This window comes from Pituophis catenifer, unplaced genomic scaffold, assembly GCF_029215685.1.
Source record: "Pituophis catenifer annectens isolate HBS135680 unplaced genomic scaffold, rPitCat1.0.hap2 SCAF_4, whole genome shotgun sequence".
NCBI lineage: Eukaryota > Metazoa > Chordata > Lepidosauria > Squamata > Colubridae > Pituophis > Pituophis catenifer.
In genome coordinates this window covers 94,561,938-94,634,026 of record NW_027256884.1, presented here as the reverse complement: position 1 = coordinate 94,634,026, position 72,089 = coordinate 94,561,938, and the positions used below count along the sequence as shown (strand labels likewise).

Here is a 72,089-nt window from a genome sequence, read left to right as displayed (position 1 = left end):
TACTGTGTGAATACAGCTATTATGGTTATAACTGTAACCTTTTTAGGCTTATTATGGTTATGAACATGGTCAAATATCACTAATATACCATATTTTAATGTCCAAGCCCATGCAATGTTCAAGTCCGAGTAAATCTGGCCTTGAAGAGAAAAAAAATACTGAGTTCAATCAGGAAAGCGATTTGAAGATTGAACATAAGGAATTGAAACTTTGCATTTCTTACTAAATAACACAAACATTTGGGGATATGATAACTAGTTTGCTGTAGTGGTCAAAACACTAAGATGGAAACTGTGATTCCGTGAATTCTAATCTGGCCCTAGGCACATAGACAATTGGGTGACCTTGGGCTGGCCCCTCTCTGTCAATCCTAGAAGCAGACAATGGCAAACAATTTCCAAAATCTTCCCAAGAAAACTGCAGAGACTTATTCAGGCAGTCAACAGAAGTCAATACTGACTTGAAGGTAAAACACACACACACCGGGAAAGGGTGGGGGGGGGAGAGAGAAGTTGTAATTGTTGGAAGATGGAAAACAACAAATCAGCCCTTAAATTAAACTCAGTAAATATATTTTTGACTGCTATTACAACAAAGTTGGAGCTAATTTGTTCTGCTTTGCAAAAAAAACATGAGAGCAGATACTAGAAACATCCTCTATCATGTTAGTGATGAATGCTAAGGCGTGATATTGAAAAAGTTTAGTAATCCAGATAATTTAACAAAACCCATGCAGGATGCTATGGAAAAATGAACTTTTTCAAGTAGTCTGCTCCTTGTAAGATATAGTTATTCCTCCAAATTGTGTTTGGAAGTGGACTGAATGAGGTTTTTACGTTTTCTATAACTAGTCTCTGGACCAGTTGAAGTTTCTAGATACCTTTCAAAGGTAGCTCATATTATGGTTCAAAATTATATAATTGGAGCATTTATTACCCAGAAGTAACATACCATGGAACAGACATAGTACTCTACTACTTTTTAACTGTGCGAATACAGATTTGGCAATCTAAAAAACTGGACATTCACATTCAGGCCTATACCTAAATTGTGAACCAGAACGTGATCTCATCCTCAACAAAATAAATTTCTATTCCCTGATCATCTTGTTCCAAGAGTAGCTTTGTTGGTTTTATTTTAAGCTTAAATTTATAACCCTTATCTGGTCTGTTAACTACATTAGTCACTTATTTAGAATGAAAACGTAGATTTTTTTAAAATAAAAAGATTAAAAAATAGTTTTTATTAGTATAGCATAGATAATCATATTGTTGATGATAATGTTGATTTTTTTTGAGCATAATAACATAAAAAGAGAGTCATTAGTTGATAATATCAGCAGATTGAATGAATTATTAATATTTTAGTGTCTGTCTCTTCCCAACTTCATAACTACTCCCAAGGCATTATGCTGAACTATGTTGTGTGAAGATGGGTGGTGCGAGAGCTTTAAATGATAAACTGAATAAATACTGCCTGAAAACTTACCTTGAACAATTAATTCTACAACATGACTTGCAAGTTTATTTTCTCTTACTATCGCTTCACAACGATATTGCCCACTGTCATTTTTATGAACTGATTGAAAATTCAAAGCAAATGTCTTTTCACTTATCCATGAAATGGACCGTTCTTTTTCAGGATACAAAATATGGAACTTCTCTTCGCTCTTGTTCAGCATATACCAGTTCATTATAGGCTTTTTGATGCAGTAGGTCACCGGGCACTCTAGAATGGCTGAGTCACCAAGATTTCTATAGTATTTTGTACCTCTTTCAATAGTAATGGTGGTGCAGTTATCATCCTCAGAATCTGAGAGAGAAAAGCAAGATGGGAAATTATGTTTTGCATAACGTATGTATCTCAGTAGTAGCAATGTACGCAATATCTAACAGACATCTTTTATCACTTTCTGTGGGGGATTTTTTTTTCCCTTTCACAAGTTAATTTTTTTTGTAAGTCTTATTTAAATGTCAGGAACACATAGGCTTTTGAACATGATGATAATAAACGTTCAGTGACCAGTGAATATATTTAGAATTATGCAAAGTTGTCATAGGCTTTATATTGGCTTTGGGACTACTAGTTTGTTCACAATAAAAAGTGATACCATTGCTGAGTAGTCAGAAACAGAAGCCAGGTATGAAAGTTAGAAGATCAAAGGGTTAAGGACCCAAATTTATGAACAGCCTTCTTGACAGATAAATCAACTTCCCTATCATTAGAACATCTAATGAGGCTTCTGTTCCCTTAGACGATATAGGAACCCAATAGCAACAAGTAAATTTAAAGTCCCCAGGCCCTCACAGACATTGAGAAAAGCCCAGGCCTATTCCAGTTTAAGACTCTCAATTATCATTACTCACCACCTCTAAAATAACAGATGGAAAAGTTTGCTTCTTAAAAAAACAAACAACTAATTTAAAATCAACTTTTCTACATGAGAACCAAGTCAAATAATTCCTTTTCTTCATCCTCCTGTTTGACTTTAAAAGTCACTTTTCTAAATAAATGCCAAAAGCTGATAGTGTAGCCGTTACTGAAAAAAGCAGAAATGATTAAAAAGTCATTGCAAATACTTGAAGGCTGAATTAAAATAAGGTGTCTGAAGTTTGAGAATTGGAACCCATCAGTGCCTTATATCAGAGTTCCCCAATCTTTCCAGTTTTGCAAATTGGGGGGGGGGGCAACAGGATGGTTCTACGAGAGTGGCTGGCAAGCGCATGCAGCTCCATTTGCATGACCGGCGTGCACATCCACCACTCACACAAATGGAGTGTGTGTGTGCACGTGCTTGAAGTTTCCATGGCCTGGTTGCAACCAGCTCACGGCCCAGTAGTGGGCCGCGGTCCAGAGGTTGGGACTCCTGACTTATATAACTTTTGGGAGATGTAGAAAAAGAAGTTACAATAGGTGAAATAGGACTTTTGATGGTTTATTTGGGCTAGAAACAGTGTAGGTTTAAAGTAGAAACAATTCATGTTTTCAAACTTCGGAGTTATTTCTTTGGATGTGTAAAAGTATTATTGAAATTTGCAAGGGGAAAGCCTAATAATTCTCTTTTGACATTTCATATGAAGCTTGCAAACTTTTTGATAAATATATAAATAGTCTGTGAAATTGTAAATTTGGATTCTTGTTCTTTTTTTCCCCCATTCTAGTGTTATATTTAAAAAATTCTTCCTGTTTTGGGCCTAATTGCTGGTGTGATATGTTTGTAGTGATTATGGTATGGATATATACATTAACAGAAGTAACTGTCAACCATTAATCAATAATCTTAATACTGGTGGGGGCAAGGACAGTGGTGGAATGAGAGATAATCAAAATAAGTGGATGTAATTTATTGGTGCACAAAACTTGCACCAAGGGAAAAAAATTGAGGGGGAAAGAAACAAGAGCCTAAATTTGTATTGCAGATAAGGATATTAGAAAAGGACAAATATGAGTAGGTAAGAACTGAGAGAAAAATTCAACTTCCCTTTCCAGGACTTAGAAATAAGTTCTCCTCTTACCATTTTAATTCCTCATGTGTAGTATGTCAACTCATTTGAAACAACTAACCTTTGTTCTTTTCATGTGGACAAGAAAAACAGAAGTTAAAGGAGAAGTGGAAGCCCCCCAAAAAACCATATTTTAAGGGGAAGCAAAATTCCTCTGATCAAGACAGAGAAAACACTCATATGCAGGTTAGGCCAGGGATTCTCAACTCTTTTGTACACAATTCCCTACAATGATAAATATATTTGTCTGCTTTTCCCATCAGAATTCATTTCTACTGCTGGCCTGAAACCAGGTTCTCACAAGGCTCCAGCAATGGTAGATTAACATTTGAATACTCTCTTCCCAAGAACCAGATCTAGAGCAGGGGTGGAATTTGACTGGTTCGGACTGGATTGTGTGTACCGGTAGTGGCAACTTGAAGTCGTTTGCCGAACCGGTAAAAACCACCCATGGTTGGTCCCTCCCACCCCCACCCGCTTGCCCGCTTGCCACTCACCCGCCACTCACCCCTTCCGCTCTGTGTGTATGCCCGAGAAGGAGGAGAAGACCTGGCTGAACTTTTCTTCCTTCCTTCGCAGCAAAGGGAAGGGAGCCTGCTTGGAAGGGAGCTGCGGCAGCCTGCCTGTCCCTTTAAGGTATTCGACCCCCGGGAGGTAGGGGGGGACCATAAAGGGAGCAGCAGCTCTGCTGTGAATGGAGGCTTCTCACTGCCACAGCATTCAACATTAAATGCTGCAGCAGAAAGATTCCGAAATTTTCTCCCTCCATTCACAGTGGAGCTGCTGCAGCCTGTACCTTTAAGGTGCCCCCAGAAGGGAGGAGGCCAGGGAGGGACCATAAAGGGAGCAGCAGCTCCGCTGTGAATGGAGGTTTCTCTTTGCCACAGCATTCAACATGGCTGCTTCTCTCCTCCTTTTCGGGCTCATACACACAGAGCAAACATGAGAAGGAGATGAGAAGCAGACAGGTTGAACACTAGAAGACTTGGTTGAACTTTTCTGTCGGTTCTGTGGGCGTGGCTTGGTGGGGTGATGCTGTTCCACCTTGCCGTGAGTGACGTCAAGTTAGCCATGGCCACTCAGTCACATGACCCCCACCAAACCACGCCCACAGAACCAGTATGAAAAAAAACTGAATGTCACCCCTGATCTAGAGATCCACATTGCCTGGCTGACAGCAGTGTGTATATCTGGGAAGGATGAAGACAGACTGGTGGGATAAACCCATGTGGAAAGCAAGAGAAGCTGATATTAAAATATCTGGAACCTAGCAGTCTGCTATGCCAATAAAGCAACTATTCAAAAGACCCACTTTGGTAAAGTGGTTAAGGTGTTGGCCTAGAAACCAGGAAATTGTGAGTTACTGCATAGTCTTGCCTTAGACACAAAAACCGGTTGGGTAGCTTTGGGCCAGGCTCTCATTCTCAGCCCAACCCTCCTCACAGAGTTGTTTTTGAGGGGGAATAGGAAGAAGAAGGGGTATTAGTTATATTTTCCACCTTGAATTATATATTAAAAAGTGGGATAAAATCTACTAATTATTATTTTGTCATTAAAAATTCTCTTCCTAGATCCCCCTTGCCTTCCAATTCACATGTCATCCCAGGCCAGCCATTTGGCTTTACAACCATGCCCAAATTTTCTCAATAAGTTTTGGATCTCCAGGCTAAGTCAAGATTAGGACCAACCATAATACATTTTTAAAAACAAGGAAAGTTGAAATCACCATAGATGGTACTACCGTTCCCTTTGATACTCTATTCCAGGGGTGTCAAACTCACTTCGTCATAGTGGCGTCACGTGACATATCGGGACTTTTCCCCCTTTTGCTAAACCAGGAATAGGTGTGGCCAGTGCATGACACATCCAGCCTGCGGGCCAGGAATTTGAAGCCCTGTCTATTCCAAATTCCCACATGTTAGGAAGAAGGTGTAAACTAGGGTTGTGCAAAGTATCCCCAAGTGGTTTTTCACAGTGAATATTAATGGGCACTTAAACTTAAATCTATAAACTTGTTTTTCATAACATACATGTTTGCTTCGATCGTCTCTATTTTTGTAGTATTTATACATGTGCATATATGTGTATGTATGAATACACACACACACAAAATGCAATAAACACATTTTTGCATTTTTGAAAAAAATATATATACATTTACTGTTTTTGCACATTTCACAAATTAAAATCCAAACTGCTTTTTTATCCATTGGCTCATGTTAAAATCTGTTAAACATTTGCTGACAAAATGCACTTGTTTGTAGTTAAATTAAAAGAACTGGCCTGCGCAAACCTGCTTTATAGGAAGCTACATTCTAATCAGATCTAGAAAATATACATATAACTGTTTATCTATACTATTCAATCACATAAACACAAAGAGTACAATTGAAAAATATACTGTGTTGCTTTTTTGTCCTGCGAAAGTTAACAACTTGGTCATAAATATGTTTAACAGAATTAGAATTTTAATAAGATATGGATGAAGAGTACTAAGCTCATATCATGCTTCATATATTCATCTAAATAGAGCTGTAGTTTTCCCACACAAATCCTTATGCAGCATCTAGAAAGAGAATTCATGCACATATTGCTATTATTTTGAAGAAGATCTTTCTTAGTAGTGTCCCTTACCATGTGTCAATGAGTTGTCCACCATCAGCATCAACAAGAGAAGCAGTAGTACAACGTTGCCTATGTACATGGCCTGGACTTCTCCTCACTTCAGGGTCATTGTGAAAATGGAAGGGAATCTGTGGAACAGATATATTGTCTTTAGCATCATTGGACATTCTTAAGTCATCTTTGAGTGCTCACAAGCAGCGAGATCATGAGAAGTGAAAGAAAGAAGTGGGTGGAAAAGAGCTTTATCTCACACAAAGCAGATTTTTTTTTCAGCCCAGATCATCCTGCAGTAGAATTGCTGCTCTTGGTTTCCAAACACAACCTTACTGTTGTGCTATCTTTTAGCATCTTTTCCATCTTGTAAGAGGAACCACTGAAGAATAAAAGGAAGCAAACCCAAATCAAAGTAGTATCAGTGTAGTTTCAGATAACTGTTTAAAGATATTTTAAAATGTAAGGCTAAAATGGTTTTAAAAATTGCTACAATACTTTGTTCAGATGTACCATATTTGTTAAAACTTCATTTCAGTAGATTTAATATAAACTGTGCTGGTCCATGCCAACAAAATTGCAGCTAAAAGGAAGATCTGAAAAACAAGGCAGATGTATCAGCATCTTCCAAACCCTCCATTAAAACCAAAGTGAGAATTGATCATGCTTGGTGATCCAGAAATATTGACAAACATTTGTAAGAGAGAAAATGTCTATACATTTGATTACCTGAACAGATTGGGTGATGAAATTAATTTTTGATGCTGTGCTGTGGTCCCACTGGAAAATGTATTAACATACCACCTGGTGCACACATTATATAAACCCATTATTTCTTTAATCATGGTTTATTAAACAAAACACAATAGACATGCAAACCTACAAATCATGGTTTCGAAATCACATTATGGATTAGCATATTGCATGAAGCTAGGCCACAGAAAATAAACACAATGGTTCAACGAGCTATAGTAAGACTCTTAAGAATTATTTTTAAATAACCTTCCTTTTGGTCTTCTCAGTAGTTTTGGGAACTGAAACATTTGGGAGGTAGCAAACCTAACTACAATTAATAAAGTTAAAATTTCACAACTTACTGTTGCTCAGGAATCAGCATGTGCCCATGTTCTTCATCTATTCTTCAATATATCAGAGGACGTTTTGGAAACTTGCACAGAAAGAAAGAAAACTGAGGAAGGAACTAGATGCCCACAGACAATCCTGATCTTTTAATCACAGTTGATTAAAAGTTGAGGTTCAGAGGTATTACATCAAGATTATGTTAAGCAAAAAGGAGACTTTCAAACAGAACGAGCAAACGTTTCTGAGCATTGTGTTCAAGGTTTGTGGTTTTATGATTGAAAAAAAAATAATAAGCAAATGAGACATGATCAGAAGATATTTCTACTGGGTTTTTCCAGACAACAAGCCTTATTTTCCAAAACTTCTGAATTCAGCATGACAAATCCAATATGAAATGTGCAAAAAAGAAACATGGGCTGTATCAACTACTTTAAGATCTATTCAGATATTAGAATGCTATTAATGAGGGCATGTTTAGACGTTTCCAAATCTAGCACTCAGAACGAACTGTCAGCCAGCTGTTGCTTACCCTCTCTGAACTCTACCTGAATTCAGAGTGTGATCAGCAATCAGTGCTTTCTTCCTGGCCATTAACAGGATATATAATTCTACCTTTGCTGTTCCATGCTTAAACACACATCAAAAATAAAATAACAGCTGTTGTTTTGTCACGATAGTAGACCTCCATTGTCTTTCAAGCTACTAATGCTGGCATGTTGGTAATTCTGCATTCAGGCTCTTTTACCTTAATTATATCAACCTGTTGCTAGCAACTATACAGTACAGTCAGAAATTCATCAAATGGGGACATAAACACACCAAGCACAAGGCAGTAGTATATTGTATAGTTCCGTGCCCATGAATATGTCACTTGTACAGGAATCAATTAAAACAATTTGTAATTGCAAGCCTCCGCTGCACTATTAGTCATTTCATTGATTCACTGCGTCAGAATTTCCACATGGAAGGCCCTCAGTTAGAAGGGCTAATGACAAAAAAAAAAAAAAAAAACCTTCTGTCTTCTAAATATTTTTTTTCTCTAAATGGTACCACCTTCTTCCAATAAAAATCTCAACTCTAATTTGATTTAATATCACCAAAATGAAAGTTATGAGCCCTTCATCTTTGTAGATTTTTAAGAAGAAACTGGAAAACATTTGCTCATGGATAGTTTAAGGGATTTTACTGTACATTGCAGCAGGTTGGCATAGATTCCAACTCTTCCAACTTTTCAATCCCAAGATTCTATTATTACAAATAAAATCTGTCTGCATGGCATTATGAGGATACAAATAAGCTATGGAAAATGGCTTTTACCATCAATAACTCTAGATATATATTTAAATACGAAGCTGTTGAGATGTCTTGCCTAAAAGTTTCAAAGGAGGAAAGTGAAAAGGCAACTATAAGGGAAAAAAAAAAAACTATTCCAAAATTGAAAGAATAGATGCTCTCCTTTGGCGGTTTTATGTATGTTGCCAATTACATACAAGTATAATTTTTTTATTACAGATATTCTTTTATTCCTGTCTATTACTAAAACTTTTCTCCAGGAAGAGCAAATGGTTATAGTTTATCTGTATATTGAGAGTAAAATGATGAGGTTAGAAACTATAGAAATGACAGAAAAGAATACAGGGTTTGAACATGGATGAAGGCAAAGGACCAAAATTTTATTTGCATTTTAAAAAAAAAGAGTTAAGAAACTGCTGCAGCTACACAACCTGCATTGGTTGCCAGTCGGTCTCCAATTGCAATTCAAGATGTGGTTATTAATTATAAAGTCCTGCGACATTAGTCCTCTCAAGGGAACTGACAAGCTATATAAACTATTGTCAGTAAAACAAATATTACTTTAAAACAAATGGAAAACGTTTCTAGGATCCTTATCATGTGGGGATAATGCGCAGGAAGAAAAAAAAATCCACCTGAGATTCTAGGATGAGCTATGGGCACATACCCTTTTTATGCTAATGGTGTAATACTATAAGAGGTAAGTTTTGAAACTCTTTGCAAAATGTGGCCTTTCAAATAATTTCATACTGGAAAAAGGAAGTCACCAGATCAATTTTTTAAAAAAGCACTTAAAATAGACATTATTTGCAAAACAGTGCCATCTATAGGCAATTAGTTATAATTTCATTCATTTTAAAAAAATATTTTTTCAGTGGAGGAATGCAAAGTGTAAAATGCAGTGTGTAATTTTCTGTGCTTTTTATTTAAATTCCTAGGCTAAAAATTACATCTTGATGCTAGATGGTGATCTGAAAGAATTTAGTCTCAAGGAATCTGATATTTATTGATTTTTTGAACATGTGAAAAATATCCAAAAAACAAGTTGCTATTCCTGCTAATTCTTACAATGTGGAGTAATTACAGAAATGTGCAAATTATCTCTTATTTCATGAATAATCTCAGATATCATTGTGTTCAGAGGAGAACCACCTGTTTTCAAGTTCAAAGGAAACCAGGTACTTTCCTTTGGCTTTGCATGAAGACCACCAGAAGCTTCTTGGCAGAAAAAAAAGGCACTATCCTCAAAATAGTATTGCTTTCATGAGGAAGGGTCATTGTTGGCCACACAAATTGCTTCTGTTTAATCTTGTAGCATTTGGTCTAGGAAGGAGGCAGTGGCAAACTACTTCTGAAAAACCTTGCCAGGAAAATTGCAGGGACTTGGCTGGGCAGTCTGGGGAGAAATAGACACAACAAAGCAGAAGAAAAAGTGGCTACTAATTAACCATCTTCAGAGAGACAATTTAAAAAAGAACTTAATGTATGGAAATCTGTGTTCATCCGTACTTCTTTTTGAGGCTCCCAATCTGCCTCAGACCAATCAGTAACTCTCAGTCTAATATTATAAAAATAAAACTTGTAGAGCACTGGGATGGAAAAATCCATATATTATTTCCCTGAACTATTTTTGAAGGAAGAGCAGTTTTAAAATACAATTCAGGATAGCATCATTATATTCAATAATTTAACCAACTTTTTCCTCATATAACGAAGCAAAGCAATTAATTATATTGACACCCATTCAAATCTACAAAGAGCAATAAAAGAGAGAAAAATTCATTAGTACTTCGATGCTTCTAAATATAACATATTGCTTCAAGCAGTCTTTATTTTAAAATGTTTTATTCTGTAAAGTTAACACAGAGCATTAAAAACATAAAGACAATGAATGCTCAACATGCATGAGCAAACCCAAAAACAAAGCAAACAAAAACCACCCTAGCAGCAAATTCAAAGATGGAATAGTAAAAAAGGGTAGCAAGATTATTCATACAATGTGCATCTATAAATTAAATGCAGTTATTACATTATAATTATGTTCCTTATTTTGTTCAAATGAAAAAAAATGTTACCAGAGACACAGAAACAAGTTAAGAATTTAGTAGTTAAAATTTGGTATAGTTGCTAATCGATTTAACTCTCAAAAATATGTGTTAAAATGGTGGATGTTGTTGTAAGAACATTCCTTAGCTAGGAAGAGACTTTCTATAGTAAACTAGACTGGTTGGGTAAAACTTTTTTTAATCCAGTATTAGGATTGAAAGTTGGCATTAGAAATTAGTTTTTTAAAAGATAATCAGAAAGGCATCAAATATTTGAAGATCAATTCAGAATAGTTCCACATGGAAGGAAGCTCATCTAAATTTATTGCAGTTTAATTCTAATTAGACTTGTACTTTTTTGGCTATACTTAAATTCTATTGAAATTACTGTGAAAAGCAAGCAATGACCAAGGCCTATTGATTTTCTGGGAGTAAAGCTAAGTCTATATTCAATAGACAATTATTAGTATCTTCATTCACCCACTCAGGATATTTTGAATGCCATGCTTATATCCAACATTATGATTATGAAATTGCTTCATAATGTATTTGCAAAAACCCTAACATTTGTCTTTCCCACAGATGTGCACATATGCACCCACTTCAGCTGTAAGAAAATCCGAATACAAGCTTGTTTTGAACACATACTAGAGTGAACCACCATAAATAACAAGTTGCCAGATATAGCCTTATGCCTAAAAATTACATTTATGTAGCCTGATTTTATGCAATTTATTTGGAAGCACATTTCACAGAAAATTCAACACAGGTTAACTTTCAAGTACTGAAGCAGAAGACTGAAGCCTTGGCCTTTTCTGTCCATACAGTAAATCTGTTTAACAATATTGTATTATCTTGGCTGGATAGCATTACTGATTTCCTTGTTCACTATATGCACAAATTTTATTAAAATAATAAAGCAGGTTCAAGTAAAGTCTCGATTGTTTGCTCCTCTGAATCTCATTTTCGACAAAATTTTGCACATGTAAAATTGTGATTTTTTTAAAAAAGTGTAATGCCTCTTGCCATGATTTTTACTATGCATATAGATTAAAAGACAATTTTACTCCCCCCCACCTCCTTAGGCTGCAGTCTTTTCAGACTTATGTAACCTACCATGGAGTAAGTTGTAAATAATTTTGTGGTAAGCCATTTGAGAAACCTGGGAACATACGTGCACTACTGTTCTGCACGTTAGCTGGAACAGTGAAAAGAAAACATACAAACACAAAAGGCTTCTGCTGGTACGTCCTTGTTAATGTACAAGATTGCAAATGGAAGTAGCAAAGTAGCAGAATGATATAATCTTAAGAAATTTAAAACATGCATTTTTCCATTGCATTACTTACAGGGCCTCTACTCTGTTACCAATCTTCATACAGAACAGGTTTATGAATGAGGCAGACAAGAAATACACATCTATTGATGATAATGCATTAGAGTCCCCTATTTAAACTAACACATAAGTCTCATTATATAAGCAAAGAAAAATCTCTACAAAAGTAAATATCAGAGAGTTAAGTCTGCAAAAGAAAAACAAAATCCTACATATTGTTTAGATAGCACTCTTTTTAGATAAAAAGTATAACATTTTCCTAAGTTTAATTTATTATAGCGAGCTTAGTTTGTAGGAAGAGGCACTCATTTAATCCTAAATTTTACAATGACAGACCTGTTTATAAAATTGAAATGCACTTCTGCAAATATAGTTATGGGCACATTTTAAAACTCAACAAGTAGTCTTAGGAATTCAAAAAATAACATTTAGCAGGCCTTGTTTATGCTATTGTATGACTTATACGCGCTAGCACTTTGTTATAGAAATTATGCTCCAGGTATAGGTAATTAAATGAAAGCTTACTAATGTTCAGCTAAGGAAGAACAATCTCATTTTTTCCCAAGCTCTGATGGATAATTTTACAAAATTTTACATTTTTGCAAAATTTAGAGTAACTTGACAAGAAATAAAAAAACACCAACCATAGAAAAGGAAATGTTTTTTTGTGAAGAAAGCTAGAAGCTCCTCCAAAATTAGAAGAAACTTTAGGCAATATTTAGACTTAATAATACTTACAAGCAAAACTATTGAAATTAATGGATAAAAATTTAATTATGACTTATTAATGTCTCCCCCCCCATAGAATGAGTTATTCTGGGGTTTACTCTTACAAAAAAGACCTGCTTAATATTTCTACACAAATCTGTCAATTAAAGATGAAAGTCACAATTTTTAATATGCCAAGCAGTTCCTTGGAAAAAGTCAGAGAACAATTTGTATAAGCATCAGACTTTAATAAACCAAGCAGAGCTTAGACCTTTATTAATTGTAAGCTTTGTTATGAACTTGATGGACATTTCAAATGTGCAACAGTGTAGCAGCCTAGCTTGCTGTCTATCAATCTGAATTCAAAGATAAATATGCAAGGCTAAGACAATAATGCATGATCTAATTCAAATAGGATCTCAATAGTGAAAAGTTCCATTGTATTTTTCTTCACTCGAATGGAGTGCACATTTCATTTTAGTACTTGTAAGCATACCAGTCATAAGAAACTCCTCTGCTTCTTTTGCTAATTTACTAGAAAGTAAAGAGTTAATTAACTAGGGCATGATCTAAGGAACATTAACTTTTTAAAAACAAAATTGAACAGGTGTTATATAATAATCTAAATCATTAGGATTTAAGCACTATTTAAATCAACCATACTTAACTTGGGCAAAATTATACTTTGCAGCTAAGTAACACATGAAGAACATTTTAATCAAGAGTTAAATTATCAATAATCATATGCTCCCAGCAAAGAATTTCAAACAAGAAAAGGAAACATGTATTTAAGTAAAGGTATCAGCAAATCTGTTTCAGACATGGTATTTACACAGATCCAAACTGAAGCAATGTTCAAACATACAGTATATTCAAATGGATTAAAAATATTCAGGACAATTCTATTTCATAATTTTTAGAAATAGAAATAGTATGTCAGAAAATAACATTTGAGAGAGGCATTATTTGCAAACCCCTGCCACTGATAAGTAACTGCTTACAGTATATAATACTGTTCTCAGAGTCTACAACTTCTTCTGATTAATTGTAGTATATTTAAAATCTTGCAAAACCATTCTTTACTCCTACCAAATGCCTCATACATTTTTGCTTTCAGGAAGTCCATTTACTGAAATAAACAGTATCCAAACAGAGGACCATGAAAATAAAAATCTAAATGCAGGTGCTATATTTTGCCTTCGATGTAAAGTGCATTGGCACTTACGTGGGTTTTGAAAGAGTGAATTACTTTATGCTGTATGGAATTACAGAGAATCAAATAAAAAAGCAAGCTTTGAATAGCTGTTTGCACAGGAGAACTGTGACAATGGCACTGGAAATCAAAGTTCAAGAATACAGCAAAAACTCTAAATACAGTTAAATTGAAGATAAATTTATACAAAGAACATGGGCCTAATAAATAAGACACATATACGACACCTTTAGTACTAAAGCCCTAAATTAAACACTTGGGGGTAAACATACCTAATTTGTTCACTTACAAATATACTGTAAAAGAAACTCATTGGAGGAAGTTTTCTACGGTATTAAGGACTAGGATTACAAACTAAGCAATATGGCACCTACTTGCCACTTCCTGCCCCCCCCCCCCAAAAGTTCAGCAACCTAGTGCTAAGTTCTTATTCTATAGCCATCAACTCTTGGTTGTACACCACTGCATTCCGAGACAGATTGTCATTTTACAATACAAAACCTATTGCAGGTGCATGAATATAAAAATAAACCACATCACTGCTATGCAATTGTAACACTTGACACCTAGAACCAAGCGGCTTTCCTCTCAGTGTTCTTCAGATTTAATAAGCTGGTTTGTAAACCCGTCAGACAAATAGATTTTCCTCAACTGGTCGGCCTTGGGTATGGAGTTCCCATTCTTCACATGGCGAGAGAGAAATGCTCGTACAGCAGGGTGATCAGCCTTCTCAAGAGGAATGCTAGCTTCCAGAAACATTTTTACAAAGTCCTGGACTACACTGGGTTTCTCTGTCTGGGTTGCGCTGTTGCACTGCAGAGAGGCAGTCAGGGTCCGTGGTTTCTTTCTGACACTTTGCTCTTCGAACTCTCCCTTACGTTTGGTGTGTGTCTTGGATTTGAGATGATCATTGATTGCAGACTTGCGGACATGATTCAGGACTACATTGCAAAAACTGCAATAGAGTTTTCCCCCGTCTTCATACAGTTCGCTGCCAAATTCAGTCACACGATCCTGAGGGGTCACATATAAAGCAGTCTTTGAACGGCTCCGGGAAGGAGGTGGCTTTACATCAAATCGTTCCATTGCTGTCTTTAGTAAACTGGAAAAAAAAAAGAGAGAGCGAGTGAGTGATTTTACATTGATGTTCAACTTGTACAATAGAATTTAGTCCTAGGCATGTGAAAAAGTAAGTCCACCTTCTTTGAGCTCTATGGTTTGATGTATCATACTTAAAAATCCTCTGGCCTTAGCAGCTCTTAAAAGTAGGTAAATACAACTTTAGATGAACAACAACACATGACATATGTACACCATGTCATCATTTATTTTACAAAAAGAACGCCAAAATGGAGAAGCCATGTGTGAAAAACTAAGTACACCTTGTGGTTTAATAGCTTGCAGAACCCCTCCTTTAGCAATCATAACTTGAAGTAATCATTTTCTGTATGATTTTATCAGTCTCTCACATCGTTGTGGAGGAATTTTGGCCCATTCTTCTTTACAAGATTGCTTTAGTTCAGAGGTCTTCAAACTTGGCCGCTTTAAGACTTGTAGACTTCAACTCCCAGAATTCTCCAGCCAGCTATGCTATGCTATGCTGGCTGGAGAATTCTGGGAGTTGAAGTCCACAAGTCTTAAAGCGGTCAAGTTTGAAGACTTCTGCTTTAGTTCATTGAAGTTTGTGGGCATTTGTTTATGCACGGCTCTCTTGAGGTCCCACCACAGCATTTCAATAGAGTTGAGGTCTGGACTTTGACTGGGCCATTGCAACATCTTGATTCTTTTCTTTTTCAGCCATTCAGATTTGCTGGTGTGCTTGGGATCACTGTCTTGTTGCATGACACAATGTCGGCCAAGCTTTAGCTATCAGACAGATGGCCTCACATTTGACTCTAGGATATTTTGGTATACAGAAGAGTTCATGATCGACTCAATGACTGCAAGGTGCCCAGGTCCTGTGGCTGCAATACAAGCTCAAATTATTACCCCTCCCCCATTGTGTTTGACGGTTGTCTTTTGTGCTGATATGTTATGTTTGGTTATTGCCAAATATGGCATTGTACATTATGGCCAAACACCTCCACTTTGATCTTGTCTGTCCAAAGGACAGTAGTCCAGAAGTCTTGTGATTACTTCACATGCAACTTTGCAAACTTAATCCATTCTGCCATGTTCTTTTTAGAGAAAAGAGGCTTTCTCCTGGCAACCCTTGCAAAGAAATTAAACATTTAGTCTGTTTTTAATTGTACTGCTAACTGAGGCCTGTGAAGTCTGAGATGTAACTCTTGGATTTTTAGCATTTTCTCTGAGCATTGTACAATCTGACCTTGGGATGAATTTGCTGGGATGTTCACTCATGGGAAGATTGGCAACTGTCTCGAATGCTTTCCACTTGTGAGTAATCTTCCTCACTATAGAATAATGGACTTTAAATTGTTTGGAAATGGCCTTATAACTTCCCAGTTTGATAGGCAGCAACAATTGCTTCTCTAAGATCATTGTTGATGTCTTTACTCTTTGACATTAACACATACTGCAATGCTGGAGACAAGAAAACTCTAAAACATTGGCTTTTATAGAGGTAATCACATCTGCTGATGATCAATTGATCAAGGGCACTTGATTAGCAGCACTTGGCTGCTACTTAGTCTCTTCAGACTAAGGGAAGCAATAAGGGTGAACTTTTCCATTTTGGCTTTCTTTTTTGTAAAATAAATAATGACAAGGTCCAATAAGTCATGCACTTCTGTCCATCTGAGGTTGTATTTACCTACTTTTCAGAACTGCTAAGGACCAGATGTTTTTTACTATCTCTTGATAGAACTCAGTGAAGGTGTACTTTTTTCCTCACGACTGTATGTTGTAACTGATGCTTTAACCAGTGTGCAGACAATACATATCGATACGGTTTCCTGTGATGAAACAAACAGAATATTAAAAAATATGGAGACCACACAGCAAAACAAAGAGAGTGCTAAAATAAGGTATTTTGGAAACATTGCTTTGTCCTTGCATGGACAGATCCATTCTTCCTTGATGGAGGAAACTATTTTCTAGTGGAGCTTTCCTGTTGAAGATGGGAATTTTACAACTCTGCAGGTAGCAGAAGGGGGAATTGGTGAAATAATTGACTTCTCCCTCAATTTGCAAATTCTATGAGTTCCACTTTATTTAAAGATCCAACACATTATTTACTTTGCTGTATTCTCTATTGGCTCTTTTGAAATCAGGGATACCAACCAAAATATTTCATTTCAGCCCTTATTTGAAACGCAAGAATACAGAGATTGAATATTTCATGGAATAATATGAATACTATCAAAATACTTATAGCACTGCCACTCAAAATACTTTTCTTACCTGGTTTTGTTTTAACAGCATTTTGTACACAACTATGTGAAACTAATTTTTATTTTTATTTTTAAACAGCTTCTAGATCAACCATTTTAATCACAAAAGTTTTACTTGATTTGCACCTTTCCTAATTGGTCAGAAATACCCATGGATTTCTTGGTTTTCTTGGGAGAAAAAGTTTTTTTCAAAGATCATATAAGCACAAATGGCTTAGATGTTCCAGAGTTCTTTATCCTCAAAAGACATTTCTGTTCAGAACCAGTGTACAAATAAATCCTAACAGAGAGGTTATTATTGTATTGTTTGCTGACTTCTAGCAAAGACATGCAGCCTAGGAAAAGTAAGATGAATAGGGATCTTTTTCTTATTGTTTTTGTACCTAAATTTTGCAGAATTTATTGAGAAGGTTTTTTTTTGTAATTGTGCGTATGTTGTTTTAGAAATCACATTTCTTGCATTAAACAAAAGACAAAAAGACTCCCACTGAAGAAACTTTGGAGGAAGAGCACACCTATTCTGAACAAACATGAAAGCATGACAAAGTGTTGAAAAAGGAATCTTCATACAGTATCAGTTTAAGTCTACTCAGCTGTCAGATCAAATTTCAGCCTCATAGTAAAATATTAAGCAGACACTTTTGACTGCTTTGCAAACCTAACTTCCTCTTCTTCCTTTGGAAAATTAGTACTAGAAATTCACCTCAGCTAAAACATTGTCAGACTAGCTTCTGATTTATTACATAATTGTTGCTGTCAATTTTTTTTAAAAATTAAATACTTTTATGAGCTAGAATCCTAGCATGTTTTCCACAGAATCACCATCACTGAACATAATAGGAGTGATACTCTAACAAAATAAATTTTCTTACCTATAAAATTGATGGAATATTTCAACATTTTATTTTATAAACTCTCTGTATTTTAAATTGTTAATTTCATAGTAGAATATTTAATGATTTGGGTTTAAAATGGCCCAGAAAAAAAAGTAGTTTAAAAAATATGAAATTTTTATGTCATATTATGAAAATGAAAGAAGATATGTTACATTGGGAAATGCAATAAAAGAATTCTGTTTGTTGAAAACCTTGACGAATGGAGAAAAAAAGGTTAACTGATGAATTAGGAAGGTTGAAACAATGTGCCTTTCTAGTAGTAGTAGTGGAGATCTCTAATGTCTTATACTGATTCTTGATCCATTAGCAGCTGCATGTCCAACTGACGTACACTACCAACAAATGTCATTTTGTATGGTTGCTATAATATTATAATATTAAGAAGGAAAAGAAAATCATGGCCAAAGTGAATATGTGTTTTAATTTTTACTTTCTCAATAGCAGTATTTACTTCCCAAAATATAAAGATAATCTAAATTTCCTAATGAACTTTTTATGGCTAGCTTTTAGGCAGGTATCGGAGAAGATAAATTCTTCATAGCTCAGATAGTTTAGTGTAGGCATTAAAAAATAAATTTTAGTACACATAAAGTGATTTAAGAAAGTTCAGAATATTTAACTATGCAGAAGCTCTTATCATTTCTGGTATTTATTATCAAATTTGTGATCATAAACTTGAAACAACTGAAACCACCTGAAGGTTATGTATCTGTCTCATCACTTCCTGAATTCTGAAGAATTTTTTTCTAGAATACAACCACTGTGGCAATATCAACTATAGATAAATATATATATAGATAGATAGATAAATATGATATCTAATTGTTCATTTTTCCCACAGCTCAGAATGTGATTCTTGTCCCTGATTTAAAACCGAGGTCAAATGCTTTTAGCATTCCCATTTTCGTTCCCTATCTCTTCCCTATCTCTTTGTATATGCTTGAAAACCATATTTTCTAAATTTGATGTGTTAATTACTTGATATTTGGGGAATATATACTTAACACAAATACACAATCTCTTACAAATTAAAGCCTGCATTTATTTATTTATTTATTTATTTATTTATTTATTTATTTATTTATTTATTTATTTATTTATTTATTTTTACTTATTTATTTATTTTGTCGCATTTCTATGCCGCCCAACTCCCAAGGGACTCTGGGTGGCTTACAACAAAGAATAAAACAATGCGAACAATCCCATAAAAATGTTAAAAGAAAAACATTAAAATATTAAAAACTTTAAACTTTGTTGACTTAATCAAGATTTCGTAGCAAAATAACACAAAAACCAGACCATTAAAAAAAAAAACACCATGGTAAAGAAGTTACTTGATCTGTGGAAAGTATAAGGTTCTCTGATGATTTAGGATAGGTTTTTTAAATGGTCATTCACCCTGAGGGTACATTTTGTTGTCAGTTAAAAATCAGGAAGATCAGAGATACCAACCAACGGTGTCCAAGGACTTGGACAGAGTCTCTCCAAAATCTGTGTTTTTTTAAAGTAACAAAGGGGAAAAATTTATTAAATGCATGGATATGAATTATGCAAATTATCTAAAGCATTTTAATTTTAAAGTGAAAAACCAAACTTTATTTTGTCACACTTCTTCTAGGTTTTGCAGTATATACTTTGATAGGCCACTCAAACACTTATTCCAAAAATGTAACAAATCTGTTTTCTACATTTTCAAGAATGATATTCTAGAATGGTACACAATCTTTATGCTGCAATGTGCACAAGATCAATTATAATGTGTAAAATTTATTTCACCTGCCAGGCATAAAAAGGCTATTTTAACTTGGTGTATGATTGCACTGGTGGATCCCACACCAGAATAAGCTATCCCTCAGATAGGATTCATTCAGCTTTCTTTTGAATTAAAATTGAGACTTCTGTACAGTTATGTTCCTAGCTTTATCAAGATCTATACCTGCAAAGCATGTGAATTGTAGCTTAAGCAAACTTAAGTGGAAGTCATATAAACTTTACTACTCAACATGATTCACTCCAGAACAGCAAAGGTAGGATCAGTACGAAACCGTTCTTCTCAGTTTGTGTATTTGACAATAACACTGTTCAAACAAGCTTCTTGTCTGAACAGTGGGGGATAATATCAAATCATATAGACATACCTATTTTGCAATATATGAGTAACAATAAAGATTACTTCTCAAAATTATTCTGGGGCTAGAAACAAATAGTGGCATCTAGTGAAATCAACAATTGGCATCTAATTTTGGTCACAATATAAAAGTTGAGACTCTAGAAAGAGTGCAGAGAACACCAGTAAAGATGATTAGGGGGCTAAAAGCTAAAACATAAGAACAATTGCAGGAATTGGGTATGTCTAGTTTAATGAAAAGGACTAGGGGTGATGTTATAGCAGTGTTCCAGTATCTAAAGGGCTGCCACGAAGAAGAGGTGTTCAACCTATTCTCCAAAGCACCTGAAGGCAGGACAAGAAGCAATGGATGGAAACTAATCAAGGAGAGAAGCAACCTAGAACTAAGGAAAAATTTTCTGACAATTAGAGCAATTAATCAGTACAACAATTTGCTTCCAGAAGTTTGTGAATGCTCCAACACCTGAGATTTTAAAGAACAGATTGAACAACCATTTGTTTGAGACGGCATAGGGCCGTGATGGCGAACCTATGGCACGCGTGCCACAGGTGGCACGTGGAGCCATATCTGCGGGCATGCGAGCATCGCCCTAGCTCAGCTCCAGCTGATTTTCGGGCCTTCTGGGCCTACCGGAAGTCAGGAAATGGGCCGTTTCCGGCCTCTGGAGGGCTTCCGAGCAGGGGTGAGGAAGGCTGTTTTCGCCCTCCCCAGGTTCCAAGAAAGCCCCTGGAGCCTGGGGACGGTGAAAAACGGGCCTACCAGGCCCACCGGTAATCTTTTTGCCGTCGCGTGCCAAAAGTGGGGGGGGCATTGAATTATGGGTGTGGACACACGCGCATGCCACTCCCCTACGCCGCCCCCTCTTTTGGCACACGACAGCAAAAAGGTTAGCCATCACTGGCGTAGAGTTTCCTGCTTGAGCAGGGGGTTGATCTAGAAAACCTCCAAGGTCCCTTCCAACTCTTATTCTTTATTCTGTTATGTAACATTAAGATTGATAATCAAATTATTAATCATCTGAAATCCAGTATTGCAGCCTCAGAAGACATACTCAAGCATATTTGCTCAGAAGTAAGTACAGCTAGCTCTCTTGAATGGCTCTTATGCTTAGGAAGAGCATTCAGGGATGCAGCCCTAGAGCATAAGTAAAATTAAAGACATTGGGATTACTTGCCAGAGTGTGTATATATACACACTCAGAATATATATATCTATATTCTGTCCTACACTGTTATCTACTGGGAACAGTCTCAGAGTTGCATCTCTATTTTTCCTCTATTTTACATGCATCTCTGTATTTCCTAAATACATCCTTAAATGTATTTTCCTATACATTTAAGGGACTTTAAAACTCGGCTACTCCAAAACCAGATGAACCCTTTCCCGTGTAAATACTTTCAAGGTGGCAAGCTTCCCTCCCCCTCAACCCCCTCAGTGACAACGTCTCCGTTAACCCTGGGCAGCCTACAGTTGACTGGCTCAGAAATTCCCATTATATTCACAGAAAACGTGCCTCTCATCAGGTGCAACCTTTCAAGCTGTGTCCCCAGCAGGCACTCTGCCGTCCCTCCCTCCTTTTAAAGGAGAGCCCTCCTCTCCACGGCTTTTCCTCCATCACCTGAATTTTCTGAGCCCCCCTCACCCTTTCTGACATTCCTCCCAATCCCCCCCCCCTCTCTCCCAACCCCGACTGAGTCTCCTTCCTTCCCATCAATCTCGTTCCACACAACCTCCTAGACTCATATTTCTTCCCCGCCTGGGGGAATGCGGGGGGGGGAGAGAGAAGACGAGGTGGGTTACAGTGCTGCACTTGATGCAACGAAACGTCCCTCTCCGACTCGTCCTTACCGATCCTGACAGCGCGGAGTTCGGCTCCCACATTGACCGAGACCAAACCTCCGATCTGCTCCGTGCTTGCCTCCCAAAAACTCCGCGATGGCGTGGAAAAGACTTGGCGGAGCCGCCTGCCAGACAGACAGGGACACGGAGAAGCACGAGGGGGGGGGAGGAACGGCGGATGGTAGGGCTGAATAGAGTTGTTTCCTCTCTTTGGTTCGTCGAGGAAGGCGGGACGTAGCCCCCTAGCAACACCTCTTCCAATGAGGGTGTTGCTAAAAGCGAGTCAGCTCGTGCGAGGATAGAAAAAGTGAACGCCGTTCTGTGTGGCTCACGAGGAAGAGAGTGACAAATCTTTCCACCACTCATGCGAAGGAAAGAACGGAAGTTGTACTGCTATTGTGGCCCACTGGCAAGGAGTGGGCGGAGATGTTTACTTTGAAGGATGAAATGTGGGCCCAATCGACAAGGGTAAAGGCGGGGCTTAGCTCATTTTATCGATAACATTCTCCACCAATCAAAAAGTGCTGCTGAAAGTTCAGCTTCGAACAGGGAATCCAGCTCGGCCAATCAGGGGCTTAACCACCGGAGCTCGCTAGAATGAAGGTTCTGTAGGTCAGAGGATGAAGGATCGGCGCTTGACTGACAAGCGCGCGCACCACTAACAAGGCACCGCGGGGGGCGGTGCCGGAATTGAAGTACGCGGCCGAGAGGGCGGGTCATCCGGCAAATCGGGGCGGGGGAGGGAGCTGGGACTCGGTACGCGCAGGGCGGCCAGAGCAGCATGGCGGAAGACGAGAGCGACCAGGAATCGGAGAGACTCGGCGAGGAACTCAAGGCCATTAATGAGCCGCACCTTCCCGCCGGATTGTCTCCTGCCCTGAGCAGCCAGTATTACTGCTACCGCTTCTGCCAGGTGAGTGGCTAGTCCCGCCCCCTGTAGACTGACACTCCGGGACTTGGGGGGCGAAGACAGCCGAGCGATGGACGCCAAGGAATTTCGGACGGATTCTTCTGCGGCGAAAACGTCGGAGGCTCCCCTCCCTGTGTGTCGCGGCCCTTTGCAGAGCTAGCGGCTGCAGGGGGAAAAAGAATAACGCGGAGGCGCTTCCCCCTTTCTCCGGTCGAGGCGAGGGAAACCGATTTCCTTTCGTTTCTGCTTTTTCTCTTCACTCCCTTCTAGGGAGAGTGGCAGGACAGTCGCAGGCGGCTGTCCGTGAGGGAGAGTTGATTTTTTTCGCGACGTCAGTTTTCCGCTCTTCGAGCGCTCTCTCATTTTGTCCTTGTCACTGTCACCCTTCGGTGGCTTAGAAACTGGTCCTGGTCCATTCCTTTTACCTCACGGTCTGGCGGGATTGGGGGCTGATTCCTGAGGTGCAGAAAAAGGCTCCCCCCCCGGTCCTCTCGTGGGCCGCTCCATTTGCTGTTACCTGAGTGAGGGGCGTGTGGGGAGGGGTCCGTTCCGAAGCTCAAGTCCGGAGTTGGTGGCCCTCTCGGTCTAAGAGCTGGAGATCTTTTTTTATATTATTATTATTATTATTATTATTATTATTATTATTATTATTATTATTATTATTATTATTATTATTATTATTATTATTATTGATGTTGAAACTCTGTAGAGATTCTCAGTTAATCCAGCTCATGGTTGTCCCAAAGGTGCTTTTTTCAGGAGGCAATTGGACTTCCTTGTTGTTTTTTTTTTTCCTTTGACGTTCTGTTTCTCATCCAAGAAGCTTCTTCAGCTCTGACGGGATTGTGGGGAATGGAAGGATTCCTGTTCTTTGTAGACGGCTGGTCATTTGCATTGATGTTGAGGCAATAAGAAAAAGGTAGTTCTTTAAAGGGATTAGGGGACGGGCTCAGTTCTTCCCAGACCGCCTCCTCCTCCTCGTCTTAAAACTTTGCATTTGGTTGACCTGAGCATGAATGAGGGTTGCGGAGAAAACAGCCCACTGTTTTGAATGGGAGTTCATCACCTAGTTGCTGCCTTATTGCTACTACCGGTAGTTGTTCGATTTCCCATTAAGAAGCTACTGAGGTTAATATTTTGCCAGTTCATGTCTTTTTTTCTGATGGGATGGAAGCTGGAGGGAAGATCTCAATTGGTTGTTACAGGTGTGTTGACTTAAGTTTACCACTTCATTCTAACCCTGCCATGTATTACTTTGCTGCAGTGGTGGGTTGCTACCGGTTCTCCCCGGTTCTTGCGAACTGATAGTGGAAATTTTGAGTAGTTCGGAGAACCGGTAAATACCATCTCTGCCTGGCCCTGCCCCCAATCTATTTGCTGCCTTCCGAGTCCCAGCTGATTGGCTAAAAGGAAAAAATCAGGGCTCACTTGACAAAGAAGAGGAAAAAAACAACAAGACACCTTAGCTTTAAATTGAGAAGCCAAGAAGACTCCCAGCTGATTGGCTAGAACCGAACTGCTACCAGTGGTGGTAGATTGGCAATTGAGGCCAAGCTGCCTGAAAGCGGTTTCCGATGGTCTCGGTGGTGGCAGAGCGGCAAAAAACCCTTGCTGCGGCGCTTCAAAGGGCCGCCCTACACTGATCAGCAGTAAAAGGCAATGTGGTGATAGGCCAGTGCGCTCCAAAAACAAATGGGTAGACTGGTACAGCTCTGCAAGCAGTTAAAAGCCTGGTAGACCAGTACCTCTGCTAAATCCTAAAGAATTGTTTGTCACATGACCATCAAACCACACCCACAAAATAAGCCACGCCCACAGAACTGGTAGTAAAAAAATTTAGAACCCACCCCTGCTTTGCTGGTATTTTGTTTTATATGATCTTGGATTCTATTTGTTCTACTTCATCCCAATGTGGCTTGGGGAATTTAAAGGTAGTTTTGTGGCGGGGTTGGAATAAAGGCCCAAATGAAAATTAAGATCATGCACATTTACATGAATTTAACATATTCAGAAAAAAAAGCCACATGTTTTAAGTGTTTGGCATCTGTGATGTATGAAGAATCTTCTGATTATATCATTGCTTTGTCATGATTTTTAAATGGTGTTTAATTGTTTATGTTTGAGAGACTTAGAATATACCTGAACTTGTCTAAACATGATTTTTACTTTTATGCTGTGCATTTCTACATTATTTAGGTGGAATCCTATCCTTACCTGAAAATAAGTCTGATGAAATACAATTGTTTCATGTTTTTTTTAGGAAATACATTTGGTTTGTTATTCAAATGAAATTTTACTAAAGCGATGACTTGACTCATACACCCAATTAACCATTTAGCCATAGTTTATGAAATAAACCACAGTTTCCTATATTTACCCAAAACTATGCCCTAAAGTACTGTGTCACATTTAGACAAAATGAAGAAAATTATATGATGTAGTTTGATGTGTGGTTCATATTAACTTTTGATTTAGAAATAACATATTAAATACATTTCATAGGTTAAAGTGGATTTATAATACTTGTGAGAAGTATTAATATTAATGTATATATCTGATAGAAGCTTACTTCTGTGGCATATAGTGGATGTATTTTTATATCCAGAATAGAAAATCCACAAAAAAATCCACAAAAAAAATCCAATGTAAAAACAGGTTCGATAACAATAGTATTCTTACATTTTCCATGCCACCGATATAAAGATTTCATTCCAGTTGTCTATTCCTGACTTTTAAAAAAAAGTCTCTTAATTGAATGCAAACATTTTGAAAAAGAATGATTTCATACAGAGTACATATTAATAAATTTTCATATAAATGTAAAAGTTCTACATCACTTTTAATGAATGGTAACTATATTTTATTATAATTATAAATCTTATCTTGATAAGTCATTTATTGATGACTTGCTAATAACAAACTGCAAGGTGTTTAATAAATTGGGGCAAATATTTATCTTTCTAATTCTGAAGAATCTTTTAGTTATAAGTAGAACATGGAGAACCATTTCCTTTGTCCAGGTATCAGTTTCCATGCTGTAGGTATGGAATATTTATATCTGAAATTATTGAATCTTGTTTCAGAATAGCATTAATATGTGTAATAATTTTCTTCCTAACTGGAACATTTATAGAACAATGTAAAATATGTTTAAAGCATTAATTTAATTACATGTAAAAAGTTTTTGTATAAATGCAATGTAATTTAATAAGTCTGAAATAGGTGAAGGTGTGTCTATGTTTGTGAGCCAGTATATGCTGTAAATGTAAATAACGTAAATAATACCACTAAGCTATTATGCAGATATTTTATTTTACTGCAGAAAATTATTTTTAAATTATTTTTAAAAATCATCTTTATCCTATAAATGAGCTGAAGCATAAATACCTATTTCCAACACATTTTCCATACAACAGGCTTTTAAAATTTGTTTTGAGATCCTGATTACGCTACATTATATCAGTTTAATACAAGAAAAGAGACAAAAGCCAGTTCCTACAAATCATGTATCACAATTTTGAAATCAATGTTATAGTGATTATAATATAATATAGAACTATCTGTTGTGTTCAGAACACAAAATCTGTTATATTTTGGTGTCAGCAAAACAAAAAATAAGAATTAAGATTTAGGGTTAATTCACCACTCATAATCATGTCTTTTTGAACTTGACTTAGCAAAAAGTGTAATAATCAGCCTTTGTGGTTTATTTAGCAAACTGATTTTGTGTGTACATACAGATAATGTATTTAGATTTGAGTGGCATTACGTTTAACTACCTTTCTGATCTTTCTATTTTATATTAATCATTTGTTTTTAATTTGACAGTGATGTGCCTCTCTAATCAGGCTGTTTTACCTTCCAAAGGAAGGTGCAATATGGAGAGCATTTTATGTGAATGACTTGCTAACTTTGAATTGACATTATAATAGGTGTACTCATACTGTAATCTTATGAATAAGTAGTTTTTTAATGGTTTGAAGGTGAAGATGTGACATCCCAATTTCTCACTATAACTCGGGGAGTAAAGATAAATGTAATATTTCAATTGGACATTTAAATTGGAGAAACAGGTGTAATTGTCAGCACGTTGGAGAGAAGTCTGACGTTATATACATCTATTGACATTTGACAGCTTTTTCAATTGAATGGATCCTTTCCTACACAGTGCAAGCACAAGCAGTATTTCTTTTATTTCTTGTGATTTAGTTTTAACTATTTGGTTTGGTTACAGTGTAAGTACATACTCCAAGCTTTGATTTATGTATTGCAATATAATGCTATGTGGCAAATCTGTCACATTGATTAATATATGTAGGATTATGATTAGGAGCTGGTTTTTAATTTTGGGACACTTAACTTTTTATAAAATTTGATTCTTAAATCATACTTTTATGGGCATTTTTCTTTGTAGTTTTTTCCCCCTATTATACCAATATATCAGGAGATGATGAATTCTAGGCCTTTCTTAGGCATGAAAGCCACCTGGGTAACTTTCTCAGCTAGATACCTTACACTGTTGTAGGAAATAGGAAGCAGGAGTATTAAATATGTTTAAATATATTTATCACCTTGAGTTGATCAAATATATATCTATATCTGTATCTATATCTATATCTATATATCTATATATATTTAAAATGGGATAAAAATATGATTCTATAGATGGATTAAAATGCCAAAGCAGTCTAAACTTCTAGCTGACTGAGACTGGTCCTAATAATAATTCAAAAACATCTGGAGCACCACTTGAACATCCACAACATTGAAAAATATCAGTCAGTTGCAAAAGGCAGTATTACTTGGACCAGCTTACAAATTGTGACAGTATCTTTAATACTATCAAGCAACAATATCTACCTATCCCAGGTCATTGGGAAGGACTCAATAGATGGATAAAAATGCTGGGTCTAATCTAAACTTCTGGCTAACTGTACAACCAATCATAACAGCTAGTAGCATGTTGATACTGAGGCAAAAATCCTTATAGCAATTGTTCTACGTATCTTGTTTCTGAGTAGATGCTGTGTTTTATCTAAACCAGAGGGCTAACAGGCCACCTTAAATTATGAATGTTTTGAATTGTAAATTTTCTATTATTTCTCAGCCATGGAATGGTGCTACAAAGTATTATTTTCCTTTTAACAAAAGTAGAAATACATTTCTATAGCACAAATTGTTTTCTTGGGGGAAGAAATAAGGATAGCAAATCCTCATTTAGCCATTGCAAATGGGAATGGCAATTCTATCACTAAGCAACATGTTCGTAAATATGAGACTGTGCCAACTTACAATATCACTTCTGCCTGCAGTCATTAAACAAATCACCTGTGGTTGTTAAGTGCAACAACATGTGACTGCAACATGTGACTTCTGATTTCCCCGTTGACTTTGCTTGTTGGAAACTGGCTGTGAAGATTGTAAGTTGTGATCATATGGCTTCCAGATATTGTGACTGTTATAAATGCATGCTGGTTGCCAAGCATCTGAACTGTGATCATGTGATTGCAGGATGTTACAGTGATTGCAACTTTGAAACTAGTCTTAAAGCTTCTTTTTCAATGTAACTTTGGTTGTTAAACAAGCAATTGGTAAGCGAGGACTATTTGTAGAATAGTAAGGAATTGCGTTCTCAGTACTTCTGTTAGCTGTATCAAGGATTCCTTTTCTCTCTCTCTGAAAATCTATTGGAATTTGGAAATCACTCTTGGTGTGTTTCAGTCCTTACTGAAATAGCAGTTCTTTTAAGTTACTTGATTTTGTATATAGTTTAAGAAGGTATCCTAGAGAGCAGGCTTTAAAACTTTCTTTTATGTAGTTTTATTTAATGTACTTCACTAACAGTTCTATTTATATATCTTCATTATATATTGGTTCAAATAATCTTAGGTATTTACATTTTCTCTACATAATATAAATATGATGTACAGTCTTTCTGCCACAACTTTTAATCGGTGTAGCTGTAGAAATACTGTATATTTAGTTTTTTTTAAAGGAAATCAGCTAGTTTAAAAGTTACCATTACATCTTACTAGACAATTAAGTTTAGCTTTTTTTGTAAATAAATCAGACACTGTCCTTCAAAGACAGTTTCAGAATGTAATCTTCGAAAGTCAAAATGATGGAAGTATGATAATCTGCTATAATGAGATGTTTTAAGGTACTAAAATAAAACAGGTTACTGTTCTTGTACATGGACTGTACTTTCAGAATTTGTCTTCTATTATTTTGAATGTGATAGTTCTGGAGTGAAATAATAATTCTGTTGATTATAAATCTTGAAATATAACCATATAAAAATTACTATAAATTATGAATTCCTGATTATTGGAAAAGCTCTCGCATGCTAACTCTGTGCAAGGCATATACTTAAATATACCCCTTTAAGAATTATTAAGGTATAATACTGAGCATCTTGTTCACTTTTTTAACAAAGCTGGAAGCCAGAATCTGACAGCTAATCTTGGAGGAATTGAATACATAAATATGCAAAGAAAACAGAAGACTTTCAACTGTTAATACAAATTAAGGTTAAAAAGTTGATGAGCTGAGAGTGGGATGCATTATATGTGGATAATGATAGAGAAATGTTAGGATAAGTGGTCAAAAAGGGAATAGATAATAAATGGATTTATTTTCTTGTGTACTGTTTAAACATCCTATCCTCTTGCATTACTATGTTTCTTATCACTCATTATCACCTATATCAGACATTGTGGGTGATAATTGTATGATTTATTTACATTCTATATGCCTGTTCTTTTTTGAAAAACATAAAAAAGCAATTATGGACTAAAGACTCAAAATCTTAATCTTTTTTTTATATGAAAACAACTTACTTGTGTCTTATGTTGTCTCAAGCCATAAAATAGGGTTAATCTTGATTCATCAAACTGTTTGTCTTATCTTGGTAACAGTATACTTTGATTTTCTAATTGTAATGAGGTTACAAAGAAAAATTGCCTAGCTGTAGAATATAACAGCAAGCTATATTCCTGCTTATATGCTGTTTCAGATCAAGTTTAATGCGTACTGTTTTCTCTGCAAACAGGTTGTTGAAGATTATGCTGGAAGATGGCAGGTTCCTCTGCCACAGCTTCAAGTACTCCAGACAGCTCTCTGTTGTTTCACATCTGCATGTGTTTCTTTTCCAGATGAATGTGAACATGTACAGTATGTGCTAAGTAGCCTAGCCTTGTAAGTAGACCATGCTCTTCCTATTGTAAATTTTTTAACTTTTGGAAACTATAGGATAATTTGAAAAATTAATCTTCAAGGATAATTTTTTAAGCTTTGGGAAGAAGATTGTTGTCATTGTTTTCCAAGTATATAAAAAAAGCCATTGTCGCATAATATGCATGTGAGCAAAAACTGAAAAAAATGCAGTGTTTACTGAAAAAAACTTGCTTTCTGTATGGAGATAGAAGAATTAGCACCAAATGATGTTGGTTCATCATTTAAATCCTCTTGAATCTGTAACCTTTATTTGGATTAGAAATTTTAGGTTGTAGTGGTCCTTAATAAAGTATTTCTTCAATTCCATGATATGGAAGTTTGTATAGAGTATAGTACACTAAAAATTCCGCTAATATATAATGTAACATACCACTTCATTATTGTATTAGGAAGAATATTGCTCCAATATTTTACCCTGTCAATAACTTTCTAGGGTGTAGTAGAATTAAATGAGCTTGCCTGATAGAGAATCCACAGGACTTTGTTAACATTGCTTCTTCATTAAAAACTCTTTATTTAAACTTGTGACATAATATGCTTGCTCTGCTTATTTCTTTTTAACTTCAAGTTGCTTTGATTTATAGGAGCTTTTTTGAACTGTTGCTATTCTTTGGAAAAGATGAATTCTATGAAGATCCTTTAAAAAACATTCTTGGGTCAATTCAGGTAATTTGCTAGTGTCCAAATAATTAAGTGTTAATAAGCATAATGCTACCAATTTACAAGTAGTCCTTGATTTATGATCATTTGTTTAGTGACCATTCAGAGTTTTGACAGCACTGAATGAATGGTAGTTATATAGTTGATTCTCAAAGTTCGACCATTCCAGCACCCCCTTGGTCACATGATTGTGATCTGAATGCTTGGCAATCCATTCATACTTATAACTGGTTCCCAAGTGCCCAATGATCACATGAGTGCCATTTGTAATCTTCCATGCCAGTTTCTCCTGAAAATCAAAGGGGAAGCCAGCAGAGAAGACTGCAAGTTGCTGGGGTAACTCTCCTACTTGTGCATCCTCCCCCAGCCTCTTTGAACTTGCATTGCACTGGTCACTTGGACAGCCCTGTGCACATTCCCTGACCTATGCAGTGCCTATCACAAATCCTCCCTGACTCATTTAGTGCCTCTAGTGCAACCCCTCCTGCACCCTCACCCACCTACCTCTATAACACTTTTCACAGATCTTTACATGCACTGTGTAGTACCTATTGTGTACACACCCCACCTATCCCCTTCCTTCCTCCCTGATCCAGCAGAAGCTGTTAACTTGCCTGTAGGTCTGAGAATTGCAACTTCCTGCTGGCTTTCCCCATTGACCTTGATGCAGCAGGAAATTCCCTTGCCTAAAGACCATGGGATTGAGTTAGCAACAGCAAATGGAACTGCAGGGATTACTGTTGCTAAGCAATGTGATCACGTTTTCTGACAGTACTGCTTAGTGACAGGAAGTTTTGGTTCCAGTTGCTGTGGTGTCACAAACTACTTGGATAAGGAACTTTATAAAAAAGGAAAATTCAGTTTCTAAATAACTTAAAATTTACGTATGAAATTCTGAGTCAATGTATAATGCTGTAAATTGTATATAAATAACATGATTAATTGTTAATATCAAATTCATGTAGGAATCAGTTTGTGACTTTAGAATCTGTTATTGTATCAATTCATCTCTTTTCCTTGCACTCTGCGGACGTTCCATAAATTTCTAATGGCAGTTGAGAAAATGTTAATTAGTAAGGAGCAAAGCTACATAATCCTTGCCAACTAAATTCATAAACATTTTTCCTATAATGGTCTTCCCTGTTGAAATTTTCAGTAGCCTTTGGCTTAGCTCCTAATAGACTATTTTTAAAGTACTGCTTATTTGTGATATCTATTATTATATAGATATTTGTGATATCTATTATTATATAGATATTTGTGATATCTATATAAAACTCTCATTGTCATGGTCTTAAACTGGATGAAATGGTGTGTTATAGGACAATAGTTTTTGAAGCAAGGTACCTTAAATGGCTAACATATACAGGATGTGTCCAAAATTTGGGAGCCATGACTCCCAAGGGAATAAATTTTGGGGAAGTTGTGCTTCATGCTGCTGACTGCCTCTGTGCTGCTGTGTTTTCATGTTCTGTGACAGTCTCCCAGCCAGCATCACAATCCCTCACTCCCTTCTTCACCCAGCAGTAATCATTTATTTGTCTGCTGGAAAAGAAGGAAGGAAGGAAGGAAGGAAGGAAGGACCACTGTGCTGCTACGTGAATGCTTGGAAGAAGCAATAAATGTAATTGAAGAGAAACTTGAAAAAATATTAGGCAACATTTATACTTTTTAAAATTTTGGGTTGAAAAGAAGAAAGTGTGGCTAACTGATGTGGCAATAGCAGAGGGTAGAGGAATAGGAACTTTTTTTTTTGAGAGATCACAAAGTATCAAGATCTAAAATCAAAATTTGAAAGATGATAGTATAAATTAGCCATGGTGATCTCAGTGATTATTAATACACTGGGTGCCATACCAAAAATACTTGGACAGCACTTACAAAATCTGCGAATTGACAAAAATTTCCATCTGTCAATTGTAAAAGGCCACATTGCATGGATCTGCAAATGTAGATAATGACATCCTAGGTTTTTGAGAAGACGTTGATCAATATGAAGGCCAACACCAGCTAAAGAATGGCAGCTGAGACTTTATATTATTGTGAACAGATAATTATATTCCAAATTAGTTCATCAGTTACATTTTCAGTTCTGTTAATTTTACTGAATTCTTAGTTTATTCTCTTCAGCCTTTCATTTTTAAAACATTTCCTTTGGGATAAATAATAAAAAAGTATAGTGCCAGTCAGTTTTGGCACATTTTGGCAAATATGCAATTAGTGCAGTTGGAACCCCTAACTTTATGCTAAAAATCTTTGCTTTTATCTCCTGTGTACTACTGCTCATACTCTAAAAACTAAGAAGTATATGCAGTATACTGATACATTCCCAGGTACATTCTAAGTACTTTAATGTTCACTACTTATTCCTCCATAGGATTGCCAGAATCGACTCAGCAGATATAGAAATGTTAACTTAGAATTGGTGACTCGAATTAGCAGAGACGGTGGACCTTGGGAGGATCCTGTATTACAAGCTGTTCTTAAAGGAAGACCGGCTTCTCAGGAATTAGGTACAAATCATTTTCATATATATTGAAAATAGCATAATTTAAATTAATGTTAAATGTAGGAAATTTTTATTTCATTTCTTTATAATTGTTTCCAGACGGTGAATGTTGTAATGTATTTCTTAATCACAGGATAGAACTAATTCAATTAGAGACTAAAGTTGGGCTGAAAGATAAGAAAATTTAATGTACAATATATTCTGGATTTTGAGATTATTCTTATGCATGGAAAACAATTTGTATTGATTTTATAGTTATTGGTCCTGAGATGGGCACAGGATTAAAGAATAATTTTATGTGTGCATCTTGTTATATCATGGACAAAATTTATCAGCTTGCCAAGAGTCAAGCTGACTTGATGGCACATAATAAATCATTTTATTGCAATTGCAGATATGTTCTCAAGTAAAATGTCGTGTTACTGTCATAAGAATATAGTATGAACTCACTGAACAATATTCCAGCATTCTAATTTAAAGTATGGTCTTAATTAAATAGTTTCAAGGATTAAATTATGTGTGCATATTTAGGAGCAGTGTTAAAGAAATGCTATTTGTTATTATTGTAGAAGAAGATTGCACAACAAACATTAGGATTTACATGTTTCCAAGAGGAATGGGTCCAGAGAATATTTTGGAAGGAAGTTGTAGGACTTATAATGGGTGAAATGGCTCTCTTTAGGACAGTGATGGCTAACCTTTTTGCCATTGCGTGCCAAAAGCTGGGGGAGTGCAGGATAGTTGCGCGCACACATGCCCACACCCATAATTCTATTTGCCCTGCCCCCCCACGCATGCGTGTGCAACCCCCCCATGCTCCCCCCGCTTTTGGCATGTGATTGCACGGTGGGCACGGTAGGTCTGTTTTTTGCCCTGCCCAGGCTCCAGAGGCTTTCTAGAAGCCTAGGGAGGGCGAAAACAGCCTTCCCCACCCCACCGGAGGCCCTCTGGAGGCTGGAAACAGCCCGTTTGCCACTTCCGGTGGACCCAGAAGGCCCAAAAATCAGCTGGCCAGTGTGCGCATGCATGCTAGATCTGAGCTAGGGCAACACTCACGTGCCCACCAATATGGCTCCGCGTGCCACAGGTTCGTCATCACGGCTTTAGGATATGTCTTGAAATTCCCCATCCCCAGTCTTCAAGCAGAAAAAAAGTTCTTAAATTTATGGCCTCACTCAATTGGGATAGGAGAGGCAGCAACAAAGGGAAGATAGTGAACTGCAATTTTTTGCATTGCTGTCATAGTAATTTTATACTGGCCCCATTCTCTTATCCATGTTTTTAAAAAGAACCTCCATAGATTATCCACTTTTTAATTCTAATAAGTTTAATAGAATGTTTCCAATATTTTGTAAACCTGATTTAATATAACCTACTGTTAATATTTTATAACGGAATTATTTGTTTTCTTTTACCAGTTAACAAATATTTAAGCTCTGAAAATCCACTGTTCTTTGAATTACGTGCCAGATATCTTATTGCCTGTGAACGCATCCCAGAGGCAATGGCTCTTATCAAAGCTTGCATGAATCATCCTAATATTAGCAAAGGCCTTTACTTCCATCAAGCATTTTTCATGTGTCTTTATATGTCGCCGCTAGAAGATCACCTACTCCAAGAGGTACAGTTTGTCAGCTTTAATGCAGTTTTATGATATGTCTTGATAAGGAATAGTATTCTAATTCATATTAAGCAAAATAAATGACCATCTTTTTAAAAAAAAAAAATCATTCCTGTATTATGACTATATAGATTAATCACAACTCTGTATATATTATTTTTTGAATATTGTACAACTATTTCCTAGTATTAGCATTTCATTAACCCTGCTCTAAAATTGCCAAGTAACAAGTAATGTATTGGCAAATTTGGTCATGAAAAATAAGAGTAGCACTAACTATTCCGTTCAAATTAATAAAAAACCAAATATGCCGTATTTAAATTCTTGTTATTGTATATATTTCTCTTCCCCTGTGTTATTAGCTTCCTATATTGGGTAATAGAACTAGTAATAGGAGCTAGGAATTTCAATTATTGTAAAAGGTTAGCCTCTTTCTTCCTACACTTGCCTGAGTTATCTCATTTTGATTGCATAGCATTTGCTGAGGACTGACTGCAAGAATGGCATTGAAATCATCTGCAACATTGCAAAAGAAGGGAAGATTGCTGTAGCATTGAATCTTTGTGAATTGTTTCTTATTCCGCAGCTCAAAAAAGGGGATATGTATTACATCTGGTAAATCTTTTCTTTCAATAATACTGCTTTACACTAGTGTTATAATAAAAGTAAATTACGAGTAAATTATAAAGGAATGACCAAAGCCTAATTAATTATTAAGAATAAATAATGCTTGGATGCAATTTCATTGACTATAAAATCCATCAATTCAATATATTAGTAAAAGTTAAGTATTGAATATTTTTGTATTGTTATCAATTACTTAAAAATATTGGCTTATTTTACTGATTTACTTAACTGACAACTTGAACGTAACTTAATTTTTTTCCAAGTTAATTTCTTTACAACTTCTCATTTATGGCTAGTGCTTTTATGAAACTTGATCAAAATTTCTTACATTTTAATTTTAAACAATTTTAATTGTTAAAAAATAAAAAATGGAGAATTATCTAAGAGAATGCAAAAGTGCCTTATATTTAACCTGACTACTCTAAATGTCACATAGATTGGTAAAGGCTCTAGAGATTCATAGTTTTCCTATTACATTTATAGATGCTGCAAATTGAATCTTAGGTCTGCAGACAAATTAGGTTCAACCACTTATTTATGACTTCTCTCAAATAGCTTTTTGAATAATATAAATATATTGATAATACTACATACGTCCATATGTAGAATTTGCATACAGTGAAAATTTATTTTAATACACTAATTGGAGGATGTGGCTGGTTTTAATAAATAGCCATTGAATCGGAGATTGCATTTCCAAGTTGATTTGCATAATAGTACCATTATGCAAATGACACAAATTATGTCATTATTTTTATAACACTGAATTATATTTACCATAGATTTTAACATGATAAATAGCATATGATTGGTATGTTGGTTCCTAAAATAATAAGCTTCATTTTGTTTTACAGGGAGCTGATCTTTATTTGGAGTAAACTGCAGCTTAGGTCTAACCCGTCAAAGCAAGTATTTGTAGATCAATGCTACCATCTTTTAAGGATAGCCACAAATTTGCAAGTTATTTTCCCTTTCATGAAAGTCATTAGGGATGAAGTAAGTAATAGCATTTGCCTCAGATATGTTTTAAAAGTACCAATATTAAATATTGTATGTTATGTTGTTATATAGTTAAATATTTTGTTAAGAAAGAATATATTAATATTATCTAAAATATTTTATTTGCACATCTGCATAGGAGAACAGCAAATAGTACCCTTATGGAGTTTGTGTTTTGAAGTTTTATTATAGGGCAAGAATAAAATGTGCTGTGTACAGTTCTAATACAGACCAATGTTAGTAGGGCTAGTTCAACATATACTTAAAAAAATGGTTGTAATCATGACGTTTTTCTTTTTACATTTTACAAACTATAATTAATGTATATTAGTTTAAAAGTTCCATAATTGTTTTATGCAATATGTAAAAGAAAGTCATTGCATTTTCTTGCAAAAGAATATTTTTTTAATTATTAAAGCATTTGAATGAAGGGATCTGCAGCACACAGGAACATTGAAACAACAATCTTTTTATATGGCTCATGCAGCTGCTTTGGAAACTGCTCCCAATTTTTCCATTTGTGTATTCATGAATTGCCAGTTTTCTAGATATTTTGATGTGAAGGTACTTTGAGCACTTTCCAAAACAACTTTGCAAGTCTTTGCATTATTTTAATCATTTGAAAAGGAGTATTTTGTTTATGCTCTTGCCTGAACCTTAATTTAGAAATTATGCTTTGTCCTTGTATTTTAAAAGATATAACTGTATTTAGAAAAATTGATCAAAATTTAGTCTTCCAAAATTGGAAGAGCTTCCATTCATGAACTGGTTTGACTCAACTGAATGAACTTATTCTAATCTATATATATATAAGTGAAAACCACTCACGCATTAATCACGAAATCTCCAGAACCGTAAAGCCTACAAACTTGAAATTTGCTATGTATATTCCTCTTGGCTTCTAAGTGCTCACTAAGAAAGGATTTTTTGAAATGACCATCAGAGCATTAGTATTTCCTATATTATAGGAAAATATAATGTACAATGGTAACAGTTTAAAATGAATGTACCTTTAAAAATTTTTTGCAATATTGTCACTTTTCTACATTGACACAATACAATACTTTTAAGAATATTTACATCTCTTCACCAGTTCTCCTGTATATTAGGGTTTGGATTGTTTTGTTTTATATCCAGTTTCTCCTTAAAGATACTGGGAATTTTAACTTTGGAACCATTTGTGGTATCACGGAGCTATAATTTTGAGATATCATGAGCTCTCTGGAAAAGGAAATGCAGAAGACTCTCAGTATTCTGAATTTATTCTACCTTTCCTTTCTTTCTTACAGATTGGCAAGGAAGGTCTACAGATTTGTGTAGAGATATGTGGAAGTGCTCTTCAGCTAGATCTTCACGATGATCCAAAAATGAAATGTTTGATATACAAAACCATTGCTCACTTTTTGCCAAATGACTTAGAAATAGTGCGAATATGTGCTCTTTCTATATTTTTTCTTGAGCGCACCTTGGAGTCCTATTATACTATTGAACAGCTATATAAATGTACAGATGAAGAATACAACGAACAGATAAGTTCAGTTCAGAATCGTGTACGTTTTGAGTTGCTCCCAATTTTGAAAAAGGGATTGTTTTTTGATCCAGAATTTTGGAATTTTTTGATGATCAAACAGAACTGTTTAGCTCTGCTAAGAGATAAAGCCTCAGTTGAACTGACTGAACGTCCACGTGAGCTTTCTTCTGCAAATACATCAAAGACACGTCGAGGACTGCGGGGTGATCAATCTTGTATACCTGAGATAAACAATGGAGAACTGGGCCGTGAAGATACTTCTGAAGCACAATTGGAAAATGATGGTAATTGCAAAAAGAACCATGTAGTTCTTAATTCATCTAAAACTGATCACAATGTACCAAAACATCGCTGCATATTATGTAACAGAGAATTTGTTGGTGGTCATATTGTCAGGCATGCCCAGGCTCATCAGAAAAAGGGCAGTTTCTCATGTGTAATGTGTTGTAGAAAATTCAGACAAAAAAGTATAATGCTTAAGCACTTAAAGAATCACATCAAGAAAATGACACTGCATCATCTGACTGCAACTTCTGTTGATAAAGAAACTCTTATTGTAAATGAAATGAATTGTTCTAGTGCTGATGTTCCCCTTCAAAATGGGGACTTAGAGAGTACTAAAGAAAATGAAGTGGAGCTAGTCATTCCAAGTACTAATCAGGATATGCAGAATTCTGAACTTGCACTGGATGTAACCAAAAATCATGTTAGTAGCCAGGATGATGTTGTTGAAAATGGTAGTTGTGATAATGATTCAAATAATATTCCTGAGGTGGAAATTAAAGAAGGATCACCAGAAAACAGCCTGAATAGAGAACTCCCTATACTTCACAAGGTAAATGGTGTGATCTTTCCTCAAAATGATTTGGATCAAACAAGTAATTTCAAGTGTCCTGCGGATGGATGTATTAGAGTCTTTAAAAAAATACGGTTTTTGAATAAGCATGCACGCAAGGCCCATCCTTCTGATCTGAATGTGCAAGAGCATATAATGAAATGGAATAATGGAAAATGTAGGTTTTGTCAGAGAAAATTTTTGGATTCTCATCATTTTATTGATCATCTGAAACAACATGTTTATCCAAATGTATATTTCTGTTTGCATTTTAACTGTAATCAAAGATTTAAGCTGTCCACTGAGCTTGCAGAACATATGAAAAGTCATACAGAGTTTAAAGCTCAGTGTAACTTTGCAGAGTGCTGTAAAGTTTTTGATGACATTTCGTTGTTATATGAGCATGAAGCTCAACATTATTTAAACAAAGCAAATCCTTCTGAAGTCAGTGAAAATATTTCTTCAGTTGTTTCGGAATCTGAGTGTGGTATTCAAGAAATAGCAGATGATTGTGGTGAAAAGGAGGCTGTAATGGACTTGCCAATTCCCACTTGGAAAGCAAGGAAAGATTCCCTGGAACCAAAGACTTATATCCAGACTGAGAAAAAAGTAAATAATCTAATCCAGAATGGGAATGAAAATGCATATGGTAGTGCTGTCACAGTTGTGAACTTAATAGACCAAAAGATACCTGAAGAAGTGGAGCCAAATTTAGAAAGCTGTAAACTTAATGATCAGCTAGTCAATGGGCATGGTGAACTGGAACAAACAACAGCCGCACTGGATGCTGATTTGGAAAGTACGAGTGCCGATACTAGGACAGAAAATGGATCTATTCTACCTGTTCTGCAGAACTGTACAGATATATCAGATAATACTATTGTGGATTCTCAGACACTTTCTAAACCAAATCAGATAACGGAAAATACATCATATGGCTTAATTTTAACAAAGCCTTATATTAGACCATTGCCTCCGAGTTACCTTGATGAACGATATATTAGCATGCCAAAACGAAGAAAAACTTTGACTGATAAAGCAGATGCACATTCAGAGCAAGGCAAAACGTGTAGCAAATCAGAGAGACTAAGATGCAGCAAATGTTTGACCACCTACTGTAATTCAGAAGCACTTCAGCGTCATCTTGCACAAAAGAAGTGTCGGACACTTTTTGGATTCGATTCAGATGATGAAAGTAAGTTTTACAATTTTACTAGGTATAATTTTAGGTATTTGTACAACAGTAAAATGTTAAACAAGAGATAAATGGATACAAACACTGTTAGACAAAGGATTCTAAAAAGATAGGGTGAAAAATTGTAATAAAATTATATTACATATAATGGTAAATAGTAGCATCTAGTGTTGCCTTAGCCCAGTAGTATTATGAAAAAGCATTATATTATAGATAATAGAATTTTCGCTAGTTTTGACAGCACTTACTGTGCAATGTTGTTGAAATCATTACTTGACCAGATAAAATTATGAAACTTATTCTACAGTGTTTCAAGGTTTTCATGAAGTCTTCAGAAAAAAATGATAACTAGCTACCATTTTATATTCTCTAACAAGCATTTAGTTTTTTTGATCTCACTTTTGTTTAGGAAAAATAAATGACTGAATGTCAGTATGGTACTAGACTCCAAAGGACTAACCAACTTAATCTCTTTTTTTGCAGGTGCCTGAGCAAATGATGTGTGAAGACTTCTCCATTTGAGTAGTAGTGATGGAACACTACAATATTCTGCATCAACCTGCTTTTCCCTTCTTGGCCTTAATTATAAAGAACTCTAAAATTACTAAAGAAAATCATGATCTGAGAATTAAAGCACACGGGTCACAACTAAGTGATAGGAGCCGTGCAGTATTAGTATCCAGAAAACAAACAAACTGTATTTAAAACCCCAAAGTACCAGTTATCTAAAAGCCACTCTTAAGTAAATTCACTGGGTGGCTGTATACAGAATAGGTTTCATGCTGACTGAAAACAATTGTTCCAGAGAAAAATGCCTACGGGACATGCCTCTTTCTGAATCTGTATGTTCAAAGGAAGCCATTCTGTATGATAAAACTAGTTTGAGTCACATTCAATGTTGCTGTGCATTAAAATTGGATCAATTAAAAATAGATCCATTTATAGAGGTTGACTCTTCTTGCAATGGTATATTTTGTACCTTGGAAATGGAACCGATGAATGTAAGAAAAAATCAGTGCTGGGCAGTGTATCTTAATAAATGTTTTAAGGCATACAATAAGGGCTAAAGTATGTCTCTGATATTTCCAAATTCACCTAATTAAACTGCATTCAAATGCACCAAAGTTTTTCAAGACCTGATCATGATGAATGTATAGATAGAATTCACTCCTAACAAGAACTAGCTAATCCACAGAGCTACAATATTTGGTATCAAAAAGCAGCTTTAGGCTCAATAGTAAATTCATATGGTTAGAATTTAACTGAATTCAGCTGGTGTATAAATTTTAAACATACATTTTTTAAGGTCTGCATGAGTTACACTTGTTAAAATCTACTTTTGTATTTAAAATGAATTAAAATTTAAATTTAAATTTGATTTAAATTGAAGTTAGGAGACTATGAATATAACTTTATATTCATATTGTATCAACACTGAAAAGTTGCCCTTAATTTTCTTTATAAAACAATTGCAGTCTTAAGAAATCCATACAAATGCTATCATGGCAGGGCATGCTATAAAAATAATTCAGAGGTAATTTGAGCATAGAATCTGTTATTCATTAAGCAGTCCTTTTGTCAGGCTTCTATGCAAGTATATAGTGAAGTTCAAAGCATTTCTGAATAATTTTTGAAGTGAGTATACATATAAAATCCCATGACAAACTTAAATCAGTAAAAATAAATTGCTTTAGTTCTGAGTACCAATAAAATTATTTGCAGTGCCTTGAAAAGTTAAGCTTTAAACCCCTTATTTTTAAAATAGTACATATAAAAGCAGAGTATTCTAATCCCAAAATATCCAAGATATCCTTTTCTTTAAAAACAATGGTGTACAAATATTTATTATGAAAAATAACTATTTTTCATAATAAAAATTAAGATCTTTCTTGCAGATCACTGGGGTTTGAAAATATTTGCAAAGGAATTACAATTTTTTTTAATGGAAAAGTTATTTGATCTATTGAGCTATATTTTCAATGCAATCCTACACATTTCTACTCCAAAATCAGTCCCATTGAGTTTAATGGTACTTACTCTCAGGTAAGTGAGTAGATTTTTTTAAAATCATATTTTATTCATAAATACTAAGGACTTTTTTTTCTCAAGGAACAAATATGAAACTGAACTTTGAACATAGATATACTTAAAATATAATTATATTTCTAACCGCTTTTAGGTCAATCCTGATATCTAGGCACCAAATGATATTTTTAATAACTACACAGATGAAGCTGTGCTTGACTATGCTAAATATCAAAGGCTACTGTTGAAGCAATTCGAATTATAACACGAACAGACCTTTTTCCATTTACTTTTGTAAGTCATGCAAGATTGCACAAATATGGTACCTAAGTTATCTACTTTTGAGATAATTAAAATCCAAAAACATATATTTTGTAATATATTTGTACATCTTACTATATAGGAGATTTTATTAAAATATTTTAATACTTTATATTATTAAATGGGAGTTATTTGCAAATCTCAGTCTTCAATTGTGTCTTAATTGGAATTTATTTAATTTGGTCAGATTAGTGAATAGGTTTTCCTTGTACAGGAGTCCTAAAATTGGCAATTTTAAATGACAGCATGTTTTAATATATCAATACATGAAACTGACTTTTTTCAAAAATAAAACATTGATTTTCTGGGACCTCAGTATGTATTAGCAGTTTTAGTGTTTCATTTCTTAATCTGCATTAGGGGTAATGATGTTTTAAAGATAACATGCTAAGCTTGACTTCTAGTTATTACATAGGCACAGCTGTGCACTTTTCATCATGACAATATAAAATGGTTTGCTATTACTTTATTCCATGTTTTTTGACTAGCTGAACCTGTTATTTCCTATGAACCTGTCATCCAGGTCAAATTCAAGGTTATAATCTAAGACCAAGTAAAGTATACCTGCTACTGACATTTGCTGAGATGGATAATTAGTGCTGTGGGTATGAATCGGTAACTATACTTCGGTATTCCCTAAGATGGGTTTTAATTTTCTAGATATGAAAAACATTAGTTTTTCTACCAACTTTAGTTTTAGTGTCTTTCTGCACTCTTGACTTATAAGCATCTAAGTATCCAGACTTATATTCAAGAAATATAAGCCTTTTTCTCAGGAAAACATTCCATTTCAAATTAATTCCAAATTATGTAACATCATAAATATTTAATATAAAATTGAAAGGGAAGATTAACCTTCTGCAAAATGTTCAGTTTTCCACTTGCCATGTTATCAGCTTTAATCAAAAACAGTTGAGTGGAATTTTAAGGTACACCATTTGATTTGTTGTGCTTTATCACCAAATACTTTACCACTAAACAAAAACACCTGTCTTTCAGTATTGACTTGTCAGCTACTTTAAAATAGATTTGCAATACTTAATTTCAAGATATTCCCAATTGCTGTTAAACACTATTATGAGTTAGTAATTAAACTAGTGAGCCTAACTCCATATTCTAAAATACACACTTTTGGAAAACGCGTTGACTGCCCTTTGTAAGTGATTAGTATTTTGACTTTCCACCAGCTTTTAAAACAGGATACTGATTGATTATTTTTAGCCAGAAGAAGAGTTACATGAGTGACTTCAATCAAACAGTTGTTTGTCATTGACAAGTTTTCATTATTGCAGGAAATAATGTTCTCTATTCTAGTTAACTGAGAATTGGCATTGGTATTGCAAAAGTGGTATTTCTCAAATGGCTTGTGTAATGCCCCCTTATCTCCAGTCTGAAATGAGAAATATAAAGCCAGCAGTAATCATTATGAAGTGCTTAGGGACCCAATTGAAAATGTGCTAGGGTTCCCCTGCCCCACCTAGAAGAATGTAAAAATTCCTATAGCCAGAACAAGACTACTGCTGTATTTAAGATTGTCATGTAGTTTGAAAATTAAAGCTTAAAAATTAAATGATTGTTAATGTTTTTGCCAGCTAATAAACACTTGGTATGCTACTCAATCTTCCTAGCAAGTAAAGAAACTGCATGGCTGACAGTTTTTCTAACTAGATACCAGATATATAAGACATTACATAAAAATTATACTGTACTTACTTCAAGCATCTCCATTAAATCTGACTCAAGCTAGGTACAATTATCATTTTTTCTGTTTTTTTTTTTTTAAGAATAACCTGTAGTACCTACAAAGGATCCTCCACTACCCTAAATATTGACAGTGGTTCCCAAGTCAGCCTTTAGAAGACTTGACTTTTAAAGGATGTCTCAAACTTGTTTATCCATTTGGTTTGTCACAAGGCTTTGTGCATCACGTAAAAAGTATTGGTCTGGCTATTTTATCTCTGCCATCTCTTTTATAGAACAATTTGAAATGCTTATCTGTGGGAAAGGTCACTGGTACTTTGGTCTAGCCATATTCAGTTAAACATCTAGAACTGTATAGTTTGAATCATGTAGGACAATATTCAGTATTTCTTGTTTAATGCCAAGGTGTAGGATGAAATACTTTAAAGGGTTTTTTATTTATTTATTTTGCACAGTATAACACCTTGATTACATGCAGTGTGTGTATTTTTGAATTCTTATGTTTAATTTGTAAAAGCAATTACAGATTTAACAAGTAAGGAAATTTGTGTTTCCTTCTTGATGGTTAAATTATTTTATTTTGCATTTTATACGAGTACAAATAAAAACTGAGCCATCAAACTGCAATAAATCAACAGTAGTATTTCATTTAAATTTTTGTATTGTAAATAGATTTGTTCAATAAAATGTTATTGTTCAATAAAATATTAAAGATACGTCTGGAATTCTGAAAAAACCATTTGATTTTGTTAGGTGCAATATTGCTATACAGCAACTAGCAAGACATTTTGTATAGCTTTAATACAAAACTATATCCTGAAGCAGGCGATATTTAAGTAAACAAGCACTAACTTGCTTTAATGCATAATTTGGTAACATGAAAAACTGCAGAGTATAGAATGGCAAATTTAATATGAACTGTTAAGGTTTTTATTGGAAACAAAAATTCTAGTTACAGCCCGATTTAAAAAATCCAATAACAATATTGAGCCCAGGAATGGATTTTGAGACGCCAAATTGAACCATGTTCTTGTACTTAACTTTGTAAAAGTATTTCCTCTGCTTTCTTCTGATCAGTGTCTTTTGAGGTGAGGAGCTTATTTGTTTTTCTATGAAATCATTTGGGAATTAGGGGTCCTTCCTGTGAATTATTAACAAGATTTCTTCTTCTTCTGTTAAATCGTGCCGTTTTCAAGAGAGTCGAAGTCCCATCAATTTTCTTGGCAAGATTTTTCAGAAGTGGCTTGCCTCCTTCCATGGCTGTGAGAAAGCGACTGGCCCAGGACCTAGAACTCACAGTCTCCCCGTTTGTAGCCTGACGCCTTAACCACTGCACTAAACTGACTCATTCACAAGATTAATCTGCAATGAAAGAATCTTACGTTGCTTTCCACTTTGCATCCAGAAGTTCCTTTTCTTAAAAACTTTGGCCTTACATTGTAATTCTTATTTGGGATATTATATATTACCAAAACGTGTGCGTAGTACCCCTTTAGTCCCGTCGTTACATTCGTGTATTTGGGGAAATATGTAACAATTTTGTTTTTAATATGGCATTGGAAAATGGAAATTTAACTTGGAAATATCTGAATAGAGATGCCATCACGCTCTTGTTTTTTAATGAATCTTCCAATTATGATATCGTGATATGTTTTAATATCGTCACATTTTGACATGATTCTCGAAGAATAATGTACAAATAAGTTGTGGTCAAATAAAATAACTGAATAGAAGAGCCTCAATTAAAAAAAAGTGGAGAGAAATAAACGCGCGCGGGCACGTACGTTTTGTGGGTTAATATTGTTTGGACTTTAGTACCAAAACAAAACTTCTAGACAAAGCTTACAACAAACAGCTACATACATTTATTCGAAAAAATAAAACTAATTGTAAAACAGGAAAGCACAAGATAAAGTTTTGTTTTGCAAAACCAAAGCTGGTATTCAAAGGACCATATATCTTACCGAATAGTTGAAGTACTGAAATTAATTAAATTAAATTAATTTAAAAAAAAAAACTCCACGAAGATTAATAATAGAGCTTCCAATTCAAGCGACGGAACTACAAAGCCCGCCTCTGTTCCAAGCCGAACAGTTTTCACCCGCGCTCTCCGTATCTTATTTGTCGAATTACGAAAGCGCGGAAGGATTGGGGGCGGGGGGAGGGGGGGGCGGGAGGAGTCGTAAAACATAACAGGCGGAAGTGGCGTTGTTCCGCCCTGCGTCGCTCGGTTGCCAAGGTTTCAGGCAGCTGCTCCAGGTACGCGCTGCTGGTCTGCGCTTCCCGTCTCGCGCTCGAAGAACCAACGCGCCGCCTCCTCCCCCCCCCCCCACGCCATCAATATGGCTTCGGCTGGGGCGGGGATGACCGAGCGCGAGCGGGACGGCTGCCGGGAGCTGTTGGAACTGCTCCAGACCGACGACCTGCTGGCTCTAGCGGACACGGTGACCAGCCGCCTCGTGCAGCCCAGCAACCGGCAAGGTATATTAAGAGGCTAGAAGGACCCGGTATCCTAAAGTTTGAAGGAGGCTTTTGGGGCCTCCGCTGGAAAATACTGCTTGGTTTGAGGTTCATTAATTCCAGCCTGGTGTTTCCTTGTGACCACTTACCAGAATGAGATATTCCTTTCCTCACCCCTCCTAAGTAAAGGAGTTCTTCTTCAGCTGTGCCAGAAGTATTTTGGCCCTGCGACACATCCTTCAGCTGCATTCATGCCGTGAGGTTTCTCTCCCTCCTACTGGCCAGGCACAGGTGTTTTGCCATAGAACTGGCCTGTCAACAGATAACCTGGTTTGAAAATAGTTTGAAAACTGACACCAGGCCCTGTGACTTCTATTTATCAACGATAATCAAGTTTCATTAAACATTTTTGAAGAAAGATGGCACATGATGTGGAACAAATATTTATCCAATTTCTGGCTGTTATGGTTAAGGTTAGCCAGAGTAATTTATGGAAAAATACTTATGCTTCTCTGTATTTTTGAAGCACTCTTTCCCTAGTTTTGTGTTTTGGTTACAGTACCAAAATGCCCCTATCTTTTTCAAACATGTTTTAAAAGTAACATTTTTAATGTTCTTCTCAGTGTGAAAAGGGTTGTTAAAAGCATTATTATAGGAATTCAAGAATGTAAAGACAATTTATCATGTTGCTAGGGCAGGTTTTTCCTTTTAAAAAATAAGCTGTTTCAAGAAACTTACATGGAGAACTATTGCAACTAAATTGCAGTAGTTTTCCCATCCTGGTACAGAGGGAAAAAACCGTCAACAAAAACATTAGCTGTACATTTGTTTGTAATCTGTTTTTCCTTATAGTCTTCTGACAAAATATTTTACTAATTAAATATATTAGCAGATACAATTAGCGTATTATTCCAATATAAAACAATTTCTTTGTACAGATGCTTATAGATCAATAGGAAAATAATATGCCCCAGATATAGAGCAAACCATTATGATAAAATCATTTTATGCTGGATCTATTGTTACTTGACTGATGATTTCATACAGCTTTCATATAAGTAATAGTAGCACATCTACAGCACATTACAGTATATGTTAAGAGTTGCCTATAACTTGTAGGTAATAATTAAAATATTTGAACAATTTTATGGTGAGTGGTGTTCATGATCTTGCAATCTTTGAGAACCTTATAAATTCTGTTTAATATGCTTATGCGCATAATTAAAAATGCACCAATTTTCAATTTTCTTCTGATTGCAAGGCTAAGCAGAAATATTCACTTTCCATTCTATTTTTACAGCCAGAATAAAGCTTCTTAAAATGTTCTTCTCACATTAATGATGTGTATTATTGGTCTATATTTCAAAATACACCAAATGAAGAAATAGGCCAATGTTCAAAACAGTAAATATGATTGTCTTGCTACAGGCAAACTTCAGTTTTTAGAAGTTTGAGAAAATGATAATATTCTATAACAATAAAGGATCAAAAGTATAAATTACTGATAAGGATTCAGAGTAATGTGTAATTCTAATTAAGTCTTATTACAAAACATAATACAGGAAGTTGCTTTATTTGTGTCACATCATTGCCCATCTAATCCAATATTCATGCATTAATTGCAAGTGGTTTCCAAAAGATCCAGTCAAGAGTTTTTCTAGACGGAGCAAAAAATGAGCTACAGAATTATGGATTATGAATGGCGGTTTTGTTTCTTGCATTATTAACCAGTTCTTTTGCTAGTGGGGCATTTCATAGGCCATGGGTAACATATTGCTTTTCTCATTAGGGATGATGAGATTTGATTACAGGTTTTTTAAAATTTGTCAGTGGGTGAAAGAGTTCAACATTTTTAGCAAAAATCACAGAAAGTTGATTCTTTAATCCACAATTACTAATAATTATGTTTAACAGATATTTATAGAATGGCTTTTTCTGTGATATGTCTTTTGCTAACCTTCCCCCAATATAAAATTCCTGGAGCAGCTTCAGCAGCAAAACTTCCGTCTTTATGTTACGTATGTATAATTCAGAAATATATTTTTAGAATTTTAGATTTACAATCAAATTGCTAGTTTTCTTTTGCAATAAAATTAACTTTAGGTAATATATCTATTTCTGAATTTGTTTATAGAAGCCATAAATGTCATCTTGCTGTACAGTCAAAGTGCTGAAGAACTGTTGAAAAGAAAAAAAGTATTTCGAGAGATAATCTTCAAGTACTTGGCAACAAAAGGAGTTATAGTGCCCCCTTCTTCTGAAAAACACCAGCTTGTTTATCGTGCAAAGGAGTACTGGTGTGAAGGGCTGAAAATCTGTGCTTCAGAGCAAACATATACTAATCCTAATATACAGGTGAGGTACATAAATAATATTAGGAAATGCCAAAAAATATTTTTACAATTATATTTAACTATTGAAACAATAATACACTTAAGATGCTCTTCAGTGGATTTGCAAAGAACATTTGTGATTTCTTTTTTATTTTTTGCTGGAGTACTTCATCTCTTAGTTGTCAGAGAGGTCTTGGGAGACTTCAATCTACCTTCCATGGGAGTTGGGTCTGAGGTGACCCAAGAGTTCATAGTCACCAAGACAGCCATAACAATATCCAGACCCTGACATTGGACAGTGGTCACACATGGATCTGGAGCAGTGACTATGTGGTCTGAAATTGGGAGAGCTTTTAGTGTCTCCTTGTCATGGTAATATCACACCCTGATTACCATGGGATTCTCTTGACACTGCCATCCACTGCAAGGAAGTTAGATCCATTAGATTAGTCTATGCCTGGCAATTGATGGACGTTGATGGGTTTCAGAGGGATCTGTGGGTTGTTCCTGCTGCTCTGCTGCATGATCCATCTGAAGCCACCACTTGGAATAAGAGGGCAACTGATGTCTTGATCTGATTGTGGGAATGCAACCTCTAACGTCTTGTGGATCCTGGCATTCACTGTAGTTCATGGAGGACTTAGGGTGATTGAAATGAAAGAGACATCTAAAGTGTCACTGGCATTCTATAGGGATGAACTTGACGCTGGTTAGAGCTGCTAGTAAAACCTACCTTGTGGTGGTAAGAGCAGTAAAGCATCAGTACTTCTCCAGCCTTATTGTGTCCCTGATAGCCATCCTGCTCTTTTTGCTCTTCATGCAGAAGAATTGTATAACAATATCTGTTATACAAATTTACTCGAATGTGCTGAGAATTGAATGCTGGCCTTGTTGCAAGTATGAAGAGATACCTGGACAGGAACCTTTCCTGGTTATCTGGGAACTGTTCGAGCCCATTGAGCTGATTAAGTGTACCTAGTCCTTTAAGACTCTGAGCTCAGCCACCAGCTCTTTAGATCCATGCCCCTGTTGGCTGGTTAAGGGGCCTGGAAAATGTTGTGGAAGTGGGTTCTAGTGGTCATTTGATTGAGGGGATTGCTCCATTACCTCTTTAAAAAGACCATGATTCTTCCTCTTCCCTTCTCAACAAGTCTTTGCTAGACCTGACTGTATTGGAGAATTTTCATCCGGTATTGAACCTTCCCTTTCTTAAAAATGTGACTGAGAAGGTGGTTATGCAATAATTTCAGAAGGCCCTAGATCAGTGTTTCTCAACCTTGACAGTTTGAAGATATGTGGACTTCAACCTCCAGAATTCCCTAGCCAGCTATATTATGCTATGTTGGCTGGGGAATTCTGGGAGTTGAAGTCCACACAATTTCAAACGGCTAAGGTTGAGAAACACTGCCCTAGATAAATTGGATTATCAATTCATTTCCATCATAATTCAGACCCAGGTACAGGATGCAAATGGCATTGGTTGCATTTTTGAATGATCTTTGGCATGAGCGGGATGAGTTTTGTATCCATTCTTACTCTGCTTGATTTTCTGGCTGCTTTCAATACCATCAACCATGATATCCTTCTGGATCAACTCAGAGAATTGTGAATAGGTGGCATGGTATTGTGCATTTGCCTCTTTTCTTAGGGGCAATTCTAGTTAGTGACAGGGGAAGACATCACATTGTCAGCCCTTACTGTGTGGAGTGCTGCTAGGTGAGCTCATCTATTGCCAAGGGGTGAGATATCAGTATGCTAATAACTAATTATACATCTCTACCTTTGGCAAACTAGGCAATTTGCTGCTGCCTAGAAACTGTGATGATATTGATGGGTAATAACAGACTTCAACTGAACCCTGGCAAGTCTGAATGGCTTTGGGTTTTGGGGTCACCATTTATAAACTGTACCATATTTAGTGCTGGATGATGTTGCACTGCCCCGCACAAACCCTGTGTGCGATCTGGGAGTTCCCTTAGACTTACAATGACTACAGCAGCTGTGAGTCATGGTTAGGAGAACCTTTATTCAACTTTATTGTGCATCAGTTGCTCCCATTCCTAGATCAAGTAGCTTTACTCACTCATATCATAATCGTCTCCTGGTTGGACTACTGTACTGTGCTTTACATAGTGTTGTTCCTGAAGAGTATCTATAATGGGTACCTGTGCTGTTGGTTTTTGCTCCAAGCTTGGCAATTTGGTTGCAAACGTTTTGTCACCATTCAAGGAGACATTGTCAGTCTGTTTTGAATTGATGAAACATTTAGAACCAAATTGCCAAGCTTGGAGCTCAAGCCAACAGCCTAACTACCAATGGGCGAGCTCCAGTAGGACTCGACACTCGGGTTGGTAGTTAGGCTACTACTAATCAAACATATTTCAATGGGTAGTTATGTGTTGTTTCAGAAAAAGACAAGTTACATTTCTGCTCCATGAGCTCCATTGGTTACTAGTCTGTTTCTGAGTCCAATTCAAGGTGCTGTTTTTGACCTTTGAAGCTCTACACATAACATGCGATCACGTTATTTGAGGGGCCTCCACTCTCTAATTATATCTACTTATCCTACCAGATCCACCAGAGAGGCTATGTTGTGGCTCCCATCAGCTGGCAAGCTTCATTTGGTGGGTCCTTGACAGCAGGCCTTTTCTGTTATGGCTTTTGCTTCATGGAACACCCTTCCCACTTCCCACTTCCCACTGACCAGGATAATTGTTTCCAAACAAACATGTTTGAAATGTTTTATGAAATAATTTGCTGTGCGTCATACTCTAAATGGAACATAGAAACAAATTATAAAAAGAAACATAAATTCTCCATTTGTTTTATAAAATGGCTCCAAATAAATTATTATTCAGGCCCTTAGGTAGTTCATAAATAAATCATGTACATTCATAAATACTGTCTAAAAGTAAGGACCGTTTTCTGTTACCATTTCATTCCACTTTCTCTGAATTTTTAGGATCTTTTTAATTATTTCTTGTTATTTTATAAAGTAAAAGTGATTATTCTATTCTACTTTATGTTTCTTATTTTTCAGCAACAAGAAGATGGAGGAACACAAGGAGATCAAGATGACAACAAAGAGTGTCACGATCTGGCAGAAGAATTTTGTCAGTGGTATTTTAGAATGCTAAACTCTCAGAACCCATTGATTGGAGAACCACAACAAGAATGGGGACCACAACATTTTTGGGGAGATGTAACTCTAAAATTTTGTTACAACACCTCTGAACAAAACATGGAAGAGTACTCAGGTGCAGAATTGGTGAGCCTTCGCTTGCTGTCATTAGTGAAAGAAGAATACCTCTTCCTGAATCCCAACTTGAATGCAGGTGGCCTGAAGTGTACAGTTTCACGATATGGATTAGTTGTGGTAGCAGTAGCTGGCACGGTTCATAGAAGTACTTGTTGTTTGGGAGTCTTTGAACAAATCTTTGGCCTCATCCGCTGCCCATTTAGGGAGAATACATGGAAAATCAAGTTTGTCAATCTAAAGATTGTTGGCCAGAATGCCATAGAGCCTGGGACCCATATAGAAAGACCACGCATAAAATACGAGCAAGAAGAACTGCAGGAATTTTATGTGTCCAAGGAACTTGCCTTAATTGAGCCTCAAAAATACTGACTGTTCTGTTTCGCAAAACGAGGGAGAAAAGTATGTGGGCCTTGGAAAATACAGCAGGAGAGCATATTCAAAGCATTCAGTAATTTATTTGCTTTTTTTTTTTTATTCATGCTTTTCGACGAGATAATCTTGACTACTGATCATAGAGATTTGCTGCTGGTAATTGTTAGCTTGATTCTTCCCCCAAATTTACAATTTGAAAAGTTACTTTGGCAGATTATTTTCTAAATGCTGCAAAGTACTGATATAGAGATGGGTGGGAGTGAATAGCCAGAAAGAATCAAGTATAAATGAGAAGCATAAAGCATTGGAAATGTAATATTGTCATCTTGACTGCTTGTAGCTTCCCTTTTTTCCCCTTTGGGGTAGAAGAATACAGAAGTGTGATGAATCTGTTAAGTTTGCAAGAGATTCTTTTGCCAAAGACTTAATTTTAAGTCTTAGTTAAATAACCTTTCACAGTTTAATCTCAAGGTTGTACAAAACAAAGCATTTTATATTTTTGATAGAATTTTCTGTTAAGACATTATAAAACATTATTAAAATGATTGTTACTTAAATCAGTATATGCGTGAAAAGGTTAGAGTAGTGCTAAATTTAATAGAAGGTTTTCATGGGGAATTTATGAAACAATATTACTTTCCTCCATAAAATGCTTTGAAATTTGTTATTTGTCTCATCCTTTGTTATGTACAACCCTTATTCATGTAGCTATTTACCTATAACAAACCCACTTTTAAAAATACAGGACAATTGTGAAATTATAAAAAAAAAGCTCTTAATTTGTGGCAGTTATTACATCTAGTTTATTTCATTTATACTACTTTTTATTGTTCCTAATAAAAAATTCAATCTTTAGACTAATTATAAAAAGGCAATATTCTTACTACTTCAGATTATTGTGGAAAAATCAACAGTGAACAGCATAAAGATAGCTAACAGGTTTTGAAAAATTTGTTCATGAGTCCTTAAAAGTAAAAATCAGATATGTGGTGTTATAGAATGTAAAGTAACATTTTATTTTGTTTTGGGGTTTCCTGAGTGATAAAGATTTAAAAGATATATGTGTCATTACAAATAGAGACTTTGTATTTTTGAACACAGGTATTTAAAAACATTTCTGCAATTATCTACAATCATATATACATATATGAGGATTATTTCTAAACAATAGCCTACTGTTAGTAAATAGGTTTTTTTTAATATGAGACAGTTGTTTTTAACAATACTTTGGTTTAAAATCTGGTAGATGTATCTGTATCCAGTTAAAAAATTTTACTGCGGGAAACAAAGTTGTATTTTACCACTCTTGCTCCTTTTTAATTTGGATCCTTTTTACGAGCTTGTACCAGGGGTGGGTTCTACATACCTCCGCTACTGGTTCGCAACGAGAGAGAGAGAGCGCATGTGCAGAAACCTCTGCACATGCGCAGATTGTTCATGATGACATCCGGATGGGTGGGAGGAGCCTCCCGCCACCATTACTACCAGTTCGCAAGAACTGGACTGAACTGGGAGCAACCCACCACTGGCTTGTACTGACTTATTTTTATCATTTCATTTTAAATCAAAATCACAATGTAAGAGTTGGAAAACTCCTTGAATATTATCTAATCCAGTTTCATGTCTGGTTCAGGAATCTATTCCCACATTATCTTTGTCAGATACATATCCACATCTTGTTTAAATATTTCCAGTTAAAGTCTACCACCTTCCAATTATTACTATTACAAAAGTGTGTCTAATATCCAATACAAATCTATTTCCCTATAATTTAACTATATTGTTTGTTGCCTTCTGGGTATTTTCCAATTTGTCAATGTCTTTATTAATATATGCCCAGAAATACTCAGTACTCTAGTCATCAACACCAACAGACCAATGATATATCTTAATCTTGATACCGTACTTATATCAATAAGCCTATGGTTATATTTGTATTTGTATTTTTTTTTTTTTTTTTTTTTTTGCAGCTGCATCACTGTTGTATCATATTGTAGGAAGATACAGACATTGCACATACATTCTTTTATTTTCCCTTCCAGCAACTCTGGTGTAGGCTGGACAGAGTATCTGTCCCAAATCACCTGGTGAACATGAGGGTGGATGAATCTGGATCCTAACCTCTACACCATTTCACAGATTGTACCACATGATTTATATTCAGATGCTTGGCAACTGATTCATATTTATGGTTGCAGTGTTTCAGGGTCATGTGATCCCCTTTTGCAATCTTCTGACAAGCAAAGTCAACGGGGAAACCAGATTCACTTAACAACCGTGTTACCAATTTAACAACTGCAGTGATTCACTTAACTAATGTGGCAAGAAAAGTCATAAAATGGGACAAAACTCATTTAACAAATTTTGGGCATAAATGTTGGGCTCAATTGAGGTCGTAGGTTGAGGACCATCTGCACACTCACCACACTATTAATGGGAAATTGACATTAATCTTTGCACTGTTCTATCCCCTTCTCCCTCTGCTTGTCTCAAAGAAGCCTCTCCTCCGTCTCTCCATCCTCTTCTCTTTCCCCGTTGTCTTTTTTTCTCTCCCTCCCCCTGCCCTTTTATATCCTCTCCACTTCCACAACCCCTCCGTTTTGGTGCAGCTCCAGCTGACTCTGCTCCCCAAGCCTATATGCTGCTACTGGAAGCACCAATCAGCTGGAGATGCATGCGCAATCCTGAGTGCTTAGAGCCCTAGGAGCACCGCAGCTCCAGCTGACTCTCCCACAGGCCTGTACAGTGCTGCCACCACTTCAACTCATGCCCCCTCTACAAGTTTTTTGCACTTTTTTTTTAAACTGCTTTTCCACCCATTGTACACATACCACCTGCCAGGTGCCGAAGTACCAACTGTGGTACGTGTATGTTGCTGAAATCTCCCCATTGATCTAATTTATCAAGATCTTCCTGAATCTTGGGATAGTCCTTGAAGATCTTTGCTGTTCCATCACTGCTCCCATCTTTTTGTTAATGCCTTTTTAAGTATGTTGAGCAGTACAGGGTATTGAACAGTATCTTGTAATATGCTTCTTCACACTTTGTTTCACCTTAACCTGAAACCATTGATACATACTTATTATCTCAGAATAGAGCTGCCCAGACAGCAGACATAACCACTGTAACAAGTATGATTGTACAGTCTTCTCTTTAACTATCTAATAATGTTGCAGGCCAGCTCATATTTTTCTCTATTAAGATAATGTGGAAGACTTTGCCAAATGTTCTGTTGAAATCAGGGCACACTATATTCACCATATTACCGTGGTTAACTAAGACATTCGCTCTACCAAAAAAGATCAGTTTTGTTCAGCATGACATAGTTTGGATAAACTTAGTTCTGTCAAATAATGCATTATTTTTCATTGTTAAAAATAATCTGCTCCAAAGTTTTACTAGATAACATTAATTTTGTAAATTATGTGGGTTCTTTTCACTCCATTATCAGCTTTTTGAAGAGAAGAGCTGTGAAATGACATCTGCATATTCCTTCAAGACCGATGTAACTTAGTTGGTTCTGTAGAAATTCATTCATGGTATCTCAGTGCTTCCATATCTTTACTCAGCTTGAATTGCCAGTTCCTCTTGGTATAAATTGTTCTGCTTAAGCCCACTTGAGCCCAGTTGCCATCTGTTCTCAAACTAGAAATTCAAGAACATCAATTTCTCCCTATCATCTGTTACCATCCTTTCATCTTCTGTTAGCAGCAGGCCTATAATTTGCTTTTTCTTCCATTACTAGTGGTACATCCAAAAAATATACTTTTTATAGTCTTCAGTTTGTCTTCTAAACTGTTTCTTTTATGTTTTAAGCTTTTCTAATTTGATTTCTGAAAATATTAGACTCCTGGTATACCTTAATTCTATCTTACATTTCTTATGCTTTTTAGTTCCAAGCTCAGTAGAAAGCTCTCTATATAAATCTGCAGTAGTATTTTAAGCTGTTCCCCATGTGTTTTTCTTATTTGAATAGTGTACAGTAGTATTTCCAGTATCTTATTTTTGAGAAATTCCTAACCCACCTGCACTTTCTTTAAAAGGATTTCTGTCCATAAGAACCCACATAATCCCTCTCTTGCATCTGATTCAGAATTTTTTTTTTAAAAAAATAGTTTTTATTAGGTATTTTACATTTTTAAAATCAAAAACACAATAAAAAAAATACAAAAAGGAAAGAAACATACACATACGTCAAACGCTAAAATACAAAACTAACAACATTTATATATACAATTTTACAACTTTCTGCATCGACATTTGTCTTTACGTTTAAATTCCATCTTCCTAATCCTTCTCTTATTTTTGTATGCCCATAATTAACATTTTTGTAAGCAGGATTGCTACATATATTTATATCTAGTGTATTAATACCAAATTTTGGTTTATATTCTTATTTCTTAATTTGATTTCCATTTTCTAGCCAGGTATAAAACCTGTTCCACACTTTGTAATCGTCCGAGTCATCTCTTTCTTTGATCTCCATTGTTAATTTGTCCATTTCGGCGCATTCGAGGATCTTTTTAATTATTATTTCTTCAGATGATGTAATGGTCAGCTTCCACATTTGCGCTAAAGTAATTTTGGCCGCCATTAGAATATGCAATGTAATATAGTACAGACTTTTTTCCATTTTTTTATCAATCATTCCTAGGAGGAACATTTCCGGTTTAAAATCATCTTTTGGAGTGTAATCTCTTCCAACTACCTTTTAATTTTGTGCTAAAATTTCCTGACACTAGGGCACATCCACCACATGTAGTGGTATGTCCCTAATTTGTGGCCACATCTCCAACATTTGGGTGATAGGTTAGGGTACATTTTTGCCAATCTTGGTTCAAAAATTTATTATGCATGTATGCTTCTGCTCAAAATGAATTTTCTTTAGAATCTGGCAGCCATGACATCACTTCCTCCTAAGGTTCCACTGCTTTTACTTACCTCTTCCATATTAGTTATGAGATCTATGCAAGGCAGTTCTCTTGTCAGTTCCTCAACTTTTGAAAAATAAAACAGATTTTTTTTGTGACCATGCAGTCTTGGCAGACTCGGCTTTCCAGACAGCTGAAATCTCTCTTCCCTGAAAGTTCTATAATCTAGTACAGAAGGGCATTTATCTGTCTTCATCCTGGCTTAGAGCAGTAATTTCACTGATATTTTCCTCTTCCCTTTATTCTTACTTGAATGCTCTTTACTGGACTTTTATGGTCAAATTCCTAGATCTTTACATGAAATGTTTCCTTCACAAATAATGCCACTTTTGTCAAAGAAGGCCTATTCATTTTGAATTTGGTATACCCTTCAACTCTTGCATATAAGTCATGAATGTCATCCTGCCAGTTTTCAGTAATGACTACTAAATCATATTTGCCTTTCTGAAAGAAAGTGTTTAATTTTTGCTGCCTGTTTTTCATACCCTAAGAATTTATTCTGAACCACTGCAAATATTGGATCATGTAACTTGATATATTCTTTCCCATGTATGCATGCTCATTATTGGTGCCTCCATTATCTGTATATTATTGTTAGTCTTCTTCCCAACACTTACTGTCGCACTATTTCCTGGGCTATCCCTCTTTTCAGATAAGTTTGCAAGGTACTCCCTAAACTTTTTTTTTGTACAGGTAGTCCTTGATTTATGACCACAATTGAGCCCAAAATTTTTGTTGCTAAGCCAGATGGTTGTTAAGTGAGTTTTGCCCCATTTTACAACCTTTCTTGCTACAATTCTTAAGTAAATTACTAAATTGTTAAGTTAGTAACATGGTTGTTAAGTGAATCTGGTTTACCCATGACTTTGCAAGAAGGTCACAAAAAAAGTGATCCCATGACCCCAGGAAACAACATCCATTCTAAATATGAGTCAGTTGCCAAGCATCTGAATTTTGATCATGTGAGCACAGGAGTACTGCAAGATCTTAAATATGAAAAATGGTCATAAATCACCTTTTTCAGTCCCACTGTAACTTTGAACTGTCACTAAATAAACTGTTGTAAATTGATGATTACCTGTATTTCCTAATCTGCATGAGATATGGCTGTTCTCTTTCTAGGAGCCTCCCATAAAGAATCCAGACCATTTGCACTGGCACTATTCGCATGCTGACTTTTTTTTTCTTGCAGTATTTGCTCACTTCTTGGACTCTGTGCTGACCTAATATAATCTGCTTGTGTACAATAAAAACAAAAGGCAAAATACCTTTGCAAAACTGCCTGGATCAATTACTCAGTTGCAGTAATGGTAGAAAAAGGTTGTACAGTTCTTGCTATGTTTAACTCAAGGGCAACTTTACTGTTTCCTAGTCCCTGATCACTCAATCTACTAGGCAAATTCCATCCTGCTACAAACCAATCCGGAGATGGAGGAGAGGTAATCCTCCATCTCCGCCAATCAATAGGATGGGGAGAGGGAGGCGCAGAGGTTAAGAACTGTATTTTATTTCTAAATGGGTAATGTGTGAATCACAAGAAGAGGTAATGCTAATGTGGAGCTTATTTAACACATGACTTATTCATACAATCAAAAATGGTGAATGCATTTTAGTGAGGGAGGGGAAAAAAAAGACTCCTCAGAGTGTATTGCCAAGCCATTTTGAAAGAATACATTCTTTCTGGATAGTGTGGATATAAGACAGTCCCAGGGGATTTCTCTGCTAAATGTGTTGACTGTTTTAGATTGCCTATGAATAAATCATCAATGTGAGTGAGAGAGCACCACCTTGAGATTCACCTTGTGTTGAGTTTTTTTTCCCCCAGCTTGTTTCTTCTGATGCCTTTTTAAAAATATTAAACAGTGAATTGATGCAAAATGACTTCCTCTTGTGGTGGAGGTGCTCATAGGAGTAAGTCGTGTCAAATACATGTTCTGAAAAATGAAGGGAAGAATTGAATATCTTATCTAAAAAGGCAGGAGGAACGACCCAGAGATGCATTTCTTTCATGCATGCAGGAAAAAGTACTAATCTTGCTTTTGGAACAGAGAACTGCTATTGAACCCATTCATCAATAATGCAAGTGCTATATATTTCCTCAGTCCCGATTACCTCCATCAGATGGAGATGATTCACCTGCCATTGATAAAAATTGAACTCAGCCTTGCTGTTTTTGAAAGCTAGCCTTCTCCCAATTGGTCAATGATGTCAAGCTGTGATTTTTAAAAAAATGAAAAAAAGACCTGTATTGGTGCTAGAGTATACTGTACAGGGAAATGTTATCTATGACAGCTGTCAAAGAAAAAAATGAGAGCGAGCTGGCTGACAACAAAATTTCAACTGACCTGTTAACTAACCCCTGTCTGAGAATCTGGATCCCTATAGGCTTAGGATTCAGACTGAAATAGAGAGCACCAGGATGACAAAAGAATAGCCCACACACTTTACCTGACTACAAATTGTAACAATCATATCAGTGATTGGAAGATTGGAACTGGGATTGCTTATCTTCAGCACCTGTTTGCCTATATTTACACTCACTCGAAATAAGAACAATAATGTAATTATATTGTAAGAAAAATAAGGACATTTGATTGAACAAATGGAGCAAGATATACAAGCGGAGTGGCTATTGGAAGACCTGCTGCATAAATATCTTTACATTTGGTAGTTATTGGCTAAAGTAGTCATACTGCTACCCAAAAGTTGACAAGATGTTGGGAAAATTTTATTTGTGGCTTGTTGGGTACTTTAGAAATAGAAAAACTACCAGTGATGCAGACTGTAAGAATGAAAGACCATGTAAAGAAATACAGATGAATAATTCAGACTTTTAATTATTTGACTTCACTATTGAGCATTCACACCCACACCCATATCCTATATCTATTTATGGCAGTGTTTCTCAATCTTGGCAATTTTAAGATGTGTGGACTTCAACTTTAAGGTGTGAACTAAGAAGTTCACACATCTTAATGTTTCCAAGTTTGAGAAAGACAGTTCTATGGCTTGTTGAATTGTTAGGTACACTCAACAGGTGCATTGTCTGGAAATGATTCTAATTTTCTTCTCTGCCTCAAGAAACCAAGTATGTTGGCCATGCCTAAAGTAGTAGTTGATAGGAGTCCTGGCGTCACAGTGGTTAGAATCCAGTATTGCAGGCTAACTTTGCCTGCAGTCTGGAGTTCAATCCTGATGTGCTCAAGATTGACTCAGCCTTCCATCCTTCTGAGGTTGGTAAAATGAGGGCCCAGATTGTTGGGAGCAATATAACATTGTTAAAGTGCCCAGAGAGTGCTGTAAAGCACTATGGGATGATAGATACAATAAGTTAAGTACTATTGCTATTTGGATTAAATAATAAAACCTGGAGAGTCTTCAAGAAGAGCTTTAAATCTCTTTATTCTATAACTAACATAACATAATTCTAGTGAATATAAAACAATGCTCACTCTGTATAGGGAGGATTGCAGTTAACATGCCATATTTAGCTATCATGAAAACCTTTGGATGTGAAAGATGCCAGTTAGACATCCAGATTCATTTGAACCTGCAAGCAGTGGTAAAGGTAATTCTCCAGAGACCATATGTTAAAAATTTCAATTACTTAAAATTGAGATCCACTTCTTTTTTTGGCATATACAGTATGTTCATTAAACATTCATTTTCATCTGAGATTGTGATGATATGGCTGAAGTTTATTAACAATGAGACAACCTTGTGAGCCATTGAAAGTGACATGTTCGTTTCCCATAGTTGATAAATTTAGGAAGTCAAAATATATGGAATCAGATTGCATAGCCTTATATTTCTCTTCCAATGGTGGAGTCCCACTTTTATTTTACAAATTATTTGGAATCTAATTATGTTGTAATATATTCAAGCATAATTTTGTCCTAAATTGGGACTAGTCCATCTAAACTACATTTGTCCAACTATTTGAAATATATTATCTTAAAATGTTAAACACAATTATGGTCTTTTAAATATAAGTTATAAGGAAATTTAAATAGATGAAAGAGACATGTGAGAGAACAACATCTTTAACTGAAGGCTTTGCTTATTTATAGTAATAAAAAAATTGACAAACAGCTGAAGAGTTTAGGACATATTGTCAAGGAGAAACCTATGGTATATAGTCACTAAAATGTAAGATAAGAGGGCACATAATTAAAAAAAATAAAAAACAAATTATCCCATATTTAATGCATTGCAACAATTGAACAATAGAGTAGCTGTCAAACATTTTGAATATAATGGTAAATTTCCTTTAAAAGCCAATTCAATGGAATAAAAACCCTGTTTTGTTAAAGAGAAACAACAATATATATGTGTGTTACAAATATGTTTGAAATGGATTTTCATCTTATTTGGAAGATTTATATAGCCACTCAGGCCATGTAGTCAGTACTCTAGCCAATGTACGTGAAATAATCTTCACTCCTAAAATGATGCAATAAAAATGACAAAATATCAACAAGAGACAAAATCCATAAGCCAGTATCTCAACTACATCATAATTCCACCCAGAAGATGGGTTCATCTATCATTCTGGGCCAATGCCCAGAGACAAAGACAAGTTTTTAAAGCTTTCCTGAAAGCTAAGAGCATTGCAGTCATCAGAATCTCAAGGTGAGGCAGGGGGAGCTTGATCAGAAAGGCAAGTTTCTTAAGAGAAAAGGCTTCCTTGTTAGGTCCCATCAGATGACATTGCCTCAAGGAGGTGCCTAGAACATACCCATCCTGTGAGAGTACGTGAGAGGGCAGAAGTAACCATAAACACAGGTTGTTCTGCAAATATCTAGCAGGCTTTTGATTCAATGTTCATTTAGATGCATTAACTGAAACAAATACTAGCTGCCATCATATCATGAGGTAAAGTTATGATGAAGACAAGCCTTTCATTAAGCCAATGTCAAGCAAGATATGGATGCAGTAGAAATCTCACATGTCCATCTCTATGCTGGTATTGCTAGTGAAAGTATCTAATATTGGAGAGCAGGAGGAGTCATCTGAATGATGGAAATATACTGTAAGTGTCCTATTGAGATTATCAACAAAATGCCCTGTCAGATATTGGACTCAATTCATCTGAAGCTAAACATACTGAAGTCCATTTTACTAAGTATGTTAAATATATACACAGTGTGCTTAGCATTATTTCTCATTAAAATCTATGGGGCTGAAAACCCATTGGTAAAATAACATGTAAATAGAACATGTAAACAAAAAGTCTCGGGTTCAATTCTCATAATCCCCAAGTAGAATTTTTATCCTCTTTATAGAAAATAATTCCATGCTTTGAGGTAATAAAATATATGATGTTCTACTTGTTTTGTGGTAGTACAATTGGTTTTAATGATGTTTACACAGATTGGTAGTAGCTTTGCATGTTCAAGGCAGAGATTTCATCCATCATTTTGGAAGGAAGTTTTCATTGTATTGGCAACTCTCCTCCAAAGTAAGGAGCAGAAACAAATGCACCCAAAGTCGCATGCAATTTAATATGTTGCTTCACTGCTACGGTATTATTCAATTCAGATAAAGCATCAGAAGCTGTTCCAAACTGCTTGGGTATATTAGACAATTTTGCCTTTTTTCCACCTCTCCTCTGAGCTACTACTTGATATCAATAGATCCATTAGAGTTTTAAGGGAAATTCCCATAATTGCCACTGTGTGGAGGTGTTGCACCACAATCTATTAAGAAATGAATTGTGTGCTCATGCAGCAGTTGAATTGTCATCATCCAAAGTGATTTCCCATCAATTCTGTCTTAGTTTCTCATAAAAAGCTTTACCTTCATCTTATTGAACTAATACATTTGTTAACACAGAATAGAGTACTAATGAAAAAGTCTATAGTTCACCTTTAATCTGTTTGTCAGTCGTGAATCCACAATAATTTCTATGCATGGGATTATGTTAGTATTACTGTAAACTGAAAGGATGGGAAAATATATATGCATTTGTTCTCATGCATATGCGAACTGAAATGGTTAATATTTCAGTGTTGGTTTATTTCTATCAGTTCAACTTTTTATGCATTCCTTATGGATTTATTTTCTGACAAGTTTCCCTAAAGAATTCTGTATGTGTGCTTTGAGAGACTGAATACAGTGGTGATGGTCAGTAGAAGCAACATACTGAATGTAAATTAGTCTTACATTTGAACAAGTAAAGTGCTGATGATAGAGCATATTCTTATTAAATATTTATTTGTATGCAAATCAGGGTCAGCATAATGACATAGACGCAATGGCACTTTCCCCCCATCTGAGAACAACAACAAAAGCAGGTCATCATTATCACTATATTGTTGAAGAGTGGGGTAAAGGCAACTTTTCAGTGTGTTTGTGTGTGGTTTTTTATTCATTCTGTTCTCCTTTGAGTTTGTAGTGTTCAAACAGTAAAGCCACTTTCACGTTAGATATCGAGGCCAATTTGAAAGTAACTTAATATCAGCAATGTCGGAGAACTGAACCTGATTGATTTCTGGCTCAGCTGCAGAGTAGATGAATTTGTAGTAAAGTTTTTCTTTCACAACAACTTTTGTATTTTCTTTTGTAATGCTTGCAACTCCACCGAGTTCCCCATTGTAAGGAATTTCTGCTTTATTCTACTTTCTGGCTCCTGGTTTTCAGATGTCTCATCAATTCCTTCATGGGGAATGTTGGCTCGGCACCTGTGCAGCAAAAATCTTTCTCCACCTCCTCTTTCTCCTGTGCCACAAAACAATATGTCCTAGGGATATGTGTGATATTAGCCATTTAATTCTTTTAATTTCACATTTCTATGGCATGAGAATGAGGACTTCTTTTTTCTTCTTCACATGATGCCTTGTTTGTTTCATAATCTTTACTCCTGGATTTGGTATTACAAGCAGTGATGCAATGATGCTATAGTCGTTAGCAATGACTATAGCTAATTTGAATCTAACTTTAAAAACAGGTATGGTTTGGAATTTAATTAGCTATTTAGCATGCCAATCAAATGATTTACATAAACTTGCTTTCTTCTTAAAGTACATACATCAACTTTTTTTCATTACGCCTAAACAAGACAATCTACAGTACACTGAAGTCAATAAGCCTTTTATGTTTTCTGAAAATATATTCCAGTAGAAGCTGAAATGCAGAACAATACTTGTTCATTATATTCAGTAGAGATTCTATAGATTACATGAAATATAAAAGCATACCATTGATATAGTCTAAATATTTTTTCCGCTGAGGTTTTAATTTATTTTATTACACATTTAGGGACTTCATTAACATCATTATTTTATTATAAAGATTCACTTACCTTTGAATGCTATATTGGGAGGAGGAAATGTACTGAAAATAGGTTAGAACAATTACAAAATTAAATTGGATTTCATCTAATTAAAATTTAATTTATTTAAGTACAGTTAATATGATTACTTTCCATCTATTAAATAATTTCCCAGTTTTTGTACTAAAAAAACTATTTGATAAGACCTTTTGGAGAAGTTTTCACCAAAGCTTTTGGGCCTCACACAAGACTTTGGAGAAATGTAAATGTAATTCTAAAAGCTTTGGAATTATTTATCTCAAAACATCTTCCAGGGATTTTTTTTAAAGAGCTGTTTTTAAAGAGCCTGCATTTTTGTATGCTGAGAAAATGATTTAAATTTCTGGGTCTTCATCTTGTCATTCCTGAAGTCTCATAGGAATCACTGATACTTTTTATGGTCCCTCCTCCCTTCATCTTTCTTTTAAAGGGAAGAACAAGTTTCAGTTCTCCCCAAATTCTTTGATGGACTCTCAAGAGTCTTCTTCAACACCATAATTCAAAAGCAATTATGAGAGATGGTTAAAAGTTAATATTTTCCCTGACTGATTTGGGTGACAGCAGATTATTGGAGGGGTGAGAGAAGGTTATAAAAGTTGAACAGATTAATTGGGGTGAAAATTGTCAGAGAGTTTCAAGTGCATTCTAGGTTTGTGGGTTTTGGTGAGGGCATTGAATGCAACAGGGTAGATTGATTTGATAAAAACATGGAGAGGTGTGTGAATAGGACAGTAAATAGGGTTCTTCCTATGGACTATGGAAAATGGGATACCCAGGGATAAGATGGGAGTATGAAAGAAAAGATGAAGATCAAAGAAGTGACTGGCAAAGGGAGATATAATGAGAGGCCAGGGGAAGGTCTGTTTCTAAGAACCTCCTAATCTTGATCCCAAAGCCATTTTACTGGATCTTTGGAGTCCCTGATCTTCAGCTGTTACTGCTAAATTGCAATGTCTGTCTGCAATAAATCTCTCTCCCTCATCCATGATTTTATGGTGGATAAGAGGACAAATCTGGTTTCTATTAGGAAAACCAGAACTTCTTTTTCCAAAGATGTGTTCATCCATTCTTGGACTTGGCATCAGCATAAAGGAGAAGGTATTATCATGAAGTTGGTGATGGAAATCTTTAGGATTGTGGTTTTGGGGAATTTCAGCATGCCTTTCATGGAACAGGAGTCAGAGGCAATAGGGGGATTCATGGCTACCATGGCCCTGCCTGAGATCATCCAGGGCCTGAAACATAAGGAATACCACATACTGTATCTGTTTTATCTCATGGCAGATATGATGTGATCTGAAATTTGGTACATTACCACATGCCCCTTGTCATTGTCAAATTAACTCTTGATGGCTATGAAGTTGATTGGGGCCACTTGCCTCTTCAGGGAGAATGAATATATTTATCCGGTCCAGGTATCTTATGGAACCACAGTTTCCAAAGGGTACTTGAGGAGTTTCCCGAGATTACATTGAACATTTCTGCTGAAATAGGAGATTCCAAAAATCTTAAATAGGATTGCATCTGAACAACCTTTCCTGGTTTGCCAATCTGGAGGATGTTCTTTGATTTACTGATGAGCTGATGAAGAGATAATTCAAGAGATTCCTAGAATTATGCTGGGAGCAAATTACAAAATCAGATTGAATACAAATAATACCTACCATCTGGAACGGGCTTCCCCCGGAGTTACGAAACATCCAAGACTTACGCATATTCCGCCGTGCCCTGAAAACATTTCTATTCCAACAAGCTGGTCTGGCCTAACTCTCCCTTTTTAATTGGCTTTTAAACTGGCTTTTAAATTGGGTTTTAAACCTCTTTAGATAAATTTGGATGTTTTTAATCTTTGAGCCTAAATTACTTAATCTGTTTCTTAATAGTTTTTAACTTCTATATGTATTTGTATTTATTATGGCTGTTCACCGCCCTGAGTCCTTCGGGAGTAGGGCGGTATACAAATATGAAAAATAAAATAAATAATAAATAATAAAAGTTCATAATTGGGTCTATACTGTGACTGTAAAATTGGCAATACTTCAATATTTCTCTATTCCTTTCACATTTATAGAAAGGAATGGAGAAACAGTCACTATTTAAAGTGATTCAGACTTGTTAGGGTAGGTTAGGCACTGTGGGGAATTTTCCAGGCATTTTTTTTCAGAAGAAATCCATTCAACCAGGCATGGGAGCGGGTTAAGTCCCATAGGGATGACTGAGATACTTTTCTGAGTGGGTTTTGCACATATGACTCCTGAGGCAGTGGATACAGCTCTGTATGATATTGGTTCTTCCATCTACAATATGGATTCCTGCTCTTCCTCATTGGGAAAAGTTTCCAGGGAGAGACTTGATCATGATTAGAGGTATTTATGAAGAGGATGATGTTGCTTGCCTTGAAAGAGACAGTGTTAAACTTCTCAGGAATCTATTGCTCATTTAAACCTATTTCAACTTTCCCTTTATTGGAGGACCATTGAGAAGATATTGTCGGTGTATTTTACAATGTTAGAAGAAATAGATCTATCCTTTTTAAAGCTGTTTCAAATTTGAATCTAGTAACTGAGATAAAACTGATTGTATTTGTGGATGATCTTTGGCAAGACCTTTCAATCTGTACCCTCAATCGTGCTCTCACGGTTGAGAGTAGAGAATATTCCATTCCATTTGCATGGGTTCTCCTTAAATGGCAGGTCCAAGAAATTCAACACCACAAAGAGTTATGCTTTGGCCCAAATGAATACAGGATTGCTTTTCAGTGCCATAAGCAACCTAGATGTCAGTTTATAACAAGAATAACCTATCCAAAAATGACTGAAATTGCTCTAATCTTAAGCATTTGTTTGACTTACTTAAGGAAAGATAAATGTTGAGCTAAACTTGTCTACATTATCTGTGTACATATGATTTCCTTTTTAACAATATGTCAATGTCAAGTCACCACTTATCATAAATAAAATGATTTCAGACCAATATATTTCACCTATAAAGGATAGGCTACATTTTTAAAATCAATAACAATATGAAATGGAATGACTATATACTTCTGATTCATTACATTCCCTTAATCATCCACGTTGGGTGAAATCTGCCATATTAGTTACACAGTTCAATACTGTGCATGCTTAGTCAAATGTGGCCTACTGTCTGCCATCCAAAATCATCTAGCTGATGATACCCAAAAGAAATATATTTAACAGTTGCATCATCATGGGCATAGCAACAAGTCTGCTAGAAACAATGGCAGCAGCAGTAGCATGGCCTCTGGCCCCTACACTGAAGACGTTTGGAAATCTCTGTTCTAGATGGAGATGAATTACTGAAATAAATCAGCTAGTGAGAGATTGAAATCTTTACTGCCTTCATTGGTTGTATCTGGATTGGGTCATTTATTTTAAAACAGAAATACCCAAGAGGGCCAGCTATTTTCTATAAAATAAACTCAACATGTAGCTTGCTACTTAGGAATCTAGAGAAAATTGACGAAATTCTTCAACATTGAGAGCAATGAAGCACTTTAGCTTGGAAAAGTCAAGAGGTATTTTTATGAACTTTTTTGAGTAAGCTGAATTATATACCTAAAACAAGAAATTTATCCATTTATGAAGTGCTTTGGATTTATTGAACTTAAACTATAGTTATAAAGTAATTTGGCTTTGCTGGAAATAAATGATCCCTCTGAACCTAAACTCATGGGCTGAAGAAATATGTTCACTCTCAGTTTTTCAGTTGGGCCTCTTTCATCATAACACATTGACAATTCTGTGCAGATGCATCAGAATTCTCTGAGTCTGGAACAGGAATGGATGCTTCCAAAATACTCCAGAAAATGCACATTCCTTTTGCATTTTCCAAATGGGTAGTGATCTACATGAATTATAAAATTGAGATTGTTCATTTTATGCTACCCATGTTCCTAATAACATGCTAATGCATAGATTCCTGCATTCAGATTTATATGTTTCTTTTAACCAGCCTCCTGTGACATGATGTTCTATACATGTATACAACTACACATTGGCTAGCAATGATGGCCATATTGTCTAACATTCTGAAAAACACTATATTAGAAAAAGACTGCTTTTAAAAACAAAAACAAAGATTATGTCTCCATTATTTAAGGGAGGAATAAACTCAGCAGGCTACATATTCGTTTTAATGCAGCTGGGAATGTTGTTAAATTCTGTTACTCATCTCTCGATTGTGCTGCAGTCTTTTTCATTCTCATTTGAAGAAGAGGTCCCAGGAGGAGCCTACTCATAAAGATATCTACTGCAACATTAGCCTATCCATTTCTCAGTGCATGTCAAAACCACCCACTATATCCTACATTGCCTCTCCAGCTGTTAATCTCAAACACTTTTAGCATGATGACTTTTATGTGCTTCTGTGTCTGGAACTGCATCCAGTTTGGTCACCACACTATAAAATGATTTTGAGACTCTAGAAAGAGTGCAGAGAAGAGCAACCAAGATGATCAGGGAACTGGAGGCTAAAATGGTTGATGAATGGTTGCAAGAACTGGGCATGGCTAGTCTAGTGAAGAGAAGAGCCATGGGAGATATGATAGCAGTGTTTCAATATTTGAGGGGCTGCCACATAGAGAAGGGAATCAACCAGTGGTGGGTTGCTCCCGGTTCGGGCTGGTTCGGGTGAGCCGGTAGTGGTGATGATTGACGTCACCAAACCAGTTCTCTTTACTGGGAGCTGGGCCCTCCCACCCGCCCCCGCGTTAAACTTACCTTTATTTCTCATTTCTTAGCCCAGCTGATAGGCATGGCGGAGTGGATTGCCACATCTCAGCTGGGCAGAAACCTAATGTGCTTGTGCGGAGCGCAAAATTGGCACGCATGCGAGTGAAGCAAGCATGCGCACGGCAATCATGCGCAAAGCGCATGCACGAAGAGAACCGGTGGTAACACCGGTTGGAACCCACCACTGGGGTCAACCAATTTTCCAAAGCACCTGAAGGCTAGACAAGGAATAATAAATGGAAACTGAACAAGGAGAGATTCAACCTGGAAATAAGGAGAAATTTCTTACAGTGAGAGCAATCAACCAATTGAACAGCTTGCCTTCAGAGGTTGTGGGAGATTCATCACTGGAAGCATTCAAGAAGAGACTGGACCTCCATATGTCAGAAATGGTGTAGGGTCTCCTGTTTGGGCAGGGGGTTGGACTAGATGACTCACAAGATCCCTTCCAACTCTGTTAATCTGAAATCTGAAGCTAGTGGACAGCACCTTTAGCCAATTATCCTTCTGTCCAGGGGTGGGATTCTACTGGTTTGGACCAGTTCGGGCGGTAGCTCTGATGATCAGCTGGCTCTTCCTGCCCTCCTCTGCACTTTACTTACCTATATCTTTGCAGCTGATTAGCACAACAGAGTGGGTTTGCTGCGCCTCAGCTGTTTTAATTCCCTAGCACTAACGTGGAAGGTGATTTTTCTTTCAATTGTGTGAAGCGTGCGCGTGCAAAGCGCGCAATCACTGAACCAGTTGTTAATTCGGTAGGATCCCACCACTGCTTCTGTCCCATTTAGCCTATCACTAACTGCAGAGGATGCCCATTTATTTGTTTCAAGCTGTACAATTTGAAATTCTTTCATAGCAAATAAATGTTGAGGGTCCTGCCCTACAGTCCATGTCTGACTGTACTTATTGTGCATTTATTGGTTTACATATATTTTTTTCTGGTTGCTATAAGGCACTTGCAAAGAAAGACCAATTTTTGAAACAATTATATGCAATGAGAACTGGCAAAGCAGTCTGTTTACCATTGTGCCAAATGCTTTCAGAAAAATATATGTGAAAATGAAATTCTAGCAAGCCCTATGCTGCCTGTGAAGATCTTGAAAGTGTATTATTCCCGCAAAAGTACATTAGATTTTTTCCCTCACTAGTTGGGGTGATTGAAATGCTAGCAGGGAGGCTGTTGGGCTATATAAGAAACAGAGGATGAATTTGTTATAATGCAAGTTTCATTCATCTTTGAAGAGAGGGAGAGAGAGGAAATGCAAATGAATTTTTTTTAGAGAAGAGAGTAAGTGGTTTTAGAATTTTTTCATCAGTTCTGTTTTGTAGAAATAACATACAATCAATAGGAAGCCCAAGAAATAAGAAAAGTCAGGGACCTCAGGCAGGAGGAAATGGTAGATCAACACATCTCTGAACAGTGGAGAAGCTGCTGGAGTGGAGGCTGGTGACTGGCCCTAACTTGGGCCAGCAAAGCTTCTCTTGACAAGGAGAAGCCAGGAGCTTTCCTATTTATGTTCCAGAAGGCAGCTTCTTATCAGGAAACCTGCAGATCTGGAGGCACCCACTGGATAATTCTAGAGTAGAGAAACAAGTGCGTGGAAAAAATATCAAGCTCACAGTCTTATGCAGAACCTGGTTTAAGGATATTGGATTTACCCAAAACTCCACTTTCTAGTGCCCAGTTGGATTATAAATATTAAATGAGACAGAGATCTTCTGATCAGCAGAGCAATTAAATTACCTGATGGGTGATTCTTTAACCTGGATTAAAGTAAAAAAAATAAATAAAATAATGCAAGGCTTTAAAAATAATTAAAAGATAAAAGCTTGTGAAGGGTTTGAACTAATAACATTTAAAATTGATTGACCAATCAAATTTGATTATTCCCTTAATCCATTTTAAACTTTCTTAGTTTAGTATGATTAAATAAAATAAATAAATAAATAAATAACACATATTTCTGTAGAAATGAGGACTGTTTAAATTTGCTAAGAAGGACAATTGGTTGGTTTCATTAAACAAACAAAAAAAAAGAGAAAGTTATGAAAGATGATACAACCATAGAACTATAGAGTGCTGAATGATATTACAGAGCTAAGGATATAGAGGGAGGAAAAAGAAAGAAAGAAAGGAAAGAACTTTCTTGTATTTTTTTTTTAAACTAGCCTTTCTGGATTATAAATTTAAAAATAGAAATGGCTGCTACTAGAAAACAGCAAAAAATGTAGAAGGAAGGAAAGAATTGTTTTCAAAGCAAATAACAAAAAAAAAAAAAAAAAAAAAAGAGAGAGAGAGAGAGAAATTATCCCAGAGATATTACAAAGGATGTTTGAAGAATTAAGGAACATAGTGACAGCATCACCAATGGAATGATTTGGCTAGTCTTGAAGGAAGAATGGAAGAAAGAATTGCAAATATGGAGGAAAAGACGAATAAAAAATTTGAAGAATTTATTATACAAATGAGTGAAGAGGTTAAAT

General features: G+C 35.9%; 4 protein-coding genes across 4 annotated transcripts in view; 2 read left to right on the top strand and 2 right to left on the bottom strand.

Moving 5' to 3' along the window:
• Window positions 1-6,287, bottom strand: part of LOC139316895 (B- and T-lymphocyte attenuator-like) — a 10,036-nt gene extending 3,749 nt beyond the window's left edge. The window contains exons 1-2 of the mRNA XM_070943750.1: window positions 6,138-6,287; window positions 1,489-1,812 (exon numbers count right to left, since the gene is read on the bottom strand). Coding sequence (XP_070799851.1) covers window positions 1,489-1,812; window positions 6,138-6,207 — 394 coding nt within the window. The 5' untranslated portion in view covers window positions 6,208-6,287. The remainder of the gene's footprint in view (window positions 1-1,488; window positions 1,813-6,137) is intronic.
• Window positions 6,288-12,677: 6,390 nt separating this feature from the next.
• On the bottom strand, window positions 12,678-22,195 carry CGGBP1 (CGG triplet repeat binding protein 1). The gene is made up of 2 exons (XM_070943749.1): window positions 22,024-22,195; window positions 12,678-14,899 (listed from the first exon to the last, which is right to left on the bottom strand). Exon 2 carries the CDS (start codon window positions 14,881-14,883, stop codon window positions 14,386-14,388), a length of 498 nt encoding a protein of 165 aa, XP_070799850.1. The 5' UTR covers window positions 14,884-14,899; window positions 22,024-22,195; the 3' UTR covers window positions 12,678-14,385.
• A 600-nt stretch (window positions 22,196-22,795) lies between these two features.
• ZNF654 (zinc finger protein 654) lies at window positions 22,796-41,316 on the top strand. The gene is made up of 9 exons (XM_070942701.1): window positions 22,796-22,927; window positions 29,976-30,121; window positions 30,745-30,826; window positions 33,198-33,333; window positions 34,748-34,950; window positions 35,426-35,565; window positions 36,432-36,573; window positions 37,866-40,137; window positions 40,621-41,316. Exons 1-9 carry the CDS (start codon window positions 22,796-22,798, stop codon window positions 40,626-40,628), a joined length of 3,261 nt encoding a protein of 1,086 aa, XP_070798802.1. The 3' UTR covers window positions 40,629-41,316.
• Window positions 41,317-46,526: 5,210 nt separating this feature from the next.
• CUNH3orf38 (chromosome unknown C3orf38 homolog) lies at window positions 46,527-53,273 on the top strand. The gene is made up of 3 exons (XM_070943747.1): window positions 46,527-46,665; window positions 48,779-48,999; window positions 52,018-53,273. The coding sequence occupies exons 1-3, from the start codon at window positions 46,527-46,529 to the stop codon at window positions 52,603-52,605; spliced, it is 948 nt and encodes a 315-aa protein (XP_070799848.1). The 3' UTR covers window positions 52,606-53,273.
• Window positions 53,274-72,089: the final 18,816 nt, after the last annotated feature.

Excerpts from the sequence above, each read along its gene's own strand:
- CGGBP1 (XM_070943749.1), bottom strand. The coding sequence starts at position 14,883 with ATGGAACGATTTGATGTAAAGCCACCTCCTTCCCGGAGCCGTTCAAAG.
- ZNF654 (XM_070942701.1), top strand. The coding sequence starts at position 22,796 with ATGGCGGAAGACGAGAGCGACCAGGAATCGGAGAGACTCGGCGAGGAA. Across the intron at positions 30,122-30,744 it reads GTGCTAAGTAGCCTAGCCTT|GAGCTTTTTTGAACTGTTGC; the intron begins GTAAGTAGACCA and ends TTTGATTTATAG. Across the intron at positions 34,951-35,425 it reads AAGATCACCTACTCCAAGAG|CATTTGCTGAGGACTGACTG; the intron begins GTACAGTTTGTC and ends TTGATTGCATAG.
- CUNH3orf38 (XM_070943747.1), top strand. The coding sequence starts at position 46,527 with ATGGCTTCGGCTGGGGCGGGGATGACCGAGCGCGAGCGGGACGGCTGC. Across the intron at positions 46,666-48,778 it reads GCAGCCCAGCAACCGGCAAG|AAGCCATAAATGTCATCTTG; the intron begins GTATATTAAGAG and ends ATTTGTTTATAG. Across the intron at positions 49,000-52,017 it reads ATACTAATCCTAATATACAG|CAACAAGAAGATGGAGGAAC; the intron begins GTGAGGTACATA and ends CTTATTTTTCAG.